Source organism: Gastrolobium bilobum, unplaced genomic scaffold (genome assembly GCF_033153095.1).
Source record: "Gastrolobium bilobum isolate Gb01-03AN ecotype WA unplaced genomic scaffold, APGP_CSIRO_Gbil_v1 utg32069, whole genome shotgun sequence".
In the NCBI taxonomy this organism is placed as follows: Eukaryota; Viridiplantae; Streptophyta; class Magnoliopsida; order Fabales; family Fabaceae; genus Gastrolobium; species Gastrolobium bilobum.
In genome coordinates, this window is record NW_026900116.1 from 17,501 (window position 1) to 89,589 (window position 72,089).

Sequence of the window (72,089 nt, forward strand, 5' to 3'; positions counted from 1 at the left end):
TGAGGCTTTAATAATTATAGTAAGTGAGTAATAATGCTGAAAGTCGATTTTCAGAAGAAAAGTGCAGATACCGGTTCTGCTAGTCGGTATAAATGCATTCCGAAAGAGTATCTCGGAAAATTATAATAAGTGCATGATAATTACTAGAATAATATGTAGGACTTGTAAAACGAGTTTCAAGTCCAAATAATGAGAAGTGGTGCTAGAAACCGGTACTGACTTTGAAAAGCGCGTACCGAAAAGGTGCTCCGAAAATTATAAGAAAAATATGATAATTTTTGGAAAAATGTGTAGTTTCAGATTCCAAAGTTTGGGATTAAAATGCTAAGCGTAGCAATTAATACTGTGTGTTAAGTGACTTAACCGCTTATATAAGCCTTAGTGGGCACTAAACCCTAGGTGCCACTATTTTCTCTACGTGAGTGTTGCTGAGCTTGAAGTCAGCCACCCCTTTGTCACCCTTTCTCCTCCATTGGTGAGCCAAGTTGCCACATTTGCTCCATTTCTTCTTCTCTTTGGTTGAGTAAACACTTGGGTGAGTATCTTGGGAGGTTGAGGTCCCATCTTCTGAGTTGTGGGAGCTGGTTTGAGTCAAGGTTTGGAGCTGAGTCCTTGTGTTGGTGTGGTTGGAGCTTTGTGTTGGTTGTGGGAGATTCAAGGAGTGAACTTTTGTGTGAAAGGATCACTCTTGATCACCATTTCGTGTGCCTTGAAGGTCAGACCTGTAGAGGCAGATTTGAGAGCTCCAAGAGCCTTTCTTCCTCTATTTTGATCTTTGGTGAGTTGTTCCAACCTTGATCATGTGTTTGATGAGTAAAAGAGGTGTCTTGGTATGTTTAAAAGAGTTAAACAAGTAACCAACAGTAGTATGACCCTAAATCAGTATAAAGATGCATGTTTTAACGTAATTAAATGTTAAAAACCCAACCTTGGAAGGATATCTTCACGAAATGCAGTTCCTGCATTCTGTCGTGAAATATCTGAATATCTGCCCAAGAAATATCCGGATATGTGATATCCGGATATGGGATTTGGATATCCGGATACGGGAATCTGGATATCCGGATATGTACAGTGAGATATCCGGATATTGCATATCCGGATATGGTCCCGAGGAATATCTGAATATTCTGGGATTTCGAAGAACAGTAGCTGTGTTGTGTGTACAATAGGCTATTGGGGGTTTGTGGACCCTAGTTTGATGAAGTTGAACTTCTGTAATTAATGAACTAAGTCTGAATCAAATGATTAAGGGCTTATGGCTTGGTATGGAGCCTTAAGACGTAAAACGTAAAGGAAAGACGTTGTCTTTAAGTTATATGCTTGTGGTGCATTATTATTGATATAGTATTGGTCCATAACAGATTGTGAATCTACTGTGTTTGGACTTTGAGCTGTGGACTCTTGGCTTTGGGTGTTAGCTTGCAAGGTAAGCTTTTGTGTCCTCGGTTTAGCCATGTTGTGGTTCCACCATGTCCCATAGGGGTGTGGTTATATGCATGCTGTGTTACATGCTTTGAATATTCGAAATGTTGTCGAGCTTTATGTGTAATGGCTTTTAATATGCATGTGTTGTTTCATCTTGACGGTAAGCCTGAGTATGTGGCGTCATACGATATGGTGATCCGGGGTGAATGCAAGTGGCGTCTTGCACTATGTGTGGGTATTTGGCGTATATAAATCCTGCATTTCTCTGGCCAGTAGAATAGAATTGACACACATGACATGATTATCTGCTGCATTACACTGTTTTAGAAATGATATTGATGAACTGCTTTTAAACTTATATTGCACATGTAAGTGAGCTTGGGGTGGAAAATTCTTGAGGACCCCTTGTCTTACTGAGATTTCTTATTTAGAGATCTCACCCCACGTTTGGGGAATGCTTATTTCAGGTTCAGGTAGTATGGTGACTGATGCCTCTGGCGGCAGTAGGCCAGAGCTTAGCTGATTATGATATTATGTTGTATTGCTGCCATGACTGGATTTGGATGCTTTTTATGTTTCCCGCTATTTATGATTATGTTGTTGTTGAGACTGATGTTGGGCTTGTTGCCTTATTTGAGTGAGCATGAGGATTGTCCATGACACTTTATGTTAGTACCTTTAGATTGGAGTTGTATAACCTGCTAGTTGGTCTGGCCTACTTGCGGTAGTTCCGTGATTCTAGAGACACACTTTTATTATCTATGTTGAGGTATTTCAGTTAGTTGTTTTATTGCAATTACATATAGGCGATGTTTTATTAATTGATTAATAAGCAAGTTGGTAATGATAATGACATCATAATCGAAAAGAAAAAGATATTTTGCATTTTTAATTAAGCGCTGCTTAATACGATAGTATGATAACATTACCGGATATATACAAGGTGTTACACCTATCTTCTTGCCTCACCATTCGGTTCTCTCATGTTTGATTAGGAGGGTATTGTATTTGTTAGTAATTTCCATTGTCTTAACTCTGTTATTTTGTACAGCTATGAAGTTGGTGCATATAAGCCTTGTAATTAAATTGTGAGTTGGTATTGTGGTTCATAGTAAAATTTGGAACTGCCTTGAATTAGAAAAATTACTTATGCTTTGCACATGTTGAATTTGTGTAGGGCAGCTTGCTAAAATATATTTACTCAGGCCTAGGAATCGATTGGGGCATAGAAACAGCTCTCATAAATTGTGAAATTGTTTTGGTTGAGTTAGAATGATGTATATGTCTTGGTATGTGTTAATTTACAAGGACAACATGCTAAAAATGTTATGATCATGCTTAAGTGACATAAGAAGTGTTAAGTATAGAAAAGTAGAATTAATAGGAGTAATTGTCTTAAAAAAAATTGAATCTGTATATTGAAAGGACCTTGAGATGTTGTTGATTGCAAGTCATGTTATGTTAAAATAAAAAGATAAACCTTGGTAAGGACTATAGAGTCGAATCTGCATGTATAGGTACCTTTGGGAGTTTGTCATTTGATTATATGTGGTAGGATTAAAATTATATAGGCAGTGAACCATGAACTCTGTTTTGATTTAAACATGGCATGTATTGAAACTATATGGACAGCTTACTAGAGGCTTTGTCCACTCACACGTAAGTCTTGCAGAAAATTTTATGTAAATAAATTATCATTGTGCACCTTGTTGCTGGCCAAGCCGAACCTACATGTGTGGGTCCTTGGAATTCTTTTGTTACTTGCTAGTGATTGGTAAGATAAAACTAAAGGCAGAAATATAATTAACATAGAAAGCATGAAACAAACTCCATGTTAGAAAAATTAAATCAATGTAAAAATCATGAATTCCTATTGAATCAAGCTTTGCATGTGTTAGACCTATTTGGACAGCTCTTGTATTACTCTCCTAAATCATGTGGCAACGTTATGTAAATGAAAAACCAAAGGCACCTATTTAATGGACAAGAAACCGAAACCACAGGCATAGAGAATCAACGCTATGTCACTTGTTATCTAGTGGTGTAATAAATTCTATGATTGGAAAAATTAAATGAGCACAAGAACCTTAAATTCTAATTTTTAATCTAGATTGCATGCGCTTATAACCTTTGTAGACAGCATGCCTTAAGTTCCTCTGCGCACCCTTAACATGGTAGGAGAGGCTATGTAAAGGATAATTTGTAGCACCTAATTAATGGTAAAGACAACCGAATAAAATGCTTAGGGATTTATATTTATGTCATTTGTTAACCTTTGGCAAAATTAAAGTTAAAACAGAAAATTAAATAACATGGGATGCATGATAATTCGATTGAAATCATAGGAGCTGAAAGCATGGAAAATTAGTTTAAAAGTCAAAAAATGAACTTGGTCCTAGGAGCATAAATTCTGAATGGAACCTTGTGATTTGTAAATAAATAAAGTAAAGAAATTCTGTTTGGTACTTTTGATTAGGTTCATAAAACTCAAGGGTGTTGGACGGACTTGGGGCTGTTTCGGTTAGGAAGCTAAAGTATCAGGTAAGTGTTTGGTGGTGAGACCTATTGTGACTATTAGCTAGCGTATGGAATTTTGAATTGATGCTCACATGTGCCTATGATTAGTATTCGGTTATATGTTATATGTATTCTGCCTTTGGATTTGACATGATGGAAATTCTGTTTTGGGGAATTATTTGTGATTCGGCAGCTTGGAATTAAAAGTACGAGAAATATATGCTATTATGATCTAGTCATGCATATCCACTCATGATTCATTTGTTTCTGTTGTGTGTGCCAAACATGTCATAGCATCCAGCATTATGCATTCATTCTGGAAACCGAAGTATATAATAAAAGTAAGCATACGTTTGAGCACGCATCATATAGGCATCCCTCCGGTACCAAGGTATGGGACACTTGGCTTCAGTCCGCATAGGTCGCAGTTGGAACCCTCTTGAGGAGCCACTATGGGATCTCCACTGTGCTTGTTAGTACGTGCACTGCAGTGCTATGAACGTACACCTTTGGCGTTATATACGCATCTTGATAGTATTTTGGCGTTATATACGCAATATGATTAGTACTTTGGCGTTATATACGCACTATGATTATATGTTAGCATCTGTCCGGAAAAGTTAAATGTTGATGCGACTGTTTTGGAATTTTGTACCTAGTCTAATATTGTTGCTTTACTGGTTTTACTATCACACTACTGAGATTTTTCTCACCCCTTTGGGGGCTCAATTTTCATAAATTGCAGGAGTACGAAAAGGCATTCGAGGATGCACTTGTATTGGAGATGTCTTGTTTATTTGCTGCTGCCATTTTGGGAATTTTGATGTTGACATGCTATTTCTGTTGCTTATTGGCTGCTCGTTATAGTAGGCTGTAATATTTGTTTTTGAGATGTTGTAAGAAAATGTTAGAGTATGTTTTAATTGCTGTATTTGGGTTTTGGGGTCTGTTTGTAACTTGTGAAAGTCTAGTATTATTTAGCAAAAAATTCATGTACGTTTTCAATTCTGAATTTTTAAACTACTTTCGCGAGTACCTTGCGAGTTCGGTATCTGGGGCTACAGACCTCCGAATGACACATAATTTATATGCACGCGAAGCCCCAGATGTCTAGTTTCATATTATATAAACTTTACAATGAAATTCTGAAAGTTCGATTTATTATGATTTTTGCAAGTCAGGTCATTTTGAAACATTTTCACTGATTTATCTTTCATCTTGCGAGTTCTGTTTCGAGGGGCTAAATACCTCCGAATGAAATAATTTTTATATATTTACAAAAAAAAATAAAATAATTTTTATATTCACGCGACGCCCCGGATGTCTAGTTTCCTTGTGTCAAAGAAAGTTTTTTTAAGCTGTTGAACTTGAATTGATATGATTTTTTTTACAAGACAACAAGGATTTTTGGAAAACGGTAATTTCAGCCAGCTATGTATTTTCACGAGTTTTACTCTGATTTTTTTTGTACAACCAGACTTTAATACCAGATAATGTATTGTGATTCCAAAGTGCGTTTTAATTATGTTAAATTATTTCTGTCACGACTCTAATCCGCTTAGCAGATAACTCCCTTGGACGCGTACATGGGAGGGTGTCACAAAATGCTTACGTAATGAAAAGGAAAAAGTTTACTCGCATTTTTAAATGAAGTGCTGTGATTGTAACTATGCTTAATATCATAATCAATCTTAACAACACCGGTACGTAACAGGCTGTTACATATTTCATCTGCTTAAAATCACTATTCATCAATTTTCCAAAAAAATGCCTATCCACTTCCAAATTTCATTCTGAATCCAAATCTAACATTATTTTTACCAAATAATGTCTAATTATAACATTTTAAAATTTTAGGGTTAAATAATTATCAAATTACTATTTTGCCTTTCGAGTGTATTTTCATCCGAAATTCAAGATTTTATCAATTAAACCCTCTAATTCACAATTCAATTATAACTATATATTTTCAATTATGTGAGGTTTATATAATACCAAACATGCCCTTATTGTGTGATCTAGAGACAGACAAATATTAGAATACCAGTTTGTTTGAAACTTTAGTTAAAGATCCACTAAATGGGCTATTAGCCCATACTCATTAATTCCATTAAATGTACTACGCTAAAAAAATATAGTTTCAATCCATAACATTCATATGAAGCACAATTTGACATGTTTTTATTTTCATTTAGATTTTCTTTTAAAATTTTTATCCTAAACTTGTTCAATATCCTCACTAGAATCCAAGCCCCGTTTTTTTTTTTTTTTTTTTTTATAAATAAAAAGTAAAAAATAAAATAAAATAAAAAACATAAAAAAACCTAATGTCGATATTACTCATCGTTTGGAAGAACTTAAATTATAAAACTATTTTTTTAAATCCTCTTCAGAAATTAAAAAAAAGAGAAAGATTATTGTTTTAAAATAAATCAATTTAAACAATTTTGCATACAGCCAAATCTAAAGGTGACATGCTAATAAGTTCGATTAATATTTATAACAAAGCAATTATTACAATAGGTATGGTATGTTTAAAAAATAATTAAAATTGATATGAAAAAGCATAGCAAAAAAACAAATATCAAAGAATAAAAAACACATTTTTATCAAAGTATACAGTGCAAGAAAATTAATGAAATTATTCTTCAAATAATAGGATATTCTTATTATAGAAATTCTTATAAATATTAACGTGAGATTGATATAACAAAAATGAGTAGAAATAGTTATCCGAGAAATTAGTAAAAAAAACAGAAGAAAAAAAATATGAATAGATACAATTCAGAATCTGAGTTGTAGGACCTTAATTGGCTGCACAAATACACTAACCCAAGTTCTCGCATATGCCGAATATTCATTCGCTCACTGTTCTTCCAACTCCCAAACGCAGGTGAATATGCAAAGTGCCAAAAATCTAAAGAGAAAAGTGAATTCAAATTAAAATAAAAAATAAAATAAAAATTCGAGAATGGGAAGTGGAAGTAGAGTTCTGCTTTCACTCTTCTCAACACCATCTCGATCTTTCACTCAACTCAGATTCAAATCCGTTGCACTTTCACCTCACTCACCAGCTAGGGCTTTTCGCATGGCCTCATCTACACCGTCGTCATCGGTTAGCACCACTCCTCCGCCTTCTTCTTCCACCGTTCACGGCGGAGCTCCTTCTGCCTCCTCCGCCATTGATTTCCTCTCTATATGTCACCACCTCAAGGTGAAGATCATGATAATGTTGACTCTCCTTTAATTAATATATTTTTGTTTTTAATTTGGTAGTTCTGCATTATTTCGTTATTGCCTTTTTGTGCTTCATTTATTGTGTATTAGGTAAAAAAATATTTGTGGTTTTAATTTGTAGTCTGATAACTTTTTGGGTTGTGCGTGTGTGTAATCTGACATAGACAACAAAAAGAGCAGGATGGGTGCGAAAAGACGTTGAGGATCCGGAATCTATAGCGGATCATATGTATCGAATGGGTTTGATGGCTCTGATTGCAGCAGATATCCCTGGCGTGGATCGAAACAAGTTAATTTCCCCTCCTTTTCTTGAGCTATATATATGTTTGAGAACACACACACATTTTTTCTACTTTTTTTGTTATTATTTCTTTTAAAATTGTGCACATGATAAATGCAATGGGTAAGTTTTCTGAGAAATGTTTTTGTTAATTTTAGGTGTGTAAAAATGGCTATTGTTCACGACATTGCAGAAGGTATGCTGTTTTGTCTTTTTTTTTTTTTTGTGGTCATGATACTTGTCTGTATTTGGAAAGAAAGGTTCTGTTTCTCGGTAGTGTTATACTTCGTGATGTGACCAAAATTGGATGAATTTGGCTGTAAAGAGATTGTGAAGAGAATGAGATAAAGGAAGGAGAAATTAAGGTTAAATATAATTGGTTTATGAGTTGATAGCATTAAGTTCTGCTGGTTTGAATTGTCCTGGGAACTCATACACACAGATATACACTTTCTACTCAGTATGGTTAGTCTTTTACTCTTGCTGAAAACTTGAGAAGATTCTGAAATTTCTACAGGAATTAACTTGATTGCATAACTGCAGCAGTTGATTTGCTGCATACAAAATCACAATATTTTTTAATCCCGAATTTGTTTTCTATAAAAATTCTATATTTTGGATTTTCAAATCTCTAGAAGCTTTAAAATGTGAGTATTACTACGCCATTCTTGTTTCTTCCCCATGTTCTCTCTTTCAGAGCTATAAATTGATGCTCTTACTTGAGCACTTTCTTAACAGCAATTGTTGGGGACATAACCCCGTCAGACGGAATTTCAAAAGAAGAAAAAAGTCGAAGGGAGCAAGAAGCACTAGATCATATGTGTAAAGTGCTTGGTGGTGGACCTAGAGGTACTTTGTTTTCACTCTTTAAATAATTTTTTTAATGAGTAAATAAAATAAACTCATTTGTCTTGGTTCTTAAATCCATTTTCAATAATCAAGCCAAGGAAATAGCTGAGTTGTGGACAGAATATGAAGCAAATTCCTCTCCAGAAGCCAAATTTGTCAAGGATCTTGACAAGGTTTGTTGATTTTTTCCTATTCTGTCTTTCAGCAATTGCCCTTAGATTCGAGATTACCTTTTGACTAATTTTAATTACTATTTTCACATCTTTATATGCTTTTTCTTTAGGCTTTTTGTGATATTCTTGTCTTTATTTAAACTTCTCTATGCGTAGCTTCTTGTTTGTACAAATAAACATATCATGCGTCTGATTCATAATATTAACTATCTGAAGGAAATAAAAATGGTAGAAGATGTAACAATGTGATGGTGTTGTTCCCATAGTTATCAAATGCGGATTGCGGCATGTCGCGGCCAATCCCGAAAAACTCTATAGCGTTATAGCGGGTTGCGGTTGCGGAAATAGCGGAATAGATATATGACAGAAATAATGACAAAAATAAACATTTTTTAAAGGAAGAGATAGCAGAAGCGACAGAGATAGACGCAGATAGACTAAAAAACCCTTAAATTTTATCTGTTACACATTTAAATTTAGAACAAAACTGACATTTTGCCTTATGACAGCAATATGGCCGCAAATGCGATTGCAATGGCCGCTATTGCGTTCCGGTGTGGTGCGGCGCGGTTTCTTGCGGCGAGGCACTGCAACGCCTATACAGCGCGGCTCCCGGTGCTATTGCGGCGCAATTAACTACTATGGCTGTTCCAACATATTTTTTACTTCCTGTTTTTCACTGGCAATTCCCTTGTTTTTTTTAATTAAAGTATCAGTTTAGAATATGCTTTTTTTTCTCCCCAAGTGATTGTAATGTAATGGTTTGCAAATAAAAAGACGAAAGTAATACAATTAATCTTCAATGCTCCATCATGCAACAGATTTTAATGGTTTCTGTTAAATAGTTTTGTTGAGAACATCATCTGGTAATGATTATGCAACATTTTGGTCTCAGACTACCATGCACACTTCTAGTTACTGAGTCCTTTAAATTTGTCCCATTCAGGTGGAGATGATCCTTCAAGCCTTGGAATATGAAGATGGTCAGTGGCTTCTTCAATTTTTTTTTTTCTTAGCACTTTGTTCACTTTGTTGTGATTATCTACCGGCTTTTGTCAAGTCTTGTGAATTATTTGTTAATTGTTGAGCATTAAAACATACACAAGAGTAAAATAATTTTTCAGCAAGGATGATTTGAATTTAGGACATGCCTCACATGAGTTTCTACTTTCCACATAATCTATATTCTAGAGTCTATACCAGTATCTACAAATATGCTTTAGATCTTCTTTTAGTTCTGAAATATGTTCTCTCATGGCTTTGTTCAGAACAGGGAAAGGATTTGGTTGAATTTTTCCAGTCAACTGCTGGTATGATTTTCCTCTTCATTTGGAAATAAAGTTATTTGTTTAATATTTCTTAATTGGCAAGGTTCACACTCAGATAATAACTATGGGTAAGGTGACCTGAACTTTGGAAAAATGTGGAACTGTTGGATAATAACTTCTATTTAGGGAAATAGTTCATATATCTCCTATTAAGGGAATGTTATTATGTAATTAGTTTATGATTTGATTTGATTTTTAATTTTCTTTTAATTAGAGATTGTAAATCCTTGTGTATAAATAGAATGCCTGCTGAGGTAATTCCTCAAGCAATTCAGAAATCTCATTCTACAGGAACAATCTGAAAACTACAGTTTAAACCCAGATCTTTAAATGCTGTTTGGCTTGTTTTCGTGTTTGCTTGTGTTTTTTCCCTTTTAATGTTCTTAATTTGGAGATATTCGAGTAAGAGTCAGTAATTTGATTTAACAGCCATTGCTAATTAAAAAACCACTCCCCGTTAAACCCGACTAGCGAGTGTTGGGTGGAGGCAATCCTTGTGTGTAGCCTTATCCTTGCATAATTGCAAAGAGGCTGGTTCCTGGATTCGAACTCATGACCTTTCAGTCATGAATGAACAACTTTATCACTACTTTCAGTCATGAAGGAACAGATTGCAAAATATTTTTAGTTACTATAATAACTACCTACTCAATGTGTTATTTAGCATTATTTTTCAAACTAAACGACAAAACATTTTGTGGAAATTACATTATGCTATCTGAAAATTTTCTCAAATTTGAGAGATGGTATGCAAGATAGAAGATTGATCAATTGATATTTAGCCAGTATTTTGGTAGTTGGTCTGATTTTGTCATCAGTAGATTTAATTCGAAGTCACCAAAGAAAGACATGGCTGAATATGTGAGCCACAAAATCTCACTGTATGGATGATGTTTCAAATTCGATGAGTGTCTGCTCTTGTAGAATGTCATCAGACTTTTTTCTCCCATTTTAGGTTGAATTTCTTTTGGTATTGCAGGTTCATGGTAAATCTTCGTTTAATGGGAATATGGATTTCAAATTGAGATTACTTATTTAACCATAACTTGAATAACGAAACCTAGGCTATATATTGTGGTGTTTGTCATTAAAAAGAAATTCCATTTTCATCTATAGTTTTTGTACTTCTGGTCACTTCTGTCTCAATAAAATGGGGTTCCAATCTTGAGATGAAATGAAATTACTATTCTTCAATGTAGTTATGAAAGGTATTATTTACCCGAGGGACAATCTCAATTTACCTTTTCTAACTTATGTTCATCTGTACTTTGGTCCTGAAACTTCAAAAAGGTGCAGCGCAATTCCTAAACTTGCTAACGTGTGCATTTTGTCCTCTGGTTTGATTTTTGTCAAATTCTAACTGAAATTGTCGAGCGTGATCATACTTTTAACCAAATTTCTTGATGAGTTTAAGCAAGATTGAAAGGTATTTGCTTTTGTGGTTGATCTTGGGAAAAAAATTTGTGTATCTTTCCCTGGCTAATTGTCATCAACCCTTTTGCAGGGAAGTTCCAGACTGAAATTGGCAAAGCTTGGGCGTCAGAGATAGTATCGAGAAGGAAGAAAAACTAAGACTTCTAGTCATTCTCATTCCCCTTAGTAGAATATGGCTCTCTAAAAGGTAAAGAAAGAAAAAGGAGTTGTGGTGTTTATTTTCGCTACATGATGCATGTTTTCCTTCAAACTTGCTCTTCTGAAGCAGGTTTAGTGGTATGAAAAACGCACTATTGTGATAACAGTGGAAAGCAGTGCGGGCCACCATAAATGGAGAAATGTTAGCTGCGCAGGAAGCAGCATGTAGTAGTCAATTTCCTCGAGGAGTTACGATCATCTAACCGAATAGCAAATTTGTTCATCAGGCCTCAATTGAAATATTTCGGATGATTTTTAATTTGAGGGACGATTATCAACTATTTTACATTTACATTTTGGATATCCTTCACTATTTTCTAGATGAACTTCTACTCATTTTTTCTGTTGGCATTTGGCGGTTTTTCTAAAAATCCTTGAGCTCGGCGCTTCCATCGATTTCAACCTAGCTGTTCGATTTTAAATTCCGATTAAATAGTAATGGTACAATTAGTAATTGAAATTTAAGAAAAAAAAAAAAAGACTGGATATTAGCTCCTACTAGGTATCTCAACAAGAAGCAACGAGAAACAGAAAAATTTGGCCATAACAGAATAGCAATGACCACCAAAAGGAATAACAAGATAGAAAATAGTGGAAATACAGAAGAAAGAGTCCCAAAGCTCGCTCTTCAAAATCCCACAAACCAAGTCCCAAGGAGATCCCGATTCTCCAATCAGAAAAATCTAATTTCATGCGTGCCTTCTTCCTTTCCATCCATCCCTCTATAACTACCTCATTTCTCAATTCCACTGCATTCAATTTCTCTTCCCTATTCGCAGATTGCCATCTCGCTATGCCTCTATTCTGTAGTCACTATTGAGGGTTTTTGTTTGTTAGTCTTGGGCCGTATTCTTTAGCTTCTTATGTTGATAGACAAACTTCAAGGGCCCATCAATACCCCCTGCCTAACTTCAACCTTATTCTCAAGCTGAAATAATGGAAATTGTTCCTGAAGCGTTTCACTTCCTCCCATGACATCTCACCCTCCGAAGATTCTCCCATTGCACCAATTTTGCAGCTTCAATGCTACCATTCAGCCGTTTCCACGCATCTTTGATTGCAGCTGGCTGAACCTGTAATTCCAAAGTTTCAAATTAACATATGGAGAGTTTCAGGACAAGTATATAAGTATTTATTGCCCACTTTAATCATGAGACATGAAATACAGAATGCACCTGGAGTGATTAGGTAGTTGTAATTCATAAGCTATCAATCCTACCCTCCTAATTATTTCAAATGGACCATGAAATCGTGGACTCAACTTCTCATTCAATTTTCAAGCTAAGGATCTAAGTTTATAGGGTTGAACCTTCATATACACCTTGTCCCCTACTTCACATAAAACCTACCTTCTGTTGTTATTAGCACATGTTTTCATTCTCTCTTGTGCTTTGCATAAATTATGTTTTAATTCCTCCAACACCACATCCCTCGCCTCCGGCCATTGGTCCACAGCCTCCACAGATGTCGTTCCCTTATCAAATCTCAATATCATAGGCGGATCTCAGTCATACAAGGCCTCAAGAGGACTTATTTGAGTGGAACAACTGTATGTGATGTTAAACCAAAATTTTGACCACGGAATCCATTGGGCCCAACCTTTAAGATGTCCATTAATGAAACACTACAAATAGGTTATCCAGGGTTCTATTCACCAAAAATATTGTTAGTGGTACAGATGTACCGAGCAATTCTCCATATATCTTTTATCAAATAAAAAAAACATATTTATACTATTTCTATTTTTATAGTTATTTTCTTTTATATATCTTTTTTTTTTTCCTTTTTGATAAGGGAATATCTACTGCTGCGGCACTGAATGTGTGCTCCTATTCACCACTTTAATTTGCCATCCGTTTGTGTGGGAGAACTGCAACATCCTTAATTTTTTTAAATGAAAAACATTAGTAATTTAGTACATATTGTAATTTTTTTCTTACACATAAGTTATAATTATTTATTTGTTATGTCATCATATTTAACATTTATTTGTTATCAACCTTCGTAAGTATGGATTTACTTGTAACGTGAATTCTTCTCAGTATTAAAGCGTTGTACCTTGCAATAGCGTCCCCTATTTAGCCTATTTTGTGAACCCAATTCCTAGACTTGGCATATCTTAGGAATCCAATTCCTCAATCATGTATGTTAAGTCTCTAAAAAAGGGCTATAACTCTAATTGGGTCGGTTATTCTTTGGATTAAAAAGAAATAGTAAGGTCCTTAAATTGTATTATTTTTACGTAATAATGAGAAAAAATGTTTAGTGGGATGATTCAACATTTTGTTGCAAATTATTCAAATCCCAAAGCCCAATGGAGAAGTCAAGTTTAGAAGGGTAAACACAAGAAAAACAAAAAGAAGTGAGGGAGAAATAGGAAAGCAAAAGAAAGAAAGAAATAGTGCTAACCTGTCGAAGGTTACTCATTACCAGTAGAAACAAATAACAAAGGAGAACCTCAAGCCCCTTCTCTCTCTTGTACCCTAAAACACCCAATCCACAACCAAATCAAGCCTTAACCAACCTCTATTCGGATTTCCTTGAACCCACAGTGTAACACCCCGTTTCTCAAACAAGATATCACACCCTTAACGGTTCAGAGTATGCATCAAAATAAAATAATTGCAGAAGACTCCTTGTACATATCATGATAGTTATCAATTAAAACTTTTCCTATATTCCTTTATTGTTCATAATTTGCAAATTATTAAAATCTTACTTCAAATCCTATAAACCTTTATTTAAAGAAACGCAGACAACATAACCTTCGTAATCTGGACAAAATGAAACATCTCCTCACCTATAAATTCAAAACCATCCAAAACACAACATATAATATTTTCATCCTACAGGTATAAAATAGTAGCGTACTACCCGTCTGCTGATGCCACTAGTCCACAATCTGTTCTTAAGATACAAACCATAATTTACATATATCACAACACCACATGTTCATTTCGCAAGCCACATAGGTAACAATAATAGATGTGCAACATCTTTTAACATATCCAAAACATCCAAGTGACACATGTGTCCCGCTGACTTTTTTATTCTGATTCCTTTTTCTTTGATGAACCTCTGCTCGATGAGCGGAGTGAGATTGATAATCCCAATAAACTAAATGTTTATAGAATGTTCTCTTGTTCTCAAACTTCCTGCATAATTGGTCAGTGTACGTAGAACAATAGAAACACATATAATTCATGCAACTTTTACAAACAAATTCATTTACTTATTATCTTGCAGTTAGTCACACACATTCATCACACAATCTTTTTGTCATTGTTTATTAATTTAAGCAGTACAAATTTAAAACATATACATTACAGGATTCTACTCACAAACAATTGTACAATATTTACTTATATCAATTTATTATTTTAAGTTATCAAATACCATAATTCTTGCAAAAACTCTTACCATATTTAATGCTACAATTCTCACAGGAGCTTTAACTTTCTCTTGCTAACTTGACACTCTCAGATATTATTTTCATGTATCATAGCATCCATAATATATTAACTTACCCCTTCCTTAAATTTAATTACCGTAATTCCATATATCAGAATACAACAGAATGTGTAAATGTATAGTGTTAAATAACAAGAGAAGAGAGGAACATTGAAATAAATCTGTGTAGTATTGAATTGATACTAGGTGTAAAATATATAGATACACTAATGGGCTTAGCCCAGACCTAACAGAAATCTTAATGAAATAAGAAAATAAATATTTACAGATATACAAAAGATACATTCTTTCTAACACTCCCCTTCAAGCTGGAGCATATAGATCATATGCACCAAGCTTGTTACATATAAACTCTATTTGAGGACCCCTCAAAGACTTTGTAGATATATATGCTAATTGATCATTAGAGGGTACAAAACTAGTTGTAATTTCACCAGCAAGAACCTTTTCTCGAACAAAGTGACAATCTATTTCTATATGCTTGGTTCTTTCATGAAACACTGGATTTCACGAAATGTGCAGAGCTGCTTGGTTATCACAAATGAAAGTTGTCTGTCCAATGTCTCCAAACTTAAGCTCTCTAAGAAGTTGCTTAAGCCAGACGAGCTCCAAGTAGTAGTAGTAGCCATGGAGCGGTATTTCGCTTCACCACTTGATCTGGCAACTACATTTTGTTTCTTACTTTTCCAAGAAATCAAGTTGCCTCCAACAAAGACACAATACCCAGAAGTAGATCTCCTATCAGCTAGACAACCAGCCCAATCAGCATCACAGTACCCAACAACTTTAACATGACCTTTATCTTCATATTCAAGGCCTTTTTATGGAGATGCCTTGATATACGTAAGAATACGAATGACGACATTCCAATGTTCTTGACATGGAGAATTAAGAAATTGACTTACCACACTAACTGCAAGTGAAATATCAGGCCGAGTGACTGTGAGGTAGTTCAATTTTCCAACCAATCCTCTATACTGCTCAGGATCTGAAAAGGGTTCCCCCTGATTTGGTAGAAGCTTGATACTTGGATCCATAGGAGTATCAACGGACTTTTAGAATTTAACAAAGTAGTTTCTTCAAGAATATCCAGAGCCTATTTTCTCTGAGATATCACGACTCCATCTTTAGATTGGGCCACCTCGATTTCCAAGAAATATCAAAGTTTCCCAAGATCCTTAGTCTGAAAATGGTGACATAAATGTTGTTTCAACTGAGTGATCCCATGACTATCACTACCTGTGATGACAATATTGTAAGAACCCACACCGTTAATTTAGGAATTTGATTATTTAAATGTGAGTTTAGGAAATTATTCCATTATTGATGTAGAATATGTATGAGGAGACTTCAATAATTATTATAAGGGCTTAACAATGTTGAAAGTCGCTTTTCTGATGAAAAGTGTAGATACCGGTCCTGCTTCACGGTGTATAAGTGCGTACCGATGAAGTATCCTGAAAAATTATAATAAGTATATGAATATTCCTAGAATAATATCTAGGAATGGTATACCAAGTTTGGAGTCAAAATAATGAGAACTAGCGTCGGGACTGATACCAGCTACGTAAAAGCGCGTACCGGCAAAATGATGCGAAAATTAGAATAAAAATATGATAAATCCTAGAAAAATAGCTAGATTCAGAATCTAAAGTTTTAGATTAAAATGATTAGAGGAGCTATTAGTGCTAATACATTGTGTCTAAACTTAAGAGGACTATAAATAGCGATTAGCCTAGGCCATATTTCTGATTCTACGTGAGACTCTTGCTAATCAGCCTCTTCACATTGCATTGCCTCCCTTTCTTTGGAAAACCATAAAGTGATCACCTTTCTCATTGGTTCTTCTCCCTAAATCTTGTAAACACTTAGTACTTGGCCTTGTGGGAGTGAGAGACTCTTGTTGCTGAGTGTTTTGGCTGCTGTGAGTTGGGTTTGGGGGCTGTGTTCTGCGGCTTTGTAGAGGAGGCCATTTTCTTGGCATTTGATGATCCAAGAATCCATTTTGATAGAGAAAAGACCAAGCTTTTATCATCATTTTGTGCCCTTGTGTAGTCAGAGCATTAAAGCAGCATAGGGAGCTCCAAGAGCATCATTTGCTTCTGTTTTGAGCTTTGGGGTATGTCCTTGAACCTTTGATCATGAGTTTCTTTGATAAAAGTTGAGTCTTGGAATGTAAAAAGAGATGAGTAGGTAACCAACATGTTCACTGTCCTAATTGTGTCTAAAAATGGATTCTTGGACGTATAATAGTAGGGGTGTTCGCGGTCTGGATTGGATCGATTTTAGAAGCAAAACTCATCCGATCCAATCCCTTCGGTTTGATCATGTAATCATCCATTCAGTTTGAATTTTTTTTCAAATCCGATCCGATCCAATCCAATTTTTTTCGGTTTGGATTGGATCGGTTTTCGGTTTTTTGAATATCCTAAAATTAGTTTTATGATTATTGTGCAAATAATATCTTTTGTATATATTGATTTTGTAAAAAAAATATTGAAATACAAAAATATCAGAAGACGATACTATAGTTATTTATTTATTTTTTTGCAATGAGATATGAAGCTCTACAAGGATTAAATTTTGTTGATGAGACGTGACTATTTTTTGTTGGGATTAGTTGATGAGTTAATGGGTCTTAGGTTTAGAAATTTTTGAGGTGTGATTGAGGAAAGGACCAAGTAAGTAGAGGAAAATTAATATATTGGATCGGTTTGGATTGGATCGGTTTTCATCAATCCATCCAAAAACCAATCCAATCCAATTAAAATTTGCGGTTTTTTGTCGGTTTTCGGTTTTTCGGTTTTCGGTTTATTCGGTTATTGGTTTTTCGGTTCGGTTTTTGCGGTTTGAATCGGTTTGGATCGGTTGATGAACACCCCTATATAATAGTGGTAAAAATGGAACCTTGAAGGGATATTTTTACGTAATGCAGAAACTGCATTCTGTCACGAAATATCCGGATATTGATATCCGAATATGGGGTTGGTGATATCCGAATATGGCCCCGTGATATATCCGGATATTCTGGGAAACTTTGGGGATGGACCTGTTATGTCCAAACAGTAGCGTGGGTTGGTTAAGGACCCCATGGTTGGTTAATATGAACCTCTGTAATAATTGAATTATGTCAGAATCACCTAGATTAAGACTTATGGCTTTGGGAGAAGCCCAATGACATGAAACGAAAAAGGAAACGTTGTCCTTGTGTCATGAACTTTTAGATTCTGAATGTGATATGATTGCTGGTCTGAACAGATTGTGATTTGCACTGTTTGTGGACCTTGGGTTGTTGTGGACCTTTGACTTGGGATTGTTAGCTTGCGAAGTAAGCTTTCGTGTCCTCGGTTTTGCCCATTGTTGGTTCCACCATACCTTATGGAGAGATGATTTATATGCATGATGTGTTTTCATGAAATGATGATTATTGAAATGCTATTGAGCTGTTAAGTGCAAGTGCCTTATGACATGTATGTGATGTTCCACCTAGACGGTAAGCCTGAGTATGTGGAGACATACAAGATGGTGATTCTGTGGGCGAGGTACAAGCAATGTTCCTTGTACTGAAGGTTGTAGACGTATGTAATTCCTGCATGTTTATTCTCTGGCCAGTAGGATTCTGACACATATGACATGATTATATGCTGTATTGCACGGATTTGGAACTTATACTGTTATGTTGCTTTTGAACTTATATTGCACATGTAAGTGAGCTTGGGGTAGAGAGAACCTTGAGGACCTCTTGTCTTACTGAGATTTCTTTCTAGAGATCTCACCTGTGTTGGGGCACATTTTCAGGTTCAAGTACCTCAGGGGTTGATACCTCTAGCGGTATGAGGCCATAGCTGAGTTGATTATGCGTGTTGACTGCTGATATGCCTGATTAATGATTATGCTTTATTTTCATTATTATGTTATTTGAGTTGAGACTTGGTTTGGCTTTGCTGCCTTATTTGGTAAGCATGGGGGTTGTCCATGCCACATTATTTTGTCAATGTTTATTTAGACTTGAGTTGTATAATGTATCAGGGTTATTGTCCGATCTACGTGTTGTAGTTCCGTGACTAGATACACATCTAGCTATGAGGTTATTCAGTTAGTTATTTATTGCAATTTACATACATGCATTATTTTGAAAATGGATTAAGTAATCAACTCGATTAATAATGATGACGTCATAATTGAAAAGAAAAAGTTAGCTTCCGTATTTAATTTAGTTGCGCCATTACCATTTGTATGATAATACACCGGGTGCACACTGGGTGTTACATTTTATGGTATAAGAGCACTTTCTTGGGAAAAAACCTGTATGTATTGCAATAACATATGATGCTTTGCTGTGTGTTTTGTCTTGTGAGTTTCTTTTGGATTTTACTATGATGATGCATGCGTGGCCACATTGGGTGGGCCTGATCAACTCATTCTTTGTGTAACATGTGCAGAGTCATGGTACTTCCTCGGAGGACTCGAGAGACGAGAGAGGGTCAACCTGACCCGATCCTGGCTGCATTGGCTGAGATGTAGGCGGCTAGACAAGCCGACCAAGATGCCATTAGAGTGGCCAATCAGGCGATGTTGGACGCCGTTAGAAAGGAAAATAGGAAATCCACTGAGGATGTACTTGAGGCGAACTGATTGGCGAACATGACTATGATGAGAGTCATGTTGGAGGAGGTGAGGACTGGTCGCAATGACGACCAGCATCCTCCACCACCGCCTCCACCGCCGCCACTACCATCACCTCCACCTCGCCGTCAAGATGGGAATAGGAGTGGAGGAAATCATTTTCAGGAAGACATGAGTCAGAGTAACTTGGAAGGTGTTAGTCATCTTACTGGCATGAGGCAGCCATACTACGAACCTTTTGAGGACCAAGAGATGAGAGACCGCCGGCTGAATGCTTTTCGCAAGCATAAGCCACCATCATTTGGCGAATCGTATGACCTGATTGTCGCAGCCAAGTGGTTGCAGGCCCTAGATAAGATTTTCAGGATGATGCAGTGTACTGATCCACAGGAGTTATTGTTCGCTACCTACATGCTCGAGGGAGACGCACATGAGTGGTGGATGAACACCTCTCAGGCATACGAGATGCAGGGCCAGGTCATGACATGGCCATTCTTTGAGGAGCTATTTTTGGGGAAGTATTTCCCATATGACGCGATGGAGCGCAAGCAGGGAGAGTTTGAGCGTCTGGTATAGGGCTCGATGACTGTGGATGAGTATTTATCTAAATTCAATGAATTAGCCAAGTTCGCTCATTTTCGGATGGTGATGCCAACACCGATTTTTCTAGCTTCTAAATTTCGTAGAGGTCTTAGTGAGGAGATAGCAGATAGAATTGTTGGAGCAACATCTAGAGACTTCGGCACCTTGATTCAGCAGTGTTATGACATTGAGGATGTTTGTGTGGTTAGCAAGGCCAAGAAGGCCAAGGTGTGCGAGGAGAGAGGAATAGGAACGTCTACACGTGATAGAGATGGGAGATGTGATGGCCAGAGCAAAGGCAAGAGTCTTTAGTTAAAGAAATCGTATTAGCAGTTCGAGAGGACTACTACTTAGGCAGGCAACTTTGCTAAACCTTCGACTATTCTGAAGTGTGCTGTGTAACAGCCCGTTGTACACCGGTATTGTTAACATTAATCATGATATTAATCGCAGTTACAATCACAGCAATTCATTTATAAAAATGTGAGTAAACTTTTTCCGTTTATTACGCGAGCATTTAAAATCGTAAAAAGCGTAATAAATAAAACCTGTGATCATAACTGTAAACTCTTGCAGAATACTAGATTTAAATATTTTTATATCTTATTTTACTTACTATAAGACACTAAGGGGTTCCCATAAACCCACTTAGCCAATTTCTCAATCTTACGTTTTCTACCTATCCGAACATGGTTCGGTAATTATTTTACTGCGGACACACCGCACAAAACCAGACCTTATTCTTTAGTTATCTTTTTTTTTCTTACTTAAATACCTTTCCAATGAGCCATCACACGAGTCATTTCGATCTCGTTTGCTCCGGAAATCGCCGTTTGAAGTTGGACAAGCAAAACTGTCAACCAACCCCAAAACAGCTCAAAACATCTCTCACTCCATGAATTAATGCAGACAATCCACTCACCAAATTGCTCTCAAATATTTATACAACAAACTAGACACCTCAAGCATCAATTTGACATATCATACACTTAATTTGACCAAGAAACGAAGCGGGAATAAAATTCTCAAAAACTGCCAGAAACAGTCCCTGCACAGGTGCGTTCTGGACAGTCCGTCTTCACAGGCCTCTACAGGGTTGCGTGAAAACCAGAATATTCTCATATTTTAACACCATGTAGGGGACGTCTCAAGATTTAAATTGGAATATTGTATGTTCCTATCGGACCTCTATGGAGGGAGATATGCTCTCCTGAAGTTCACCTAAATTCTACCAATTCTACAGAAAATTCGTCAGAGTTTCTTTTGTTTTTCCTAAAATCTCCAAAATTGCAAAAGATCTCTAGTACCTCAAATGCACCTAATAACCAATGGGTCGCACACACAAGGACTAATAATGCCTTGGGGTACTTACAACCCAACTCAGTTTATATTTATTACACAGTTCATACTATATAGCTCACTTTATAAATCCTTAACTTGTTTCAATCACCAAAGTCCATTTACATGCAGTTTCTCAACATACAATAAATCATAAACCTAAAATAGGACTAAAGCCCTTCCATCATATTACATCAAGTATCATTGTACCATTACACTTCTCGATTACATATTACATCTTACAATTCATAACTTTAAATTACAACTTACAACATAAAACTTAAAATGACATATACACTAGACTTAGGCAAAATGACATGAACAAATATGACTATGAAACTCATCCTACATACACATGAGATGTTCATGCCCTAAGTCTAGCCTAGGCCAAGTGGCCACCAAAATGCAAAATATGAAAAGTGCTCCACTAGTCATCCTGCGGGCTTCTTGCCCGCCGCTCCGGCACCACTGCTACCTCCTGAAATAAAGTCCCCAAGACGGGGTGAGATATACGAATATATCTCAGTAACCCAGAGGTTCTAGAGAAAATTCCGCCTAATGGGTCACTTCGATGCAACTTGATATAGCAAGGGATTTAGAGAAACTGGGGAATATCAGGATATAAAATACGACGAAGCTGGAATGGTAGCTACCAATACCAAGCAACGTCCTCGGCATATATAAGCCCATGTGTATCGTCCAAGGCGTGTTCCTAGAACATCCAACCAAGGTACCCCTTCCATCCGTATACACCCAAGACATTCCTAGTGTGCTCCTATCCGGATCACACACTACGACCCTAGGTCAACTGGAACTCCCTCTCGGAGACCTATCCAGTGGAAGTCTGAAACGTCCGAAGGCACAAACTGTCTAGTAGCCAGAGACTCGGTACATAAGTACCCTCATAAATACTACATGCATGCTCATGTTATTCTACACTACTCATATACATTTCCTACCATCACCCTCAACGGGTATGGTGGAACACACAAGGGGAACAAGCCCCAGTACCAAGAGGTTATCTCAATATGTTCCTCCACTTAGCTCCACAGCAGCTTATTTTCCAAACTTGTTATTCAACAGAAGGCCTACACAGAGGACATTCCCAATTACTCAAAACTCATACGAATACATGCAATTTACAACTATACAAGCATGATTCAACGACTTACCTCAATCCCACTTGGTCCAGGACCAAGGGCAATCCATCGACTCAAGGTTCGGGGTTCAAATCGACATACGGCAACCTACAATAACCATGTACGAATCGTCAGTACACGGCAATTCTATCAAAACGCGAAAAACGTCAAAATCACCCCCTACACCCTTGTAGGTTCGGCCTTCATAGGCTTATTTCCCAATTTATTTTTCTAAATTTTCTTTCTCATTTTATTATACATCCTTAGGTTGCTAAAAGGCTATACCAAGTGGCGTTTTTCTATTTTACGTCTTTTAAACGTCGCTTCGCTTAATAATTCACTCTAGGATCCTTTATGACCCTTAACACCATTTATTATTCTTCGTTGATTCTTCCACTTTCCAACAACCACACAACCCATCTAAGTACCATTTTAACACTTGAAACATCATCCAAGTAATGCAAACAACCTCAATTCCCTAAACTTCCCTAAATGGCCGAATTGTTACCTATGTAATTCCAAGTGATTTCATTCAATTTTCAACCCTTCCACACTTCACACAATACCATTATACCAACATATAATCATCCAACAACTCACCAACAACATCCTAACACATTTTCAAAATTCAAGTCATGACACCTCAAAATATTCTAAGTTACAAAAATCATAATTTTCCCTTAAAATTTGCATTGCATTTATAGCTAATACACATTATTCTAAGACACATTCATCTAATACACATTTTCCATTTGAGCTCTCTAACATCACACATCAACAATTAAAGGTTTAGGGTTCATAAATGCGATCTACAAATAAACCATGGAAATGAGGTGGAAACATACTCACAACCAAGGTTTGATACTCCTCCAAGAATTATCCAAGCAATGGAAGGCCAAATGACTCCATGAATATCACTTTTCTTCAAAAAATCGAATCTGAGTTTGGCCAAGATCTCCCCAAAGAGACGGTTTCAAGGCCTAAGAGTGCTACCAATGGCTTTAGGAGGTGTTTTCCATCAAGATTCAAGATAAAAATCGATGGATTCGGTGGAGAAATGACCAAGTTGTGATGAAATGAAATTTTGCAACAAGGATGGTGTTTTTGGGGTGAAGGCCGTGGGTTTGCAAGGTTAGGAGGAGGAGAAGATGATGAATAGTGAGGGGAGGTGATGTGTCTTAAGTGGATTTGAGTGGGGTGGGTCCCACCACCACCTCACGCGATTTCAAATTCATTTGAATTTCCCTCTGATTCCACTAAACGTCCCAAAAATTTACAACCTATTTAGAAACTCTAATTTTTAACATTAACCATTCTCCTTTAATTATACTTGATCAGATGAATCCTAAGTTTTCCAGTCGTTCGAAGAAAACACTGTTTTAAACTATTGCGGGCGTCGTTGGCACGCTTCCCCAAACTAATTTAATTCCATCAAATTTTATCAGAAATCATATTTCCTAGTTCTATAAACCATTTATAACTCATATTTGAAACCTAGAGCTCAAAACTCAATCGGCACGTTTTACGGTGCAATCGTACCGCGATATTTTTACCCGGTAAAAACACTATTCAATGATTTTTCTGAAACTTGCCTATCCACTCAATTTTTCATTCTGAATCCATTTCCTTGGTTCTTTTTATCATCTGAGACCTTATACTCAATTTTCTTCCTAGGGTTGTGTGCATGGTTAATTTACCGTTTTGCCCTTTCTTTGTATTTTGGCCTAATTTTCAGGATTTTCACTAATCCTTCCTTTTAATTCTCATTTAATATATTAATATTTATTCAGGAGCTTTCTGGGCCTAGCTGGTTATTACCATAGGTTTATACAGGGGTTTTCTATAATGGTACTGCCATTGACTCGTTTGACACGGAAGGATACTTCTTTTGTATGTACCCAAGAATGTGAAGAGTGCTTTCTGAATCTGAAAGCGAAATTGACTACTGCTCTAATGTTGACTCTTCTTGATCCAGAGGGTGAGTTTGAATTATACTATGATGCTTCTAAAAAAGGTTTAGGGAGTGTATTGATGCAGGAAAAAAAGTTGTTACTAATGCATCCAGGAAGTTAAAGCCTCATGAGAAGAATTATCCGACTCACGACTTGGAGCTTGCTGCTATTTATTTGCATTGGAAATATGGAGGCATTTTCTGTATGGGTTGAAATTTGCTGTGTTCAGTGATCATAAAATTTTGAAATACCTGTTTGATCATAAAGAGCTGAACATGAGACAATGGAGATGGGTAGAGTTCTTAAAGGATTATGACTAAAATATCATCCGGGTAAATCTAATGTGGTGGAAGACGCATTGAGCAGGAAATCTGTCAGTCTATCTAGTATGATGATGTGGGATAATGAAGTAATTGAGCATTTCAGAGATTTATGGATAATTGACTTCTTTGGAGGGAGAATGTGTGAAATTGATTTTACTAGAATTGAAAATCAATTGCATGAGAAGATTAAGGAGACTCAAATACAGAATAATAGTGCTAAGTATTTGAAAGACCAGAGTGGCATATCTTGGAATGAATAGGGGTTATTGAAAGTTCGAATTGGCCTTGAAGGCCGTAGCATGTGAGAGGGAAAAACAAAAAATTTTCCGCAAGCGGAATACACATGCATGTCAAGATACATACTTTAAGACGTATGTCATACCTTGTTCGTGAAAACTCAAGATGATCAAGGTAGGTCTGAAGGGTTCAGACCCTCTAACGTTGATCCACACCACCCGCGTCTAGATACAGGAACTCCTTCCAGTAAAGCCACCGACTGATCACCACAATAAGGCTTGCTATGCGCTCAATGTGTGATGAAAGGAGACTATGTAAAAGTGTTTAGAAGAGTGAAGTTTTCAGAGAGAAAACCTCACAAAAGTGGCGCAGGAATAAGGAGAGAATGGCTTAGGCTTTTTCAAAACCCTAGGAGGAACATATATACTATTAGGCGCACAAGAAGTGATCAAGAGAGTCATGATGCAATCAGATTTTTAATCCTCAAAATCCCTTCAAAAGGGCGCACCAACAAGGAGAAATAAGAGGATTTGTTGCAAATCAAATCTTATCAAATCTTGCCAACAACATCCTATCATATCTTTATGATATTAGGTTCAAAGCCTAATCAAATATCTGATCATATCTCATCATATAATCAGCTATATGGTGTGCCCCATATAGCCTAAATGATGACCAGATACATTTGAGTAGTTGCATTCAAACTTGAATCAAATCACTCAAATATTCTCCCAACAGATCGTATCTTCTGGAGCTGATTCTGATGACTAACCAACAGCCAAATCAGCACCCCAAATCTTCTTAGATTATGTCCAAAAGATTTCCTCTTGATATGTTCCAACAAGATCTCATCTTATCCTTTTGTTATGAAACAACTTTTCATAGCCAATTCAAATTCGAATTTCAAACATTTGAATTCAAACTTTCAAACACTTAAATTTTAAATTCAAATTCAAATTCTAAATTCAAATTCAAATTTCAAAATTCAAAATTCAAATTTCAAAATTCAAATTCAAGATTCAAAATTCAAAATTTCAAATTTCAAATTTCAAATTTCAAATTCAAAATTCAAAATTCGAATTTCAAAATTCAAATTCAAAATTCAAAATTCAAAATTCAAATTTTCAATTTCAAATTCAAAATTCAAAATTTAAACATTTGATAATTAATTTAACTAATTAAATTAATTAGTAATGTCTTGGACTATCCAAGCCCATTACTTAGATCCATGCGCCCTCCACCCTATCTGTGGAGTTCCAAACTACTTCTTGGGCTAATAACAATTGTTAGGCCGAATACCATTAATGCTAGAGCATCTAGACAATTAGGTGTTAGTGTGTGACCCATTAGGTCCAACATAGCCACTGACATAAATGGGCTTGGGCCCAATAAGCCCGCAACCCATCTAATGACAACACAGAGCACTAGCAATGCTTTGTTGCCCCAAAACTAGTTAGATTAGTGACTTGATCATCCTATTACACATATTTGGTTGCCGTATATATTTCATTTCGTCTCGGTTACCTTCCCATAAAACCTAGGGTAAGGAAGCGTATCAACCCCTGCGGTTTAGGGTAAGCTTTATTCGCAATAGGGAATCTTCAATTTACAGACTCTAAAGACAGATCTTCTCATGATCTCTTTTACTATGCATAGATTCCTGAGTCCCTGTAAATGTCATCCCGATTTCTCCAGTTTACAGATAACCTAATCTCTCACAGAGATTTGACGAATTCCTTCAGCTTATCACCCTAGCCCTGTGTTCTTTCAGGACAAGCCCAACAGTATACCTATGAGTCTCCATGTTTCAGGAAGACGAGGTGCACAATCAAAGCATGCCTTCTAGAACACAGTCTAGGTAATAACTTCTGGTCTTAGGAAAGACATACCCAAATATAAAGAGACTACTATAATGATACTCTCTGTGAGAGTTCCTCATAGAGTCTCTTTGTGGGTCTGTTCAGTGCGAGCTATACCCTTATAGGTCCACCCACGACTTTAACTAAGACATCTCCATATCTGTAGCACATGAGGTCTATACCTTGTATCCATATACAAGTAGATAAGTCGTGCTAGTCTTACCCGAGATTACTGACCCCATTCTCAGTATCTCTAGACTAGGAACATAAAATTAGGAATAAACATCCGGTATTCTTGAATCCTCATGATTGTGATCTCATCACAGATACTCAAGAGATACCTATTTTATTCCACGGGGTTTATCAAGTTATTCATAATATATTAACATTAATATCGAGACAGAATTATGAAACAAGATAAAGAGTGCTTTTATTTATTTGCGACAATATTAAAAAGGTCTACATCTATGTCCTTATTTAATCATAAGATTGTCTCTAGGACACCAAAATACTAACAGTTATTGTTGTATCAGGGAAGGATTGTTGTGCCCAAGGTGTTAGTAGAGGCGGTTATGATTAAAGTCCTTAAGGGTCAATATGCTTTTCATCCAGGTTTGACAAAAATGTATCAAGATCTGAAAGTGAAATTCTGGTGGCCTGGGATGAAAAAGGATGTTGTAGAGTATGTGTCTAAGCGTTTAGTTTGCCAGAAAGTTAAAATAGAACATCAGAAACCTGCTGGCTTACTATAGCTACTTGATATATGTTGCGACTTCGGCAAGTGCACCGGTCGTAAAAGTAATAAAAGTGTGTTGAGTACGAGATCGTTCCCACGAGGATTGGTTTTTAAGCACTAGTTCACTAACAACGATTTAGTTGGACAATCAAGAATTGGATTTGAGATAATTGAAATTGAAACAAGCAATAACATGCAATTTAAAATTCAGAATTAAAAAGAACAATTGAAAAGATGATGATTTATTAAGAATTTAAAACAAGCGTAGTTAAGGTTTCGACTTCCCCCAATATCCTCTTTATGTTATGAATTAAACAATCAAGAATCTGCTCTTAATATAATGCCAATAAATTCTTTTTAAGTTAATTAGGGCTCAATTTCTTGTTACCCTAAATCTATGTGATCTTGAAAGAACTCTAGTTGCTCGATTATTCCCCAAAAAAACATGCATTAAGATCAAGAATTCAAAGATTGCACAATTGCCCTATGTCTATCCCTAGATCACAAGGATTGTGATGAATTTATCAAATTTGGGTTCATGCACCAACATTCCTATTGTCATACAATTCCCCTAAATCAATCTATAAGGAGCAAACTCATAGAAAGCATTAAAAACAGATAAATTCATTCAAATATAAAAAGAGAAGAATTCAGAGACAATTTAATTCATAAACATAAAGATTCAATTGGATTCCATCTACCCTTAACTACATAAAAGTCTAGCCTAACATACTGAATTCAAAGGCAATAATAAAGAAAATAGAACCCCAAACCTCCATTGGTGTGATGTTGACTTGGTTCCTCATTGCTCCAACGCTCCGCAACAGGATTTCTCCTTCAGGTCTTTGAGTAATTCTCTGAATTGGTGAATTGGTTTGACCCTCAGCTCCCTATTTATAACCATTAAAGCCATATCTTTTTAATTCTCCATCCAATCTCCCCATGAATCTCTACCAATTAATAAATCAAGATTGATTTATTTCTTCTTTTATTTAGAATATTACAAATCTATATCAATAAGAAAATCAAATCAAATCTTGGGCTGATTGAGTTCGTATTTGGGCGCTCAAACGCGCTACAGGATGCTTGAGCGCGCTCCTGTGCATAAATTTAGGAATTCTGTCTGTCCAAACGCGCTCGAGCGTGCTCCTTGACGGTGAACTATTGTAGTCTTGGGCGCTTGAGCGTGCTATTGGGCGCTTGAGCGCCCTGGATTGCTCAATTTAGCTGATTTTCCTGCCTAGAAGCGCTCGAGCGGCCATTTGTTCATTTGAATGTGATCTTCTGGCCCTTGACTTGTATTATTTTGGCTTCCTTTGGTACATATTGAGCTGCAACTCTTTGTAATGATTTCTTCATCACTTCTTAGCACCAATAAGTGTGGTTTTACCTTCAAAATGCAAAGAAACTCAAATGTTAGCTCAATTTCCCATCTTATGATTTATATGCTGTAAAACCTTGAATTCCATGCAATCTAAGATATATTTCTCATATAATTTAGCCTAAAAACACGGTAAACCAAAGGTTTATCAATATACCAGAGTAGAAATGAGAGAGCATCTCGATGGATTTTATGGTTGGTTTGCCTCGAGCTCAGGCTGGTTACGATTCGATTTGGGTCATTGTGGATAGACTTACGAATTCTGCACATTTTCTGCCAGTGCGAGTTGACTTCTCTATAGAGAGATTGGAAAAGCTCTATGTGAATAAGATTGTACGGCTTCGTGGGATTTCAGTTACTATTATGAGTGATCGGGACCCAAAATTTACTTCACGTTTCTAGGAAGCTTTGCAGCAGGCTTTTGGCACTCAACTCCGGATGATCACTGCGTATTATAAGCAGATTGATGGTCAGACTGAGAGGACCATACAGACACTTGAGGACATGTTGAGAGCTTGCACAATAGAGCAAGGTACTGCTTGGGACAAATATTTATTGCTGGTGGAATTTTCTTATAATAATAGTTTTCATTTCAGTCTGGGCATGGCACCATATGAGGCATTGTGTGGACGGACATGCCGGACTCCTACTTGTTGGACTGAGGTTGGTGATAAAGAAAGATTTGAGCCGGATTTTGTGCAGGAAACTACTAAGAAAATTGAAATGATAAGAGAAAAACTAAAACAGAAGCAGAATCGACAGAAAAGTTATTATGATAATAAACATAGATCGCTGGAATTTGAAGGAGATCATGTATATGTGTGGTTATCTCCGGTTACGGGTGTTGGCCGTGCATTGGGAGTGAGGAGGTTGAGTCTTAGATTTATTGGGCCGTATTAGATTATGAAAAGAGAGGGATTAGTGGCCTATTAGCTTGCTTTACCTCCCCAGTTGTCGAATCTACACGATGTTTTTCATGTGTCACAGCTACGGTATTACATTCCAGATGAATCACATGTGGTGATACCAGATGATATTGAAATACGGGAGAATCTGAAGACTCTTGTCGGTCCAATAGATATTCTTGGTCGCAATGAAAAGAGGCTGAAAAGTAAAATCATTCCAATGCTAAAAATACAATGGGAAGGATGCACACATACGGAGGATACTTGGGAGCGAGAGGATGAGATTCTACGATTATATCCTAAGTTAGCAGACAAGTACGATTTTAATTTTGCAGACAAAATTTCAAAAAGGAGGGGTAAATGTAACACCTCATAGATTTGAAACACATAACTGTAATTAAAATAAGGATTTAAGTGTAAGATTAGTGAATCCTGAGTTCTGGATCAAAATACGTAAAATGGGTAAAACAGTAATTTAACAAATATGTAACCCTAAATTGTAAAATGTTAGTAGAATGTCTCAAATGGGAGAAATAACCTTGGAAATGGAACGACAAATTGAGTGGTTAGGCAAGTTTATGAAAATTTGATGAATAGTATTTTTACCAGATAAAAATACAGCGGTACAGCTGCACCAAAAAATGTGCCGAGTCAATTTATGCTCTAGGTTTGAATATAAGTTATAAAAGGTACATAGGACCAAGATATATGATTATTGATTATATTTGATGAAATTTAAGGTTTTTGGGAAAACGTTCCAACGGTATACATATCACGCTAAAATAATGATTTCACTGAATGACTGAAAAACTCTGGAGTCATCTATTCAGGTGTAATTAAAGGACTTTGGTGAATATTAAATTTTAGATTTTATGGATAGTTTATGAATTAAGTGAAGATTAGTGAGTTAAGTGGATGATTTGAAATAATTTAAATTGAGTGATGTGGAAAGTGGGTCCCACCCCACTTAAAAAATAACAAGACACATGTGAGAGCATTATTTACTCTCTTCCTTCCCCCCTTCACTCTCTAAACCCGCAGCCTATGTAGAGGAAGAGGGAAAGTTTTTGCTTCATCAATTCTCCACCAAAAACACACTTTTCCTAAATGAGAATTCAAGTAAATGATCCAATGAATCAAACCAACACCTCCATTCCTCTTGAAAACCCCTAGATTTTGAGATAATCCCTACCCATTCCTACAAAAATTTGAAGACATTGCCACCATTTGAGCTTGTTAGTTGAGCCATTTCTTGGGTATTGTTCTTAGGAGTCTTGGACCTTGATTCTTGGTAAGTTGCACTACCTATTCTTGGTTAAATTTTGAGATCAAATCTGGAAGACCTAGAGCATATGTCTTGTTTGATGTAGTTAGGGACCTCAAATGGATTTTGTGCATTAGATAAATGTTGTTTAGAATGATGAATTAGAGTGATTAAACTCATAAAAATTATTGTAAAAAAAGTTGGTAACTTAGGAAAATTTTGATTTGGATGAGCATGATTTTGAAGGTTTGGTGCTCTGTTTGGAGTTGGTTGGCAGCTTTGCTTGTCCAACTTCAAACGGTGATAACCGGAGCTAGAAAACTCCAAATGAGGCGTGTGATATCTTGTTGGAAAGGTAATTGAGTATAGTTTAACATACCAACAGATGGGAAATTAATAATGTGTAGATCATGCCCAGTATTATAAAGACAGAAGCGTACTCAGATTTAGGAAAATGGAAAAAGTGAGATTTATGCTAAGTGGGTTTATGAGAACCTCTTAGTAACTTAAAATAAGCATTATGTGATAGTTAAACAAGTATAATATTAATTCCGCGTTTAGTTTTCAGTTGCAATCACAGTTTGTATCATTACGTATTATGAATGTTTTAAATTGCATACGTAATGAAAAGGAAAAAGTTTACTCATATTTTTAAATAAATTGTTGTGATTGTAACTGCGCTTGATACATTAATCAATGTTAACAATATCGATACGTAATAGGCTATTACAGTACACAAAGGAATGAGTTGATCAGGCTCACACTAAGTGGTTACACATGCATTATCACAGTAAAACCTAAAAGCCACTCATAAACAACACTGTTATTGCAATACATAAAGAAATTCCCCTTTCAAAACTCCTCTGCTACCATAAAATGTAACTCCCATCTGCAGCCGGTTAATTAACATTCATATGATAGTAAGCGTAACATGCTCAACTTAATTAATATGGAAGCTAACTGAATACATTTTCTCTTCTTCCTTATATATTGCAAACTTTTTCACTTCCATTGCCAAAATAAAATAGACAACATTTTGTTTGTATTTTAGACCACTAGGGACATTTCCCACCATGATAATTTTAACCTGATTGATAGTTTAATATAATATAGGCATAAACCATATTACCCAGCCATCCATGGCATAGGCTATCCCATACATAACAGGTCTTAAAATAATATCAACAGGGTTACTTACATGATTACATCAACCAACCAAAAGAGATGTAATCAAATAAACCTAGACATATACAGACATAACTAACAAAATAGATAAACTATCAACATGGCATAGACATCTCCTATGCTCTCAAAAATATATATGGCATATACAACTCAAAATAAAATATGTCAGGTACAAATCTAAATATCCACAAGACCCTGACAATCATGTTAAGCAGTATCTCTCATCTGGCCTCTTGCCACGCGATGCCTCAGCACCATCAGCTCTTGTACCTGAAAAGGTGATCCTTATAATGCAGAATATATATGACAATGCAATGTGCAAATAATAAATCCTACTGGCCAGAGAATATATAAATTGTATGAATTACGCAAGGAAACGCCGTCTTGCAACATACCCGTATGAGGAAACACCGTCTCATACTATGCATAAGAAAACGTCGTCTTATGCCTCACACAAGGAAACACCGTCTTGTGTGGCACACAAACATACATACATATACATGCACCAAATAAAAAATTATTTTCAACATACCATATCAAACTACCATTCTTTCTCGGAGTCTGGTGGAACAAAAGGGAAATTAATCCCAAGGATCGAAAGCTTACCTGGCAAGCAGTATCCTCCAATAAATCCCCTGTCCACAGAGTCACAATCACAATCTCTCACAAAGTCACAACCTAGTTCCAAGATGTGAAGACAATTAGTATTCAAATATACTAGTCTACCACATTTAATTCCACCTTATCTTTTATTTAATTAATCCTTCAAAGCTTTTCACTTAACACATATCCAATGGCTAATTAAATTTTGACTTAAGCTTACTCTTTATGTAAGTTTAAAGGAAATTAGGTTTTCAACCCAAAGTTGTTTCCAATGAACTCTCTTCAACCATTGAGTCTCTTTGCTCAAAACTACATAGTTAATAACGTGAATAACCATTAATTTCCATCACCATCCATCATCAATGAATACATACAGTACTATTCATCTCTATAGTACTATTCATGTATACGTCACTATTCAAAAATACAGTATCTTTAATTTTTCGAATACATTTTTTACCATTAAAATTCTCATCTAAACACTTTTCTCAACATGGGCTAAGCCTCAATCAAGCTCTAACATGCTCATTCAAGCCAAATTTTCAAAATGAAAACATAAGTTCAATCTTTCTCAAAACTCAAAGAAAACTAAGATTTCTTAACATAAACTTACCTAGAATCACCCAATGTGAATTTCCAACTTCAAATGAGATTAAAACACCTTCTTGGACCTTCAATCAACAAAGGGGCGCCACTTTCCCTTCCATTTTTTTCTCAATACAAGGCTTTATGATAGATTATGGATTAGGGGTTGTGTTTGTCCCCAATTCTAAGCAACTTTGCTTTTAACCTCACTTGATTTCATGAAGAAATGAAGAAGTTGCAATTTAGCTTTCCTTCCGATGGCTTCATGTTCGACGAAGAAGAAAGAAAAATGACGAAGGTGATCTATTTCTTTAACTTAAATATGTTAAGTTATTTTAATTGGGTAAAAATTTATCTATCTACTCACCTTCATTCACTACCAGACTTTACCCAACGAATTAGAATATTTTTCTAGTTATATTTCTAACTTTATTTTCACATTTTGGATAACTTTGTTTACCTGTATTTTTACCTCCAACACTATCATTTTTACTCTTTCACCAAAGGTGACTTTTATTTCTTTTTTTTTCTACTTTCCTTATAATTATTCTTCAATATTATGATTAAAAATACAATTTATAATTAAATTCACAACTATGAGGGTTATTATAAAACACTTGCATAAACAATCCTTTGCATGATTAGATTTTTTGTATAGTGGAGATGCCATAAAGCTCAAACCAAGATCGATAATAGGAAAACTAGAAACAGAATGAGGAAGAAATAAATGTCGTGATGCGAGTCTATTTTATTGATCTAAAAAATTAGTATACATGATCACCACAGTAATATCTCAATATCGAAAAATTCCGCTAACTTTTACTACAAGTGAACCCGTGCATTAGCACAAAGTGGCGGAGCAAGAGATACAAATGAGTGATAATTCAGAATTTTGTGGAACTGAACTTGTTGCTTCCTCCAATGAGTCTAAGTGAGCACCCTCCAATGAGTCTCCTACATTAAATCAGGGGTTAAGTACTCTGAGTTGAATGTGATGGCATACTTGGGGGCAACATATTCGGTTCATCAAAGGGATTGGTCGACTTTTTGTTCATTGTAAATGGTTCCTGATGCTGTTGTTGCTGCATCATGTAATATTCTTGGTAGGGCACGCCTACCATTTGGGCTGGAATTGGGGATGCCATGTTAGGAGAAGCAAAGTATGCGTTTTGGATAGTTGGTGGTGTCGTTGCCGTGTTATACTGGCTATCATGCCTAGCCTCAAAATCAAAAGGATTGGAAGCCACTTGGCCTATGTGGTAAGCACCATTCTGCTGTGTTCCACCATTCGCTTCATCATATAGACTCTCAAGTTTTAATGCGTCCAATCCACCAGCCTGCTTTTCAAGATAAAATTAGTAACAATGCATTTGTACCACTTCCAATGATAATCATTAATGGGTGAAGAGTAATGAAAATGAAAACAAAAACAGGGATCTAGTCAATGACATTACATATTCTACCTAGATGATTTTTTTTTTTTTACTTTTATATTTTTAAATCAAAGATATGGAATATCAACACTAAATCATAGGGAGCAGACAACCATGATTAAAAAAAAAAAACCTGGATGAAGGTTGGATGATAGAAGAGGGGGAATATGAAGGGCTGTAGAGCTGTTCCTTTGTAGCTAAAAGGTTAGAGGTTCGAATTTGAAAAACTTCTTTTTTACAAATATGTAAGGGTAGAAAGAATAAGTTTGCTCACAAAGATTGTCCTCACTCTTATGTCACTAGTCGAAATTTAGCGGGCAATGATTTTTTATTTTTTATTTTTCATGATTGAGTGAGAGAGCCATGTAAAAAATAAAAATAAAAAATCAGCAAATAATATAATTGGATGGATATAAGATGCAAGTGACACAGACTTACTTCTTTACTCTCTGCAAGTACATTCTCGTTCGACCTTTCTGGCTCTGCAAAAAGTGCAACCTCCCAACCTGTTACTGGACTTGCCTCGTTCTCATCATTGCCGGAATTTGAAGAATTTTCTGCTGAATTGCACATGCACAAAAGTAACAGCTTACAACAATGTTTGGTTGAATTACATTGAAATCCACATTATTGCAAGAGAATACACTTTACCAGTTGGGACAACTGCCAGTGCTAGGGAATTCTCATCAAATTCAGATGCTCCTGTTAATAAGTCATACAAACCCTAACAGAACAAGAAGATCAATTAAAAGCTTGGCATAGAATAATCTGGACTTGAAAATAGTTGAAAACAACACTTACCATAAGATCAGCTGCTTGTGGTGGTGCTGTAGCCTCATTCTTTTCTTGAGAAGGATCTGACTTGTCTTCATTATCTGCGTCTTGGTTAACTACATTTAGCAAATCACCTTCAGAAGCTGCATTTTCATTAGCAGTAGCTCCTTTGTCAATGGCATCCTGTTAAGAATAGAGTTGGAACATCGAATTAGAATAGGTTCAATGTTACTGCAACCTAAAACCATTTTTAGGGCGAGTAGACACAACGATAAAGTTGTTTCTTGTGATTATAAGTTGGTACCGGATTCAAAAGAAGAATGCACCGTTCAAGGCCGAGGCAACATAACAAGATTACCTTCGAGTTTAGACTTTTTACGAAAATGCAAGGCTAAAGCTATGTACAATCGACTCCACCTCTACCTTTGCAAGTTGGGGAGCCTTAGGTCAAGGGTAGAGTTTGGTAGTAAAATGACATACAATCGACCCTCATCCCAGTCCTTACAAGTCGAGGAGTCTTGTGGACCAAGTTTTCCTTTTTTATAATTAATCTCTATAACGAATTTTATTGTATTGAAAATTTCAATGAAGTTTCCCTCTTCTTTTTTAAGTTCTCACAAAATACCTTGATTTTCAACATTATTAAGTAACTTTTCCGATATTGTTAAAATATCAAGATATCATGATCTGCAGCTTGAATGGTAACATTGAGTCTCACAGAAAATAATGATGCATGCAATTAAGTTAGAAAAATACTACTAATACAACTTTTGACACTCTCTTTTCAATACCATTTTTTTTATTAGAGTGAAATCTCAAGTTGGCCCCATTATCAGAGCTGGTCCAGTTATTTATGAAACCAGCATAGATTTCATTTAATAAAAGAAAAAATGTTAAAAAAAAATGTTAAAAGAGTGTTTTACTTGCTTTCTTCTCGTAAAATTATATTCTATAAGACTTAAGCATTCATTCTATAAGATGAAAAATAACCTATCGTAGTTCGGAGTGTAGCATCATACCACGTTGTATTCAATCATTAAGGTGCACGGAGCCTCCTTAATATATTCTTCCATTGTAGTTATAAAAGAAGCAGGAGGCTGCAAAATACATATCAGATCATGTCAATGGGAAATAATTGCACATCATAGACATGTGACACACAAAGTTTCCTTAAAAGCCAATACCTTTTTAATATTGATGAATTTCTGACCCCTTCCAAAGTCTAGGCCCCTGCAGGTCTCAAAGAACGCAGACAACCTCTCTGCCTACAATAACACAAGTTTTATACAAACTTGAATTGGATTTCATACAAGTATTAAGGGCCCATAAATACAGATTAAAGGTTGAACGAAGTATTACCTGGCTTCCTGATTTTTGATAAATCTGAAGTGCACTAATAGCATCATCACGATTCATCTCAAAAAACTGGGACAGAATAGAAGTCAGTGTTACTTTATCAACTGTATATGGAGACTGCAAGAACTGAAGTGCTGAAGTACCAATCTGATTGCTTAAGTACTGAGTTTATCACCTTGTCAAGTAATTCGACTACTGTAACAGTTATTGCAACATATATTTTAACACTTTCACCAGCAACCTGAAATAGGAAGACCTCAAAACAGTATTAAGATCAAAGGAGCCTAAAATGCAGAAACTACAGTATCAAGATTTTAGAGTATGATATTTCTTACGACTGAAAGGGCATATTGAATTAAGCGATTGTATGCAGCTGAACCCCCTGGCTGCAAAAGTGAAACACAATGAATGTTTCATGAAGAGTCATGGAAATTACAAGAGTTGCAGGAAAAACAAGACATCATGATCAACAAGCTGCATGAATGGTACCTTGCAATCAAGAAGCCGAAAGAGAAGATTTTGTAGGGCTGGCAATTGCTCCAGCAATTCCTGGGTGCTAAGCTTTTTGGTATATTTCTGTATGTGGTTAGCATAAAAAGTTATATGTAATTTTTCACTAATCCCCAATAGCTTCAGCACAATTACAAAGAATCCAATGGGGCTAAAGGCCAACAGCAAAACATAGTAAAAAGAAAAGATACATTTTGCACTAGATTTGCCATATAGAAAGTCTACCAATAATTTCATTTCATGAAAACAGGAAATTTTAGTAGTTTGACCAAGAGGACAATGAAATGGCAGAATGCTTTAAGAACTACAGTACAGAATGAAGCAGTCATTTCATAATTTAGAGGAGGAATTGAAAGAAGAGAAGGCAGGAAAAAGCATCAAGAATTCACCCACCAAAGTTGTTATGGTTTCCTATCTTACATATGAATGTGACTATTTTCTAGAAATGCAATTTACCCGCTAGAGCCACTGCTCAAGCTCAAGATTTCTGAGGGACATGAAAACTAGATAAAAGAAATGAAGAAAATGAAAAATGATTCTAACTTTAAAACAAGAGAATGCCATGAAAAAACAAGAGAGTAACCAACAGAAGGAACATGCACACAACTTCCTCAAAATTTCACGTAAGGTTTCTCTCTCTCTCTCTCTCTCTCACACACACACAAATGAAAAGAACATAAACTGAACTGCTCACCGAGCTATATGTTCCCACATCGTAGTTCACTATAGCAAAACATTGTAGGCGCTCTTCAAGGTAAAGGGCATAATTACGAATCCAAACAGAATAATCCGATGCTAAACAGCAAAAGCTCCATGTTAATAAACAGTCACTTAGGCAATAACAATGGAGGAAATTAAAGGAGTAGAAAAAGTACCATTTGGGATTGAGCCATCATGAAAGTTTGATAGAGCAATCATATAGCCTCTTCCCTTGCTATAATTGACAAGCTCTTCCCAAACTGTATAGTCAAGTTCCCTCATGGCACGGTGTATAACAATAAGAGTTTTCAAAGCAACCTGAGCATCATCCAAGATGAAGAGAGTGGAATGAAAAATTTTCCATTGCAGCAAGGCAAAAAAGACATAATAGTTAATCAGGAACATACAGCCCAATTGTTAGTTTGGCTCAGACGTCTAGCAAGACCATGTATACAATAAACAACCTCACTGCGAGGTTTTGATGGAGAAAGTGACTGAAATATGGCTGAAAACACCAGAAGAGTCAGAACACTTTGTAGTATGTGAAAAAAAAAAGAGAGTACACTAACGGCCACGGCATGTAGAAACCCTTAAAAAGCTTCAACTAAAGGAAAATATTTAGCAGAAGAATTTTAGCTTTTCAATTTTATAAAAGCAATAATTTTCAAATGAAAAGAATATAAACCACTACCCATTAAACCGAGTGACCTTTCAGTCACATAGGACAATAGCAGCAACTTTAACACTACTCCAGACTCGCGCTCTTTAAATGGAAAGAAAAAAGAAACAAGAACATGGTTACAGAACATGTAAAATAAACGATGAATATGGAGAAAATAGGCTTCTAAGTATCTTCAACAACTAGTTACTTATTTTCTCCATATTCACCATTTATCTTACAGAGCTGGAATATCACATACTTCGAATGTGCTTTTCCTTTGGCAATGCATGGTCATAGTTTGTTGCCTTAACAATTGCAGCATCCAACACCTGCGATTCATCACCACCTCTTTAAAGTAATCTTGAAGAAGAAGACGAAATTTTGACTAACAATTTGCTCGATATATAGGTACCTTATGATCGCCATGGACTTTTCCCAATCCAAAAGCCTTCTTCATGTCACCTCTTGCTGCCAATCTCTTCAAATGGAAGTGTTTCTCTAATTACTAAACAAGTTATTTTCTAACACATTAAATTTATCCTATTTACTGAAATCATTCACGAATGCAATGTCACTTTGACTATCCTAGAAATGAAGAGTATTGCCAGTGGATTCATTATATTAAATTTGAGCACCATTCATCACAGCCAAACCAATTCATAATACATTATTTCAAGCCATAAGAAAATGAAGTCGTTACAAACCAATGTTCCCATTCTTTTCATTGAACTATTTTGTTTGAAGTAACACAAAAATTAGCGCGCAAGCATTATGCTTCACATGATACAGACATTGTATGGATTAACTAAGTTGATCAATCAATTAATTGCACCTTCAATTACGATATGTTTAACTGAGATCATTTCAATGAAAAATTGTACTTCGGTAAAAACAATATTTATGATTAGAATTCAAGACAATTTGATAAAAGAACCCGAACGTGGTGTCAAGCACAATATTGGTAGTGTCTTACAGAACAATAAATAAGAGAAAAAATTTCCGCCAAAAATAAAATTTCATTTATTTTTTCAAACTGAGCAATATACGAGAGCACAAGAATTCAAATATATATTTAAAATAAGAAAAGTGCACTGTGTATGTGATTAAGAATTGGAGAAGTTGAACATTCAAATTGTGTTATTAATGTAAACAAGTGCGATAAGAAATTTACGTGTGAAACAGGATGGCCGTCGGAGATGTAAACCGGCGAAAGAAATGTGCAGCACGGCAAGAGCACCTATCGCGACATTTCCTGTTTTGTGGATATAAACGCAAAAATGCAACGTGAGCAAAAGCAGAATTACCGGCGTTCCTTTAGCGCATCTATTTTAATTTTTTCTTATGTATATATATATTTTTAATGTGGAATGATGATTTCTATACCAGCAGGGAAGGTGTTGCCACCCTATGAAGCAGTGACATTTAAAAATTTTTACACGATATTTTTCGACACTCTCCGATATTTTAATATTCCAACATGCATTGCGGAGACTCAAGAAATGATTAAAATATTGTGTTGCGTTGTGTTTTTAGTACCAACTATTAAATTCATTCGATTATGATTACTATTTTATTGCGTTTAATATAAATATTTAGGATATCTTATTTTTTTTTCAAAATTGATTGGTATTATAAGTCTAGCTTCACTTTTTTGTTAAATTATTGAATATTAAATATAATATAAACTACATAAATTAATATCAAAATGATTAGTGTAACACCCTCCCTTGTATGCATCCAAGAGAGTTGTTTTTTAAGCGGAATTAGAGTTTTTGACGCCATTACTTTGATACTGAAAAATCATTTAGATATTGCTAATTAAAACTTATAATTGAAATCGAGCCACTTACAAAAATCAGAGTGAACGTTTCAAAATTTCTTGATTTGCTGAAAATATTAAATTTTCTGGCAGACATTGCTGTCTTGAAAAATTCGTATAAAATCTAGTTCAACGATCCACAAAAATATTCTTTGTAATATAGAAACTAGACATCTGGGGCTTTGCGTACATATAAATTATACGCGAATCGGAGGTGAATAGCCCCACGAAACGGAACTAGTAAAGTACTCAAAAATTCGTTGTATTTTTTCCAAAACCTCCTGACTTGTAAAAATAATAATAATTCGGAATTACAAGCGCTGAACATAATCTTTTTATAATCTGAAAGTACACAACTGGGGCTTTACTTACATATGAATTATACCTCATTCGGAGGTCTGTAGCCCCACTAAATATAACTTGAAAAGTGCTCGTAAAACGGTTTATAAAACTGCATTCAAAACCTTAAGATGAATTTATAGGCAACTAGTAATCATGAAAATCGAACCTGTATGCTTAAGGAATTGTGGGTGTAAATTTTGTATAAATGGAAAAGGCTATATGTACCTTGTTGTTAACTAAACCGAACCTGTATGTGTAGGTCCTTGGAATGAATTTTTTGTTACTTGATAGAAATTATTAGGACAAAAATTAAAGACAGGAAGATAATTAACTTATGGTAAGGCAGATTTGAATTAGATTGTTAATTTAATTTAAGAGCCTTGAAACCGATTGGAAACCAAGGATTTAGGAGAATGGAAAGGTATGTAACGTAATTGAATGAATATGATAAACTCTGATTTGGCGTACGTGGTTGTTTAGGTGCGCAAGGTCCGGAATAATTGGATTGTTTGATGATATTCGGAATGCTTGGTGTAAAAGCTAAAGAGTCAAGGTATGTGTTTGGTGGTGAGACCTACTGTGACTATTAGCTAGAGTATGGAATTTTGAACTGATTCTCACATGCGCGTTATGCTTAGTATTCAGTTATATGATATACGTAATCTGCCTTTGGACTTGTCTTGATGGAAAATTCTTCCTATGGAAGTATTTGTTAGTTGGCAGCTTGGTATTACATATACAAGAGATATATGCTATATGATTATGATCTAGTCATGCATATGCACTTCATGTTTCATCTGTGTTTGTTTGTGTGTGTGTCAAGCATGTCATCACATAACGCATTATGCATTCATCTTGGAGACTGAACTATATAATAAATAAGCATACGTTTGAGCACGCATCATATAGGCATCCCTACGGTACCAGGGTATGGGACACTTGGCTTCAGTCCGCATAGGTTACAGTTGGAACCCTCTGAGGAGCCATTAAGGGAGGGACCTCCACTGTACTTGTTAAGTATGGGCACGACGGTGCTGTAGACGTACTCTTGGCGTTATATACGCATCTTGACTAGTATCTTGGTGTTATATACGCAATATGATTAGTACCTTGGCGTGATGTACGCACTATGATTATTATGTTAGCATCTATCTGGGAAAATTAAATGTTGATGCGACTATTTTGGAATTTTGTACCTAGTTTAATATTGTTGCTGTATTGGTTTTATTGCCACACTACTGGGATTTTTCTCACCCCTTCGGGGGCTGCATTTTTATAAATTGCAGGAAGATAAAGAAATATTTGGTAAAGCATGTCATTGGAAGTATTTGGTTGATGCTTTGCTGTTTGAGGATTACTGCTGTTAGTTCTGTTTCTATTGGATTAAATGCTGAAAGATTATATGCAATAAGATGTTATGAAGATTAGCAAACTTGTTTAGTGATTTGAATTATGAAGATTTGATGAAGCATTTCTGAACTATGTAATTATGTATATATATATATTCTGTTTTGAAAAAGAAGCGCAGCATGATATGTATATGATGATGGTATTTAGATTGCAAAAACAATTATGCTGTATTATAAAAATTCGAATTTTTGCACTGTTTTTATGAGCACTTTGCGAGTTGTTGTTCTGGGGCTACAGACCTCCGAATGAGGTATATTTTATATGTATGAAAAGCCCCATTTGTGTAATTTCATATTATGTAAACCTTACAATGAAATTTTGAAAACTCGAATTATTATGATTTTTACAAGTCAGGAGGTTTCTAGAAAAATACACTGAGTTTTGAGTACTTTACGAGTTCTATTTCACGGGGCTATTCGACTCCGATTAGCGTATAATTTATATGCACGCGAAGCCCCAGATGTCTAGTTTCTAAATAACAAAGAAGATTTTTTTGAATCGTTGAACTTGATTTTATACAAATTTTTCAAGACAGCAACGTATGCCAGGAAAATAATATTTTCAGCAAGTCAAGAAAAATTTGAAAGTATACTCGGATTTTGTAAGTGACTTGGTTTCAATTATTAGTTTTAAGTAGCAACAACAAAATGATTTTTCCGTATCCAAACTATAAGAAAAAACTCTAATCCGCTTAGCAAACAACTCTCTTGGATGCATACAACGTCAAAATCTAACATTTTTTAGAATTAACGTGTCGAAGTGTCGTGTCATGTCGTATCTCGTGTCCCGTGTCGTTGTCGGTGCAACATAGGCCACCCCCACCTACTTTGACATTCAGGGGACGTTTGGTATACGATATATATTTTTTATCAAGAAATTTTTTTTTCCAGGAATATGGTGAAAATATTTTTTTCCGGATAAGTTATGAAAAGGTGTTTGGTAAGTCCAAAATTTTTCCAAAAATATTGGTTAATTTTCTTGAATATATGTTTGGTTGATGATAAAATATTGATAGAAATATGGAATGAATTTACTAAAATAACCCCACCTTCGTTATCAAAGACCCAACCATCACTGTACCATATCCTAGCCACCAATTCCAATTCGCGAGAAAATCCGTGAATTCATCCTCTTTCTTACAAATATATTACCAAAACACACACACACACACACACACACACACTATTTTCTTACAACTTTTGACAACAGAACACATACGCTCATAATCCCCATTCCTAGAGCTTAGCATAGCAACAAAAATGGAAGATTTTTTTTTTAGGCATAAACGGATCCATAAGAGAGCGACATCAACAAAATCGCATCTTGTTCTTCCTCTCCGAATTTCTTCCAATGCGATTATTGCATCGAAACCTCCCTCCCAAAAGCAAATAGTCTCTGACTATGCCTCAAGCTCAAACCATCACCACCACCAACCTTGCTGCTATCACTGCTTTGTTTCCCCTTTTTGTTATCCTTGTTGCTTCCCTTGCTTATCCCCAAATTTGCTATTTACTTCTTCATGCTTCTGAACCGACAAGCGTTGCAAGTGACTGCAAAAATCAAAAATCAAAAAAATAAAAATAAGAATCAAGAAACTGCACTTAAAAATTTGTGTTTGTGACCGTGGAAGAAGAACAAAGGAGAGAGAGACAGGGCATTTTCGTCTGATAAAATTTTTAATCCTTTCCCAAGTGGTCTTCAAGTTCTCATTACTTGTTCATTAAGTTATCAAGTTAGCTTCGACATCACAGTACACCTACATGGCCACCAAGTCATCATTTTGGCTTCTTCTTCAAGATACATTGACTTGGTCCTCAAGTCACCTTTACTTGATCATCAAGTCTCATAGCTTGGTCTTCAGGTTAGTGTAGCTTTTCCACTAAGTTACCAAGATAGTTTCCTTATCACACTTTCAAGCTTGGTTGCCAAGTTCAAGAAGTTTGGCCATCAAGTTGGCTTCTTCTACAAGTCCCTTTAGTTGCTCTTCAAGTCTCCACAATGCTTTCATATCAAGTTTCTATTACTTGCCTTTCAAGTTTGTTAAGCTTATTCACTAAGTCATCTACATAGCTTCTTCAAGACACCACATATGTTTACTTGTGTAACAAGTTAAGCTTCTTCAACAAGCTTTTCTCTTCTTCCACACGCCTATTCCTCTATATATAGGCCTTCACCTTGAAGCTTTTATATCCTTCTTTCTACTTATTTTAGCTGTAAGTTTCAAGACAGAAAATAATAAGATTTTTATCTAATTTTAGTCACTTTTGGCATAAATCTTATTTCATGAAACTTGTAGTATAAGATCTTGTGATCGTATTCTATGTTTTAAATCATCATTAGGAGTTCATGTGAGTGAGATATATCTCTCTAAAGCCACGAGATCCTAGCTTCCCACTTGAAAAGGAATGAGTGTTTGTGATGTTTCCATGGTTCAGAGTTGATTCTAGGTCCTGTTAACTTATTCAATTCATCAATCAAAATAGTTGATATAGGAAGATCAAGTTGCAAGTAAATCATAGTGTGCATTTCAAGTTACTTTTCAAGGAAAACTAATTCAGGTAAGCTTTCAGTTTAAGGGTTTTCTCTCTTATTGTTATTCCTCCATATATAATTGATAGTGAGATATTTGGTATATGTGCATTCATGTAGACAAATATGTAAATGATATGAATGAATTGTATATTATAATTTTATCAGCAGGGAAGTATAAATGCTTTCGTATTAATTCAGTTTGTATTATATTAACAAGATTACATGTTGTGTTATATGCTTTATATCTGATCTTTCATGCAGAAAGTGAACTCATGGGTGGAGATTGCTCCATAAACCCAAAGTCTTATTGGGATTCATTTCTCACCCCGTCATGGGGATGTAATTTAAATCACAGGTACATCTGTAGCAAGATAGTCTTCAAAGGGCAAGGACCAATGTAGTAAGGATAGAGGACTCAACAGGAGTGGACACTTAGTTATTTGAATTACTGTATATGACATGTTTTGATAGGGAATGAAGTATATGATCATGCATGTATACAGTTCATAATCATTTAAAGAGGCATTTATAGCTGATGCACAATTAAGTATTATGAGAGGATCATGTATATGTATGTGTTATCAAGTCAAGTAGTTGATAATTATAATGGTACGGAGCCATACTTAGGAATTTTTAATCTAATTTCACTATCATATTCATGGAATAATTCCTAATTACTTATTTTATTGATCCTGGTTATTATATTTACCCTAACTTTTAAGGTCATTATATCTACCCTTCGGAAGCACTTATGCAAGATTAGGACATAAAATGTGACCTTCATGTTGTGGAATACAGTCTTCATCCCCAATCAAGCACCATTTAGTAGAATATGCATTGACAATGTTCTGAAGTGAGTAGACTGGATCCACATATTTATGAAAGTCAAGCTGTCGGAGCCTGCACGAGGCAATGACATGAGAACATGGATAATGGAATGCAGTAAACCTTCCGCATTGATAATCGGGTTTGGTCAAATGAACTGAAACAACACGACCACCTGTCTATGTAAAATAATTAAAAGCCTGTTCATCCTCAAACCTATGTCCATTAGGTTCATAATTGTGAACAACGTGTGTAGACATAATCTCTTGGTTATTTTGTATCGCCTCAAACAAGACCTTACAATAATGGTTGCCAGCAACTATTTCTTGATGAGCGTTGCTTGCTTTAGTAACAAAGTATTCAACACATTCGCGGTAGGTGTATTTTACAATGGCGAAAATTGGCAAACTTCAGATACCCTTTAGAACCTTGTTCATAGCCTTTGACAAATTAATAGTCATATGTCTATATCGTCCACACCCTTCGTCATATGCAAGAGCTTATTTCTCCTATGAGATATCATCAACCCAAGCAACAATATCTGGTTTTTGCTACCATAATTTTGTCAATAGTCTGTCAAAATGTTTTCTGGAAGCCATGCACCCTACACATACATAACAATAAATTTAAGTTCTACCGTGACATAGATTATTAATTTAACAAATAATGAAATTATCGAATGTATTACATGTAATCATACATGAATTCAATAAGTCCTTCTTCAACTGGATGTTATGGAATTTGTGGTTGAAATTGCTAGCGAAATGTCTAATACAATACACGAGATAGGCATATGAAGGCCCCCAAAGATCATGATTGTTTGTTACTGTTTGTTTTATGCTTATATGACGGTCAGATATAAGACATATACCTTGCATATCAGTCACATCATGACGTAGCTTTCATAAAATCCATAACCAATCATTAAATGTCTTAAATTCTACAATAGAAAAAGCAAGCGGGAGCACTTGACTATTACCATCTTGTGTGGTTGCAATTAACATTGTCCCTTGATATTTTCCATAAAGATGGGTGCCATCAATTTGTATCACGGGTTCGCAATTTGAAGGCATCACTGCATTGTTTGAATGTCCAAAAAACACATTGAAACATATCACAAGATTCGCTAAGCTCACCATCCAAAACATACGAAAATCGATCAATCCTGTAATAAGAACCTCGAGCAAACAACATGTACTTTAACCATCTTTCCAAATAAGCATATGATAATTCCTAATCACCAAACAACTTTACTTTGGCTTTTTGTTTGGCATTCCAAGATTTTTGATGAGACACTTTATAACCATGAAGTCCATAAATTCTTTCTTGAATAAGTACAATGCTAATTGACGGATCCACCTGAACCATGCATGACAAAAAAAATCGTAAATTCAAGTACATTATACCATCATTATTTTTCTTTGGCAAACACCAATACATTTGGTAGTCATACCTAGATTACATGAACAAATGAAGTTAGAATCAAGCTGTTTATGGTCCTGTGAAAGATAAGGGTTCACACAAGTGTATTTGCCTCCCCATCTAGTAACAATCCACCGATCTCGCCACCTCGATAACAATGCTCTCACCCTCCAAAGACATCCTTCAGCATGATTAACACATTTCATATGCAGCTTATTTATTTTTTTGCTTTCCTCCACAAAAGCAATATTGTAGGCCTTCATATAATAACATTTGATTGCCTTCTGTACCACTTCCTTAATTTCTTGATTAACATATATATCATCCCCCAATTGCCAAGAACTATCATTCCCTCTAACACTAATTGGTTCTTGATTTGAGTGTTCCCAATTAATATAAGTATAGTGCATATTAGCACTCCAGAATGAAGTATTAGATTGACCTACTCATATTAACACTTTATATCAATGTTATTAAACCTAACTTGGTCATTGTCCCGGTCGGGGTACTGGATTACTAGGCTATTGGTTAAACCAATGAGTCACTGGTTGAACCGGTTAACCCATGTAAGTATATGCAAATCTATAGTTTATACTTATAAACCAACAAACATTCTAAAATACATGTAAAAAATGATATCAGTTCCAAATATTCTAATATGTAAAACATAAATCACACACCATTGTCCAACAAACAAATAAACAAGCATATAATACTTGTTCTGTCCTTAAACATTTGACATCTACATTTAGTCTACAACATTAACTCTTGTTACTATTAAGAGAAAGAAAACAAATCAAAATGGGTTTGGCCATTTGGGAAAAAGGATTTGACTTTTTAGGAAGAGTACTTGAACAAAAGTTTGCAAGAAGTTCTATTTTTTCTAAAAAAAAAAAATGCTTGACCCATTAGGGTTTTTTATGAACCAGTCAGGTCACTGGTTTTGATAAAAATCAATTGAGTTGAATCGATTTTCATTTGGTCAATTACCTGACTCGAACTGTTTAGATGATCGATTCACTGGGTTTTAGGTCGACCCGACCGATTTGAGTCGAGTTTGATAACATTGTTGTATATCACATTCAATTAACATATGAATATAACATGTAAAATACACAAATCATAATGTTAAATAACTAACTGGTTGAGACAACATTCTAGAAATTATTGACATCCATCTCATAATCAGAGTCACTACCCTCAGGAGGAACTTCTTCGTATACATATTCATCTAAGGCACCCAAATCAACATCCACGTGAGCTACACCGTCTTCATCCTACACAGATGTATTCTGCTAGCGATGTGATAGAGCATCAAAATGTGGCAATTTTAGATCTAATTACTCAAACGGCGATGAAGAACTGCCTGCACAAGCAAAATGTTGGTTATGCGGTCACCAAGGAAAGTTGTTCCAAGATGATTGCACTCGCGCAAGCGCACACGTCCAAGTAATAATTAAGAGTATAATATCCCAGAATATCGTTTCATTAATGTGAATTGTAAAATGTATAGAGAATAAAAATGAATAAAGAAAACAAGTATAAACAAAATTTAACTATTATATGCATTCGTTCCCAAGTATCATAATGGTGTTCTCACTCTAACAGAAGGTTTAGATTGCTTCAAATAGTCCCTTGCATCGTTATATATTTTTAGTCTTTCCTAATCAAAGGAGGAACGACGAGTCATAGGAATAATTGGTTTTGTAGATTGAAACAATGAAGAGAATTATAGAAATTAAATTGAGAAAATTTCAAGAACAACACAATGAGATGAGACACGGAACGTCAATTAACAAAAATGGAATGGATGCACTGATCCACTACAAATTAGTTGTAATATAGGCTCAGGACCTCTTCCAATGGATTTGTTCAGGTCATTTTTCATTGCCAATGTTAATTCCTCAAGCTTTTAGGCTATTTGGTGTACAAAACCCTGTGTTCTCTTGTTGTTTCATTCCCAACAATTACAGAGAACCGAACCTTAATGAATTTGTTGGTCCCTTATTCCTAAGGTAACTAGTGAGAGTGTTTCCACACTTCACCTTCCAACCAATATTCTATAATCCAAGATCCCTTCCTAATGGAAGTTCCTCTCATATTTGTTTAATTTCCATTGATATAAGATATTAAAACACAAAGCATCGTAAATTCATTGGATTAAGTAACTGGAATTTGATTACAGAGATTTACAGCTTTAAAGATTATCCATTCCAAAGGAAAATTAGCTCATGCTTAAGGGCATAATTGAAAATACACACAAAACATCAACTCCTTGAAACTTTACTATAGATTACTGAAGCTTAAGTTGACGAATAAAAATGAGAACATAAATTACACACTCAAAAATTCAGAAAAACAGAGACAAAACAAAAAGATGAAAAACAAAAAATGGAGAACTATGGTGTGGTTGCTCACGAGGAGATTCGTGGGGGGTGAGAAAGAGACCTGGGTGTTGTTCCAAAAAATGCTCTCCTCTATCTTCATTTAATCCTCTATTTATAAGGAAGAGGCAGTTGTGTCATTTTGGTGAATACCGCAATTTGTTCCCTCCACCGTTAGATCAAGGAACGTCTTCTCTTCTTGAATCAGATGAATGGGAATGGCTTTGAATTGTGGAAAATGGATGAGTTGTCTTTTGCATTTCTCTTTCTTGTAACAAATTCTAAGCATGTCAAGATTATTCCTTCACCCTTTGTGCCTTGATGTCATGATTGGCTTTTTAATGGGTACTTTTTTGTGGTACCTTGCAAAAAGAAAAAGTAGGAGTGAGAAGAATAAAGAATAAATCAAAAATACAACTCATCTTTTCCTTCTTGTCTCTCTTTTTCCTCACTTTTCAACCTTTACGCTCATTTATTTACTAAAGTAAAAAATGTATTGCATTTACACTGATATTCACTATTTATTTAAATTGGGAATGCAAAACAACAGTGTTCCTTAGTTGGAACACAATCCCATCACAATGTTAGCATACAACTCAAGCATCGTTATTGTAGACTGTTGTTGAAACAGATTGAACATCATATCAACATTATCATCATCGACGATTTCCAACACTACAAATTTTTCAATTGTATGATATCGACCAGTTAATTGAGACACCGATTGATAGGGACCAAGCTTTAATTTCTCTGCAATCTTTGATTTTAAATCATGCAATCTCACACCGTATCGTGTTTGTATTCCTTTGGTTTGTCCCTCAAATGTCCATCATGTAGGACCTTAATATATTCTACCAATGTTATATATGATTGCATAAACTGACCCTACGTAGAAGAGAACAACAAAAATATTAGAGAATAAAAGGTAGGAAAAATTAGACATGGAAGGGGAGGGAAAATGGTGGAGGGGTATTTGTAGGAGAGGGAGCCCGTGAAGCTGTTATGGGCCGATTAAGTTCCAAGGGGCTGAACTCCTTTTTAAAAAAAAGATAATAATAACAATAAAGAGTTTCGCAGGAAAGGGGGCGAAACTCTTAGGGAGGGATTTCAAATTCAAACAGTTTCACTGGGATAGGTGAACATAACTATTTGAGAGTAAAACAAAAACATATTCCACTAGAGGGAGGGGCAGAACTCAAACCCACTAGGACCCCTTACGGTACCAAACACCCCCAACAATAAAATATACCGACCAAATACCAAATAGGATATTAAGGGGTCAAAAATTCCAAATGAGTCAAAAGAACCCAATTTTAGTCCCTAAAAAGGCTAACACGTGATTTCATATGTTGGCACAGTATCCTTAGATATAGCTTGACTACAAATGGATAAACCACAAGCTAAAATAGCATGAAATTATATTAATATGCTCAAAATATTGATGATCTCCTACATTATTTATAATATTAACTGCTATTATTAAAACAATTCCATTTCAAGGTTAGCACATGCCATAAATCTACCAGAGTGAATCAAACCCAGGACTTTTGTCCTGTTCGATCTAACGTATGAATCAATCTCATTATCATGGTCAAGTTCCTCTAGTTTCGACCTTTTATATTTTGGAATCAAAAAATACTTTTGAACTGAATGATTTATATATTCTTTTTTTTTTTGGAAAAAATGATTTATATATTCTTATACCTTTTAAAATTTATATATCGCAATATTTATTATGAAATTGTATCATTAGGATCTATAAGCCCACTATGTTCCCTTTGGGGATGGAGTCACTGTATGGATGATACCCTTAGCACAGGTAGAGGCCAAGCTAAGAGGCACTCTTCCAAGTATGAAGCAAGCAATCAACAATGGGGTTAGGTGTGTGTATGTGTGACTCAATGTAAATGGGCAGAATAACGATACATAAGATACCTTCTTGGTGTGCCCAGGGGGCTTATTTACAAGGGAAGGTGATGTGAACCTTGTGTGGGTTGGTGAGGAGGGGGTCAACCCTCCTTGGGATCTGCTAGGGTGACAGACGCTGCTGGGCGTGGCAGGCGCTGCTATGATAGGAGCGATGCGCCCCCTGTGCCTGGCGATGTCAACATGTGACAAAGGGCAGTTTCCTCTTATGGTATCTGGGGCGGTCACCTTTGGGGGTTGGGGTCCCAAGACGGTACATTTTGGTGTTTCCCCTAGGGAGTGTCGTTGCGTTGGGGGTTGGGGGGCTGACAGCTGGTAGGGCTGACGTGGATAGGGGGTTGAGATTGGGCTTAGACCTTTGGGCCGCTGTATTGTTGGGACATCCGGAACAGGAGCCCCCCCAACTTGGTAGCAAACGTAGGTTGGTGCCAAGGTAAATGGGCTTGGGCGACACCTTGCTGGCGATTTGAGTGGTTAGTATGGGCGTGGTGAGGAATCTCTTGATGTCTCGGTAAGTATTTTGAGTCTTTGCGATTCGAGGTGGGGTTTCGTACCATTGTATCTTTGGCGGGTCGCGTGATTTGCAAGGAGGCTTTTTGGACCTTTCATCTTTTATGACAAGAAATGTGGCTTTTTAGTTTTTGAGGAGTAGTAATGATGGATTCTTCCATCATTGCAATTAACTGCAGGCACTCAACCATCACAAGACATGACGCATTAATGCGACGTGAGGGGTGTCTTGTCCCCCTGTAATTACCATTAGGCCCCTCATCACAACCGCCTAGTATGTGACGGATATGTTATCCTACGGTCGAAATGGTGGGGTATTACACGTGTACGTTATCCTGATCCTTCTCTCCCTATTTAAAGGAGGTTTTTCCCTCCCTGAGGACCCTCTTCACAAATCTCAGGCTCTTCGTGTTTCTGCCTTCCTTATTTGCGCTTTCTTTCTTTATGAAAGTTCTCGTGCCGGTCTTCCTTTCTTCATTTTCTGTGTTATCACAGGTACAGTGTTTCTGGCTTGTAGCTTTGATATTTCTTTAAATTTCTTTGGCTTTGCTTCTCTTCTTCTTTTTCCTGTGATGGTCAAGTTAACGAACTTGACTAGTTTGGTCTTGCCTGAGTTGGAGGTGGATGTTAAGGAGGAAGAGTTTGATGAAGCTTTCGACGCACTTGATGGTTGTACAGTGAGGCCGGCTATGCAGGAATACCTTGCTAGTCGTGGTGGGGAAAACAGTAGCGTCCCCTATATCGATCTTTAATTCCTGGGGTTGAGTCGTTACCCCATGGTAGGATACCTGAGCTTCTGGGTTTCAGTGAGGAGGAGATTCAACATCTCTTGCCGGAGAGGGCTTTGGGACCTGTGGTTCCGTATCTTGGTGAGGCATCTGGTTCCCGTCTCAATGGTGGGCGCCAAGTGGTAACTGGTTAGAACGCTTCTAGATCTGGTAGGTGCCAATCTGCTGGGTCTAGGAGGCGATGATCTGGTGGGTCTGGTGACGGGGTTGGGCCTCGCCCTTCACGGAGGAGTCATTCTAGGTCTTCTGGTCGTCTTATGATCAGAGGACCGGTTCGCGCCGCCGTGTCTTGCGGCGCTCAGTTTTTGGAGTATAGCGACTTGTTCGGCCTTTATCCTCTATTAATCGCCTACCGCAGAACCGTCCATTAGAGTATTATTACAAGCCTTTCCCCTTAGGGACAACACGCCCGACTGTTGCATCTCCAGTCGCCTTATGCATATCTCATGGCCATATTCCCAACATTTCCCAGTCCTTCCATCGCCGTAAATATGACGAATCCACTGACAACCGTTTAGGTAGATACCACCCAGAGGATGGTCGGCTTGTAAGGTATGGCGTGTGGGATGCCATTTATGAAGACCTGGGGCTTTATAAGATACCGTCTGCGTGGTGGCTTTCCTCTTTAAGCTATTCAGATTTTTACACATCAAGCTATTCGGAAACCTCTGACTCTTCCGATAAGTTTCTTATGTTTGAGTTGTTTTTTGATTGAGTTATTGGTAAGGGGGATGCCGGTGGTCCGGGGAGTAGGAGTCGGGTGATATGAAGGATTGGAGTTGACTCTTTGTTGATCTTCCTGGTGTCGGTTGAAGTGTTTGGCGATTGACTATGTGTTTCTCGCTCCCAGGTTTGATTTGTGGGTATTCTCTTTGTTAGTATATGGATGTCCTAGAGACAATCTTTTAATTAGATTAGGACATATGTGGACCTTTGTATTATCGCAAATAAATAAAAGCACTATTTATCCTGTTTCATATTTTGTCTCAATATTACTGTTAATATTTTATATGAGTAACTGGATAAACCCCTTGGAATAAAACAGGTATCTCTTGAGTATCTATGATGAGATCACGATCATGAAGATTCAAGGATACTGGATATTTATTCCTAATTTTATGTTCCTAGTCTAGAGACACTGAGAATAGGGATCAGTGATCTCGGGTAAGACTAGCACGACTTATCTACTTGTATTCGGATGCCAGGTAAAGACCTCATGAGCTACAGATATGGAGATGTCTTAGCTAAAGTCGTGGGTGGATCTATAAGGGTATAGCTCGCACTGAACAGACCCACAAAATAGACTCTCTGAGGAAATCTCACAGAGAGTATCATTAAGTAGTCTCTTTATATTTGGGTATGTCTTTCCTTATACCAGAAGTTATTACCTAGACTGTGTTCTAGAAGGCATGCTTTGACTGTATATCTCGTCAGCCTGAAACATGGAGACTCATAGGTATACTGTTGGGCTTGTCTTGAAAGAGCACAGGGCTAGGGTGATAAGCTGAAGGAATTCGTCAAATCTCTATGAGAGATTAGGTTATCTGTAAACCGGAGAAATCGGGATGACATTTACAGGGACTCGGGAATCTATGCATAGTAAAAGAGATCATGAGATGATCTGCCTTTAGAGTCAGTAAATTGAAGATTCGCTATTTCGAATGAAGCTTACCCTAAACCGCAAGGGTTGATACGCTTCCTTACCCTAGGTTTTGAGGGAAGGTAACCGAGATGAAAAGAAATACATACGGCAACCAAATATGTGTAATAGGATGATCAAGTCATTAATCTAACTAGCTCTGGGGCAACAAAGCATTGCTAGTGCTCTGTGTTGTCATTAAATGGGTTGTAGGCTTGTTGGGCCCGAGCCCATTTATGTTAGTGGCTATGTTGAACCTAATGGGTCACACACTAACACCTTAATGTCATGATGATATAGCATTAAAGGTATTGGGACTAATAATGATTGTTAGCCCAAGATGAAGTTTGGAAGCCCACTTAAGAGGGAGAGGGCGCATGGTATTGTTAATGGGCTTGGATGGTCCAAGACATTACTAATCAATTTAATTAGTTAAATTAATTATCAAATATTTGAATTTTGAATTTTGAATTTGAAATTTGAATTTTGAAATTTGAATTTTGAATTTGAATTTTGAAATTCGAATTTTGAATTTGAACTTTGAAATTACAAATTTGAATTTTGAATTTTGAATTTTGAATTTTGAATTTTGAATTTTGAATTTTGAAATTTGAATTTTGAATTTTGAATTTTGAATTTGAAATTTGAATTTGAATTTAGAATTTAAATATTTGAACGTTTGAATTTAAATGTTTGAATTCGAATTTGAATTGGCTATGAAAAGTTGTTTCATAACAAAAGGATAAGATGAGATCTTGTTGGAACAAATCCCTTGTATCAAGAAAAGATCTATGGAGATCTCCAAGGGCTGATTTGGGGCACCATTTTGGTGGGAGATGATTGTCATCTTGTCAAACCAACAAGCTCCAATCAGATTTGGTTGTTGAGAGAATCAGTGAGCTAGTTGGTTCAAACTTGAATGCAACAGCTCAAATGGGCTGAATAGGGTCGCATGAATTGGTGGTCATATGATGACCATTGGTTCAGAATTTTGACTAGATAAAGACCTAGTCTTATGAGGATTCAAAGGGGAGGTTGTTGGGATTTTTGAATTGCAACAACTCCACTTTTGTCTCACTCACTTGTGCGCCACTTTCATTATAAGTAAAGTAAAAATTCTGATTTGATACACTAATTCTCTCCCTCTCTTGTGCGCCTAGTTGGTGAGTTCCTCCTTAAGGTTTTTCAAAAGAACCTAGCCAATTCTTATATATACCTAGCCTCCTTCTTCACCTATTGAGCGCATAGCAAGCCTCTATGTGGTGGTCAATTGGTGGCTTTCAAGAAAGCGTTCTTGCATCTTGACGTGGGTGGTGTGGATCAACGTTAGAGGGTTTGAACCCTTCAAACCTAACACTGATCGTCTTCGAGTTTTGAACTCACAAACAAAGGTAACATCACATGCCATAAAGCATGATTCTTGATTGCATGTGTAATTCCGCATATGAAAAATTTTGTTTTTCCCTCTCACATGCTACGACCTTCAAGGCCATTTTACTTTCAAGTGGTATCAGAGCCCCGTCGCTTTACCATCGGCGGGTGATGGTACTTTGTTTGTGAAATTAATTTTCTCACGGTCAAAAGGTTTTTTTGTTAAAGATTAATTCTTTGCATGTGAATTTGTTTTATAAACATGTTTAATATGATTATGGTGTTCATATATCTACATGACCTCATGGTTTTGTTTGTTTTGATTCTTTGTGAAAGTTTTCAAAAGAAACATTTTTTTGAAAAGGGAATATGATTCTGCCATGATGTGAATATTCAAATGCATTATTTTCTCCATGATTTTATTTAATAAATTTTTTGTATATGATGATGTATGGTCCGGCCATATGAGTTATGGTTGAATAAATGGTTTAATTTTTGTGATCTTTGAGAAAGATTTGACAGAGATTTGAATTATGCATAAAGATGCAAAATTCGACCATTGGGAGAAAATTGGAAAATTTTTGAATTTTGATTCTTGTTTTGATATTTTAATTGTTAAATTATCAAAATATATGTGAGGAAATATTTATATAATATTTGATATTATGTGCTTGCAAGCTGTTTAAATTTTCAGGTGCAATTTGGAAGGGGATGGTCATGGTGCCAGAAATTCGAATTTCAAATTTTAAATTAATGTGTAATTTTGCTCTATTTCAATTAGAGTTGTAATTTGAATTTTGTATTTTGTATTTTTATTATTTGTCCCTCCAAAGATGTTTTGGAGTTTCTTTAATTATATGTAATTAGAGAATTAGGCTAGTGGCGTATAGACGACGAGGAGCCGTTGCTTGAGAAGCAAGATGGACAAATGCACGAGCACCATGACCATCTCAAATAAAACTGTTTTATATTCATGTATGCTTTTATGTTTTGAACGACTAGTATGCATGAATTGGACAAATCGCGTTTGTATGTATTATTATGCATGTCCAATTACGACTAGTGTAATCCGATAGATGTTTGACATAGGATAACGACTAGCATGATAATAATATAAATGCGTTTGATGAGACCTAATAAACCCCAAATAAAAGGAACCCTTAAAGGAATAAATTATTAAGCATATGATTACCTCCCACCACCAATATTACTCGAACCTCCTCTACATAGTGGTGCTCCACAACTCAGTTGGGACCCACTGTTTCGTTGAGTAAGAGTAGTATTAGAAGTGTTAGACACTTAGGGTGCTGGTTAATACTTAACTGAGACATAAGGTGCAGGCTCAACCGGACTTATGTGCTTAGGGTAATAATGCTAGGTTGGTTGCATGAGATGCACCACTAAGTGACAAGGAGTTGTCAACCTAATGTTAAGAGAGTGTATGAGATACTGTTGATGAGGATCAACCCATTATTTAAATTAATCTTGCGGTCACAGACGGGGGTTAAAATAGATAATCGCACTCTTAATCTCACTAAGGTAAAATCTAAAAGTAGATTAACCCTAAGTCAAATGGGAAGGGTCATTGACTTAGATAAAATAGTGGGAGGGGCAAATTATTTAAAGTCTTTAATAATTTGTTTATACAACATGTCTAAATATATTAATTAAAACATCTTTACATCTTTTCAATTTTTAGTATGACTAATCCACTGTCACTGCGCTCAATACTCGATACGAACAAACTGACCGGTTCAAACTTTTTGGACTGGTATCGGAACTTAAGAATTGTTCTTAGGGCTGAAAAAATAGCTTATGTCTTGGATGTTGCATTACCCGTAGCTCCTAGGGAAGGGGAAGATGGGTTCGCGGAATTTGATTTCGAGGCCCACAAACAACACATGGATGACAATGTGTTGACTGTCTGCATTATGTTGGCATCCATGTCGCCTGAACTGCAAAAGCAGCATGAGCATATGGATGCTCCCTCTATTGTCTTACATCTCAAGGAGTTGTATGACATTAAAGGCAGGCATGAGAGGTATGAGGCCTCTAGAGAATTGCTCTCATGCAGGATGTCTGAGAACATGTCTGTGAGCAGTCATGTTCTTAAGATGATCGGGATCATTGAGAAGCTAGGAAATCTAGGCTTCGTGATGGATGCCGAGCTAAGTAATGACTTAGTCCTGACCTCGCTTCCACCTTCCTTCAGTCAATTCATTATGAATTACAACATGCATAGGATGCTTGTGAGCTTACCTGAATTGTTAAGCATGTTAACAACTGCTGAAGTGTCTATCAAGAAGGATAGGACACATGCTCTTCTGATTGGTGGGCCTAGCAAGGCAAAGGGTAAGGGCAAGGAGCCTGCGAAAGGAGACTCCCTTAAACCCAAAGGAAAACCCAAGAAGAAGAAAGGCAAAAAGAAGGGTAAGAGTGCATCCAAGGACAAAAGAGATGCTGAGTGCTTCCATTGTGGCAAGAAAGGCCATTGGAAGAGGAATTGTCCAGACTACTTGAAGAGTGTGAAGGACAAGAAGCATGGTGATGCTTCTACCTCAGGTACTTTCATGATTGAGATAAATTATTCTTGTGCTAATCCTACCTCATGGGTATTGGATACCGGTTGTGGTTCTCATATCTGCAATATGTTGCAGGTGCTTAGGAGCCCAAGGAGATTGGAGAGAAACGAGGTGGACCTCCGCGTTGGCAATGGAGCAAGGGTTGCTGCTCATTCTGTTGGAGATGCCGACCTTATTTTGTCTACGGGCCTTTTATTGCATTTGAATAATTGTCTTTATGTTCCAAACATTTCTAGAAACATTATTTCTATTTCTTGTTTAGAACAAGATGGTTTTACTTTTAGTATTAAGAATGGTACATTTTCTATCATTTCGAATGATATTGTTTATGGTACTTCTTCTTTAATAAATGGATTGTATGTTCAGGAAATGAGAACTGAAGTGCTCAATATAGCCGTGAAACGACCTAGGATAGATAATCAATCTTATCTTTGGCATTGTAGACTATGGCACATAAACGAAACAAGATTGTCTAGGATGCATGCAAATGGATACCTAGATTCCATGGATTTGGAATCCTATGGACAACGTGAATCTTGTCTAGCTGGAAAAATGACTTGTCACAAGCCCAAAGGGCTTGAGAGTCATAGGGTTAGTGAGTTATTAGAACTCATTCACACTGATGTTTGTGGGCCAATGTCTATAGAGGCTAGAGGAGGATACTCCTATTTCATCACCTTTACTGATGACAAATCAATATTTGGGTACGTGTACCTAATGAGATATAAATCCGAATCCTTTGAAAAGTTCAAGGAGTTTAGGAATGAAGTAGAGAAATAGCGTGGCAAGATGATTAAGACATTACGATCAGATCGTGGTGGTGAATATATGAGCCATGAATTTCAGGATTATCTGAAAGAAAATGGAATTCTCTCGCAGTTTACTGCACCTTACACACCACACCAAAATGGTGTCTCCGAAAGGAGAAACATGACCTTGTTAGACATGGTCAGGTCTATGATGAGTGAGACTCAACTTTCAAAATCGTTTTGGGGATATGCCTTAGACACAGCGGCATACCTTCTAAATAGGGTACCGTCTAAATCTGTTCAGACCACACCATATGAGATATGGAATGGTAAGAGACCCAACCTAAGTTACCTCAGGGTATGGGGATTGCCAGCTTATGTCAAAGCGTTGGCATTAGACAAGCTTAGTGCTAAGAGTACTAAATGTCTATTTGTGGGGTATCCCAAAGGTACTAAGGGATACTACTTTTACTCCATGGATGAACACAAGGTGTTTGTGTCAAAGAATGCTGAGTTCCTTGAGAAGGATTTGATCTCTCAAGGAGCCAGTGGGAGTAAGATTGATCTTGAAGAAGTTCAAGAACCACATGAACAGATTGAGGAACCCGAGTCTACTCTGCAGGCAACGTTCTCCAATGGAGAAGTAAACACACAACTCCGTAGGTCAACGAGGGTCATCCATCCACCTGAGAGGTATGGGTTTGTGATTGAGAATCAGCAAACCGTCGAGGATGATGAACCAAGTAACTACGAAGAGGCAGTCAAGGATGTTGACTCTTCAAGATGGCTTGAAGCCATGGAATCCAAAATGGATTTGATGTATCAAAACAAGGTATGGACCTTGGTTCCTAAACCACAAGGAATAGTTCCTATCGGTAACAAATGGGTCTTTAAAAGAAAGACTGATTCAGATGGCAACGTTCAGACCTACAAAGCTAGGTTGGTTACGAAAGGGTATCGTCAAAGACAAGGAGTTGACTATGATGAGACTTTCTCGACTGTTGCCATGATTAAATCTATTAGGATCATGCTTGCAATAGCCGCAAATCACGACTATGAAATTTGGCAAATGGATGTCAAGACCGCCTTCTTGAATGGGTTCTTGAAGGAGGAAGTGTACATGACACAACCTGAGGGCTTTGAAATCAAAGATCAGGAGCATATGGTATGCAAACTTCAAAGGTCGATATATGGGCTAAAGCAAGCATCAAGGAGTTGGAATATTCGTTTTGATGAAGTCGTTAAGAGTAACGGTTTTATCAAGAACGAGGATGAACCTTGTGTTTACAAGAAGGTTAGTAGGAGTAATGTCGTCTTCCTGGTACTTTATGTAGATGACATATTGTTAACAGGAAATGACATCCCCACATTACAAATAACGAAAGAATGGCTTTCAAAAGCTTCACCATGAAAGATTTGGGAGAAGAGACCTTTATACTTGGTATAAAGATCTATAGAGATAGATCCAAGAGGCTGCTGGGTTTATCTCAATCCACGTATGTTGACAAGATGCTAAAGAGGTTTAGCATGGAAGGGTCGAAAAGGGGTTTTCTTTCCGTCAGTCATGGGGTACATCTTTCAAAGGCTTTGTGTCCTAAGTCACAGCCTGAGAAGGATCGCATGAGTGGAATTCCATACGCTTCGGCTATTGGATCCATCATGTATGCCGTGATATGTACGAGACCAGATGTCTCATATGCTTTGAGCATACGAGCAGATACCAGTCGAACCCTGGAGAGGATCACTGGACAGCAGTCAAGACCATCCTTAAATACTTAAGAAGAACTAAGGATGCGTTTCTGGTCTATGGTGGGGTTGATGAGCTAACAGTGAAAGGGTTCACTGATGCCAGCTTTCAGAGTGACAATGATGACTGCAAGTCACAGTCAGGGTTCGTATTCACCTTAAATGGTGGGGCAGTATCTTGGAAGAGTTCCAAGCAGGAGACAACAACAAATTCAACGACAGAGGCTGAATATATAGCTGCTTCAGAAGCAGCTAAGGAGGCCGTGTGGATCAAGAAGTTCATATCTGAACTTAGGGTGGTTCCAAGCGTGGATGAGCCCATACAGTTGCTTTGCGACAACACTGGAGCCATTACGTAGTCAAAGGAACCTAGGTCTCATCAAAGATCTAAGCACGTGCTCCGTAGATATCACCTGATTAGAGAAATCATTGATAGGATGGATGTAAAGATGGATTATATTCCCACAGATGATAACCTAGCCGATTCTCTGACAAAGGTTGTTTCTCAGAGAAAACATGATAGTCATTATGAGGCTTTGGGTATATGACTTAAGTCTGATTGGCTCTAGGCCAAGTGGGAGCTTGTTAGTATATGGATGTCCTAGAGACAATCTTTTAATTAGATTAGGACATATGCGGACCTTTGTATTGTCGCAAATAAATAAAAGCACTATTTATCCGGTTTCATTTTTTTTTTGTTTGGATATCCTGTTTCATATTTTGTCTCAATATTACTGTTAATATTTTATATGAGTAACTAGATAAACTCCTTGGAATAAAATAGGTATCTCTTGAGTATCTGTGATGAGATCACGATCATGAGGATTCAAGGATACTGGATGGTCCAAGACATTACTAATTAATTTAATTAGTTAAATTAATTATCAAATATTTAAATTTTGAATTTGAAATTTGAATTTGAATTTTGAAATTCGAATTTTGAATTTGAAATTTGAATTTTGAAATTTGAATTTTGAAATTTGAATTTTGAATTTGAAATTTGAATTTGAATTTGAATTTAGAATTTAAATGTTTGAACGTTTGAATTTAAATGTTTGAATTCGAATTTGAATTGGCTATGAAAAGTTGTTTCATAACAAAAGGATAAGATGAGATCTTGTTGGAACAAATCCCTTGTATCAAGAGAAGATCTATGGAGATCTCCAAGGGCTGATTTGGGGCGCCATTTTGGTGGGAAATGATTGTCATCTTGTCAAACCAACAAGCTCCAATCAGATTTGGTTGTTGAGAGAATCAGTGAGCTAGTTGGTTCAAACTTGAATGCAACAGCTCAAATGTATCTGGACCCTTTTTTGGGCTGAATAGGGGCGCATGAATTGGTGGTCATATGATGACCATTGGTTCAAAATTTTGACTCGATAAAGACCTAGTCTTATGAGGATTCAAATGGGAGGTTGTTGGGATTTTTGAATTGCAACAACTCCACCTTTGTCTCACTCACTTGTGCGCCACTTTCATTATAAGTAAAGTAAAAATTCTGATTTGATACACTAATTCTCTCCCTCTCTTGTGCGCCTAGTTGGTGAGTTCCTCCTTAAGGTTTTTCAAAGAACCTAGCCAATTCTTATATATACCATTCCCAATCTTGTGAAGTTTTCTTGCTGGAAACTTCACTCTTTTAAACACATATACCTAGCCTCCTTCTTCACCTATTGAGCGCATAGCAAGCCTCTCTGTGGTGGTCAATTGGTGGCTTTCAAGAAAGCGTTCTTGCATCTTGACGTGGGTGGTGTGGATCAACGTTAGAGGGTTTGAACCCTTCAAACCTAACAATGATCGTCTTCGAGTTTTGAACTCACAAACAAAGGTAACATCACATGCCATAAAGCATGATTCTTGATTGCATGTGTAATTCCGCATATGAAAAATTTTGTTTTTCCCTCTCATATGCTATGGCCTTCAAGGCCATTTTACTTTCACTTTTGACTAGTGGAGGTTGAGCAAAATCACGAACGATTCTTGGCGAGGGATTGGGTAGACCCGATGGTGGCATCTTCTTCATCTTGCTATACCAGTGGGGCTATTTTGGACCAGGCTTATCAATCAGAAGGCAATTTTGATTTTACTGAAAATGCCGAAGAAGAGATGAAATGGCAAAGCATTGCGGTCGAGGGCACTGCCCGAGTTTATGACAAGCCTCGCCGTAGGGCGATCTCTCGTTGGCAGTTCATAGTGTACAAGACTCACTTTATGGATCAGAAAGTTAGGTTTCCTTTATCTGAGTTCAAGATGGGGGTGTTAGCCCATCTACGGGTTGCGTCTTCTCAACTGCACCCTAATGCTTGGGCGTTTGTTCGGGTCTTTGAAAAGATATGCTGATATTTTGGGTGGGTGTGCTCTGTGCGGTTATTCTTTTATTGCTTCCAGGTGTCGCCCTCGTTGAAAAAGCTTGGCTGGGTTTCGCTGAATGCGGGGACCTGATTGGGGTCAATATTTTCTCAATACGCCAATTCATACAAGAACTGGAGGGGGACTTTTTTCTGGATTCAGTCAGTACTTGGCGAGGGGGAATTGCCTTTTTTCGTTGGCTGGGAGAGTGGGAGAAGTCGGTTTGAGCTATATTGGACCAAGGCCCATTATGAGATTCCCGCCAATCAATATTCATTTAGGCACAAAGCCTTGTCTCCTGAAGAAGTATTGGTAGTGGACTGGTTTGTGTAGGTTAAAAGAGGCCTTGATCGGTACCCTACGAAGAAAGTGTTGTGTTATGGAGGTGTGGTGGTGATTCGTACAAGTTATGGCTATGTTGTGAGTATTAACTGTCTTTACTAACGCTTGTGTTTTTTCAATGTTGCAGTTGACAGTTTGTCGATGGAAACGTTAAGACTGGCTCGTCAGGCGACTGCCAAGGTTAGGGCTGCTAAGGGCGTGGCTCCTCAGGTAGCGCCGAGCCCTACCTCGAATAAAAAAGATGTGGACAAAGGAAAGAAGAAAGTAGTTCACCACTGCCGGAAGAAGATCCGATCTGCAGCTGACATTCCTGCTGGCGAGCTAGAAAGGAGGGCGACTGGCCCTATAATTCAAGATCTTGCGAATGCGGTGGGAGGTTCGTCGGCGAGCGAGTCGACATTCGGATCGGTGTCGCCTGGGCATGGGAGCTCAGGGCTAAAAAGGGGAGGAGACGGAAACGTAGTCCAGCCTGGGGGTTCGAAGATGCCACGCCTTGAGTTACATGAGTCGAGGCAGTTAACAGACAGCGACTGCCACGTCTCGGGTGGCTTTCTTGAGGACTCTGGTGACAGTGGGATGATGGTGACTAGTGCTCCTGGTGGTGAGGGGCTTTTGGTAACGGCGGGTGGGCAGGAGGTTCCTTCTCCTACTGAGATCCCAGTTGGCAGGGCCCTCAAGTTATCGGAAAGGGACCTTGACTCCACTTTTCCTAACCTCAGGCGACCTAAGATGGTGGTGCTAGAACGAATCAATCGCCAGGAAATCCTAAATATCACGCAAGTGGTTATTGGCTGAATCTTGGGCATCCAAGATGTCACCCTTGCTGTTGACAGCTGCTGCTCTGCTCAAGATGATCGCCTTGATGAGATGGGCGTAAGGTAGATGGTCTGAACGCTGAAGTTAGACGCCTTGGTAAGGAGGTTAGTGACGAGAAGGCTGCTAAGAAGTCTCTAGCTGCGCAGCTGAAGAAGGCGAGTGAAGAGGTTAAGCACCTAACCTTCGAAAAAAGTGACTTGTCAAAATTGCTAGACGAGTCCAAAAAGGACAAAGAGGGTCTCCAATCGGAAAAAGACCTATTATCTGTTGAATTGGCCTCCGTTCATGGGATCCTTCACGCCACTCAGGAAGATCTCAAAAAATCAACTAGGCGGGTGGAAGAATTGGAAGAAGCCGTGGGGAACCTCATGTACGAGTCGTTCAACAATGCGATCCGATAGGTCTGCGTTCGGCATCCTGAGCTTAACATAATCGGTTTCAGCCCTGAGTATGAGGTAGAAGGAAACAAGATAATTGAGCGGCTTAAAGGTGGCGAGGTGGAGGTAATTGAGGAGGGTCCCGCCACTGACGAAGATGAAGGCTCACTAGGAGCCCCTCATACTGGCGACACGATCGGTGATGGCCATCCTGTTGAGGATGAGGCTGGGCGTGACTTGTCAACGAGACTTGCTGGTGTGACTTTATCTGGCCCAGATGTGGGGAGTGGGGGTGGTGTTGTCGCCGTTGGCGTGGCTAAACAGGCCTCGGTAGCTGCAGAAGAGGTGGCACCTACAGGAGACCGCCAAGTTTAACTTGTAAATTTAGATTTTCCCTTTTTTGCACGGTTGGTATGCCAACTGTTAGCTCTCCGCTTTTTTCCGTCAACCATGGACTTGTATTTCTTTAACTATTAATGAATTTTGTCACTCCTTGTTTAATCCTTCTTATTCACACCCAAAGCATGGGTCTAATACGTTGCAACTTTCCATTAACGCGTGGCGGGGGTGATAACCGTCCCGTTACTTGGTCGTTGGCTGGGGGTGAGAACCGTCCCAGTTCAACGCATGGCGGGGGTGAGAACCATCCCGTTACTTGGTCATTGGCTAGGGGTGAGAACCGTCCCAGTCCAACGCATGGCAGGGGTGAGAACTGTCCCGTTACCTGGGCGTTAGCTGGGGGTGAGAATCGTCCCAGTCTAATGCATGGCGGGGGTGAGAACCGTCTCGTTACTTGAACGTTGGTTGGGGGTGAGAACCGTCCCAGTCCAACGCATGGCGGGGGTGAGAACTGTCCCGTTACTTGAACGTAGGCTGGGCGTGAGAACCGTCTCAGTCCAACGCATGGCGGGGGTGAGAACCGTCCCGTTACTTGAACGTTGGCTGAGGGTGAGATGTTAGTATATGGATGTCCTAGAGACAATCTTTTGATTAGATTAGGACATTTGTGTACCTTTTATATTGTCACAAATAAATCATAAGCACTCTTTATCCTGTTTCATATTTTGTCTCAATATCATTGTTTATATATGACTAACTGGATAAACCCCTTGGAATAGAATAGGTATCTCTTGAGTATCTGTGATGAGATCATGATCATGAGGATTCAAGGATACCAGATGTTTATTCCTAATTTTATGTTCCTAGTCTAGAGACATTGAGAATGGGGATCAGTAATCTCAGGTAAGACTAGCACGGCTTATCTACTTGTATTCAGATACAAGGTAAAGACCTCATGAGCTACAGATATGGAGATGTCTTAGCTAAAGTCGTGAGTGGACCTATAAGGGTATAGCTCGCACTGAACAGACCCACAAAGAGGCTCTATGAGGAAATCTCACAAATAGTATCATTAGAGCAACCTTTTATTATTTGGGTATGTCTTTCCTTAGACCAGAAGTTTTTCATCTAGACTATGTTCTAGATGCATGTTTTGATTGTATACCTCGTCTGCCTGAAACATGGAGATTCATAGGTATACCTTTGGGCATGTCCTGAAAGAACATAAGCCTAGGGTGATAAGCTGAAGGAATTCGTCAAATCTCTGTGAGGGATTAGGTTATCTGTAAACCGGAGAAATCTGGATGACATTTACGGGACTCGGGAATCTATGCATAGTAAAAGAGATCATGAGATGATCTGCCTTTAGAGTCAGTAAATTGAAGATTCCCTATTTCGAATAAAAGCTTACCCTAAACTGTAAGGGGTGATACATCTCCTCACCCTAGGTTTAATGGGAAGGTAATCGAGACGAAAGGAAATACATACGGTAACCAAATACATTTAATAGGATGATCATGTCATTAACCTAACTAGCTCTGGGGCAACAAAACATTGCTAGTGCTCTGTGTTGTCATTAAATGGGTTGTGGTCTTATTGAGCCCAAGCCCATTTATGTCAGTGGCTAAGTTGGGCCTAATGGGTCACACAATAACACCTTATTGTCTTGACATTATAACATTAAACGTTTTGGGCCTAATAATGGTTGTTAGCCCAAGAAGAAGTTTGGATGCCCACCTTAGAGGGAAAAGGGCGCATGGATTGTTGTAATGGGCATGGATGGTTCAAGACATTATTAATTAATTTAATTAGTTAAATTAATTATCTAATGTTTAAATGTAAAATTTAAATTATGAATTTAAATATTTGAATATTTAAATTAGAATGTTCAAATTTGAATTGGCCATGAAAGGAAGTTTCATAACAAAAGGAAATGATACGATCTTGATAGTATCTTGTCAAGATCAAATCCCAAGTATCAAGAGGAGATCTTTGGACATCATCAAAGATGATTGGGGCGCTGATTTGGTGGCTTAATGATGGTCATTTAATCAACAAATCAAGCTCCATTCAGATTTGGTTAGTTGTGGAAATATTTGATTTAGTTGATTCAATTTGAATTGCAACTAATCAATATTTTTGGAATGATTTTGGGCTGATTGGGGCGCACAATATGGCTGATCATATAATGGTTATTAGATCAGAATATTGACTATGTGCAGACTTAGTTTTAAGAGGATATGATAGCAGTTATTGACTAGATTTGATTTGCAACAACTCCACTCTTTCCTCCACAAAAAGGGCTCTCCATGATCAGATTTTTGGTGAAAAATCTGATTCAAATTTATTCCTCTTTCATCTCCTTAAGTGTTTCCTTTTTGTGATATTCAAAGGCCATTTTCTTCTACAATTTGTGCGACACTTTTGTGAGTCTTATTGCTGAAAATTCTCTCATCTATACATATTGAAACCGAGCCTCCTACCTCTTCACAAGGGACGCCTAGCTTGCTCCTTTGTGGTGTTCGAGTTGGTGGCTTTTCAAGAAGAGTTCTTTTGTCTTGACAAAGGGTGGTATGGATCAACATTAGAAGGTTTGAACCTTCAAGCCTAACACTAATCACCTTCGAGTTTTGAGTTACGAACAAGGTATCTCTCTGGAGTATGTATCTTGATTGGTATGTGTGTTACTGCTTTGAAAATTTTTGTTTTCATCCTCACATGCCTACGGCCTTCAAAGCCCTTTCTTTCATGAGAACCGTCACAGTCCAAAGCATGGCGGGGGTGAGAACCATCCCGTTACTTGGGCATTGGCTGGGGGTGAGAACCGTCCCAGTCCAACGCATGGCGGGGGTGAGAACCATCCCGTTACTTGGGCGTTGGCTGGGGGTGAGAACCGTCCTAGTCCAACGCATGGCGGGGGTGAGAACCATCCTGTTAATTGACGTTTAACTTGTACTAATAGTTGTGAAAAATTGGCAATCATGTTCATTGAAAAAGTGGGATCCTGCCTCGTTAAAAACCTTTCCCAGTAAAACCCATTCGGACAAAAACTTGGGAAAGGAAAAGAGTACAAGAAATGTTACATGGTTGTTTAACTATAATACTTCTTGAGCTTGTCTGCGTTCTGCGCCCTGGGGATTGCTTTTCCATCTAGTGTTTCAAGGGAGTGTGCTCCTTTTCCCAGCTTGTTTGCTATCCAGTAAGGTCCTTCCCAGTTTGGGGCGAGCTTTCCTTCGCGGGCGTTTCTATTTCCAACGTCTGCTCGTCTAAGAACCAAATCTTTTTCTGCAAATTTTCAGGGGACAACTTTCTTATTGTAGCAAGTGGCTGACCTTTCCTTGGAACGATAGTCAGACTGAGCAGCATGTTCTTTGAGCTCATCTAGTAGATCTAACGCTTCTTTAAGATTTTGATTGTTGGCGACTTCAGCGACGTGATCTCTCCGCCAAGAGGGTTCACCAATTTCTACGGGGATCATGGCTTCAGTGCCGTATGTTAATCTGAAAGGCGTCTCTCTAGTGGAAGATTGGGCAGTTGTCCTGTATCCCCACAGGACGTTGTCCAAATTGTCGACCCACGCCCCTTTATGTGCTTCCAATTTCTTCTTGATTCCTTTAGCCAACATTTTGTTGGCCGACTCCACTAAACCGTTGGATTGGGGGTGTTCTACTACGGCAAAATGATGTCGGATCTGCAAATTCCCCATTAATTCACGGAACTTAGCGTCAGTGAACTGGGTACCATTGTCTGTAATGACCTCTCCAGGGATGCCGAAGCGGTAGACAATACTTCTCCAAAAGAACTTCCTTGCTTTCTGGGATGTAATGGTGACTAAAGGTTCAGCCTCTCTCTACCCACTTGGTGAAGTAGTCTATGGCAACAATCAACCATTGGACCCGGCCAGCCGCCATGGGAAAAGGACCTAGAATGTCGATTCCCCACTTGTAGAAAGGCCATGGTGAGGTGATTGACGTCATCTCTTCTGGCGGGACCTCTGGCATTTTTCACATTTTTTGACGTGCTCATGGACGTCGCGCTCCATGGTCGGCCAATAAAAACCAGCTCCCAGTGCTTTCTTTGCTAGCGAGTGCCCGCCCATGTGGTGACCGTTGATTCCTTTGTGGATTTCTTCTAAAAAATACTGAACGTCGTTGGGGTTCAGACACTTCAGAAGTGGAGTCAAGAGTCCTCTCTTATACAGTCGTCCTTGTACTATGCAGAAATGGGCGCTTCTTCGTACTACCTTCTTAGCTTCCTTTTGGTCGAGAGGAATGGCGCCTTCAGATAAGTAATTGATAATAGGCGTGATCCAGGTCTCTTCGGCGACTTCAGCGGCCGTGTCTGAAATGCTCATGACTATGCATGGGTTAGACAAATTATGTTGGATCACAGAGCGATTGTTACCTGGGCTTTTGGTGCTTGCTAACTTGGCAGGATATCTTCCCGGGTGTTTTCAGCTCGCCTGATATGCTCCACTTCGACGCTTTCGAAGGTTTGTATTAACTCTTTGACTCTCTCTAAGTACTTCCACATCAGCAGCCCTTTGGCTTGATACCACTCGAGATCTGAAATGTCACCAACTGAGAGTCACTGAAAACTTTGAGGTGCTGGGCTCCCATCTCCTTTGCTTGAATTAGGCCAACTATCATGGCCTCATACTCTACCTGGTTATTTGTGGTATTGAAGTCGAACGATAAGGAATGCTCGACAGCCACACCGTCTGGATTTTCAACTATCATTCCTGCCCCTGAGGCTTTGGCGTTTGATGAGCCATCAACATATAGCTTCCATATCTCCGGGAGCGGCGTTTCGGCGATTTGGTCATCAGGCAGGGAATTGTGCGTCATTCCGACAGCTCAATCGCCCACGACATCATTCTTCCAGCGAGGTCAGGCTTGTGCAAAACTTGGCGGATTGGCTGATTGGTCCTGACGGTGATCGGATGGCACTAGAAATACGGTCTTAACCTTCGTGCAGTGAAGATAAGTGTGAAGGAAACTTTTTCCACCTGTTGGTACCGAAGTTCAGCCCCTTGTAGAACTTTTCTGATAAGGTAGACTGATTTCTGCCCTTCCTCTCTTGATTCTTTGACTAAGGCTGCGCTGATAGCCTCGGCGCCTACGGCGAGGTATAAATACAACGTCTCGCCGCTGTCTGGCTTAGCGAGGACTGGAGGGCACGGGAGAGCTTTTTTAAACTCCTGAAAGGCTTTCTCACATTCTTCGGACCAGAAAAAGGTAGTTCCTTTTTTGAGTAGGTCGAACAGGGGGAGAGACTTGTGTGCCGAATATGCTAAAAAATGGGTGAGGGCCACAAGCCTCCCCGTCAACTGTTGAACTTCTTTGACCATTTGGGGGCTTCGCATTTCGATAGCCGCCTTGCATTTGTCAGGGTTGACCTCAATGCCTCTCTCGGTAAGCATGAAGCCTAGGAACTTGCCGGCGGGTACGCCGAAAGCGCATTTGCTAGGATTAAGCCGCATATTGTGCTTCCTCAACCTATCGAACACGCCTTGAAGATCCGACAAGTGCTGTTCTGGCGTTCACGACTTGGTGATCATGTCATCAATATAAACTTCAATGTTATCCCCAATTAAATCTTTGAACACCTTATTCATCATCCGCTGATACGTGGCACCGGCATTCTTCAATCCGAAGGGCATCATGGTATAACAATAATTGGCGTTGTAACCAGAGTACACATCCATGAATGATAGCATTTTGAAACCAGATACATTATCGACCAACTAGTCGATGCTGGGAAAGGGATAAGCATCCTTGGGACATACCTTGTTCAGGTCAGTGTAGTCGACACACATCCTCCATGCTCCATTTGGCTTTTTTACCAATACCGGGTTGGACAACCAAGTGGTGTACTTGATTTCCCTAATGAAGCCGGCATCACGGAGTCTTTTGACTTCCTCATCAATGACCTTCTGGCGATCGGGGACGAACTTTCTCTTTTTCTGGGAGACGAGCTTTGCTTTGGGGTCTACAGATAACCGGTGGCAGGATACTTCAGGGTCGATGCCTGGCATGTGTGATGGTTTCCATGCAAACATATCTCTGTTGTCTCGTAGCAGTTTGATCAATTTGTTTTTCATTTCTGGGTCAATGGTCGCCACGATGGTTGTTGTTTGATGATCCGCATCGCCCAAGACGACGTGCTCCAACGCTCCATCTGGAGTGGGTCTGGAATGTTCCACCCGTGGGTCGTCTCTTGCATCAAATTCTACTAGGAAGAATTGGTCGTGCTCCTTCCCATTCCTGTTAGGGCTTCCTTCAATTGAGTGGGCTGTTATTTGTTGGGGTGTTGGTTGATCTCTGAAGGTAACTTTGGTCACTGGTCTCAGGGATATATTGTAGCAGCTCCTGGCTACCGTTTGGTCTCCCTTCATCGTTGCGACTTTGTTATCCCTGGCTACAAACTTCATCGCCAGGTGCGGGTGTGATATGCTCGCCTCGAAGACGGCGAACATCTTTTGCCAAGAATTGTGTTGTATGCTGATGGGGTGTCAAGCACCAGGAATTGGATGTCAGCTGACCTTGAAGTGGGTGGCGTTTCCATGGATAAACGCAGGTTTATCATTCTGAGCGGCTTAGTGACTGTTGCGTTGAAACTTGAGAGTTCACCTGCAACTGGGGTTAAGTCATTGACTGTAAACCCTAACGACCTGAAACATGGTAAAAACAAAATGTCAGCAGAACTGCCATGATCAACAAACACGCGATTAACGCCAAAATTGGCTATTATTTCTT

General features: G+C 37.6%; 2 protein-coding genes across 4 annotated transcripts; one reads left to right on the top strand and one right to left on the bottom strand.

Annotated features, from left to right (window-relative positions):
• Positions 1–6,839: 6,839 nt before the first annotated feature.
• On the top strand, positions 6,840–11,799 carry LOC133295372 (uncharacterized). Of its 3 annotated transcripts, none has more exons than XM_061494197.1 (9): positions 6,840–7,159; positions 7,347–7,471; positions 7,621–7,658; positions 8,201–8,311; positions 8,405–8,484; positions 9,431–9,467; positions 9,753–9,794; positions 11,317–11,433; positions 11,515–11,799. In XM_061494197.1, the coding sequence occupies exons 1-8, from the start codon at positions 6,917–6,919 to the stop codon at positions 11,382–11,384; spliced, it is 744 nt and encodes a 247-aa protein (XP_061350181.1). In that variant the 5' UTR covers positions 6,840–6,916; the 3' UTR covers positions 11,385–11,433; positions 11,515–11,799. The 3 variants fall into 3 exon arrangements, with proteins under 3 accessions (XP_061350181.1, XP_061350182.1, XP_061350180.1); XM_061494198.1 differs by having other exon boundaries at positions 11,552–11,799; XM_061494196.1 differs by lacking the exons at positions 9,431–9,467; positions 9,753–9,794; positions 11,317–11,433; positions 11,515–11,799 and adding an exon at positions 8,994–9,420.
• A 22,772-nt stretch (positions 11,800–34,571) lies between these two features.
• On the bottom strand, positions 34,572–39,520 carry LOC133295373 (putative clathrin assembly protein At5g35200). The gene is made up of 15 exons (XM_061494199.1): positions 39,476–39,520; positions 39,323–39,392; positions 38,810–38,907; positions 38,579–38,720; positions 38,398–38,498; positions 37,683–37,769; positions 37,529–37,579; positions 37,369–37,434; positions 37,197–37,262; positions 37,022–37,102; positions 36,857–36,934; positions 35,865–36,020; positions 35,715–35,787; positions 35,502–35,623; positions 34,572–34,967 (listed from the first exon to the last, which is right to left on the bottom strand). The coding sequence occupies exons 1-15, from the start codon at positions 39,518–39,520 to the stop codon at positions 34,602–34,604; spliced, it is 1,602 nt and encodes a 533-aa protein (XP_061350183.1). The 3' UTR covers positions 34,572–34,601.
• Between the last annotated feature and the right edge of the window lie 32,569 nt (positions 39,521–72,089).

Coding starts and splice junctions, on each gene's coding strand:
- LOC133295372 (XM_061494196.1), top strand. CDS start 6,917: ATGGGAAGTGGAAGTAGAGTTCTGCTTTCACTCTTCTCAACACCATCT. Junction 7,160..7,346: donor CTATATGTCACCACCTCAAG/GTGAAGATCATG, acceptor AATCTGACATAG/ACAACAAAAAGAGCAGGATG. Junction 7,659..8,200: donor TGTTCACGACATTGCAGAAG/GTATGCTGTTTT, acceptor CTTTCTTAACAG/CAATTGTTGGGGACATAACC.
- LOC133295373 (XM_061494199.1), bottom strand. CDS start 39,520: ATGAAGAAGGCTTTTGGATTGGGAAAAGTCCATGGCGATCATAAG. Junction 38,499..38,578: donor TGATGGCTCAATCCCAAATG/GTACTTTTTCTA, acceptor TTTGCTGTTTAG/CATCGGATTATTCTGTTTGG. Junction 37,770..38,397: donor ATGTGGGAACATATAGCTCG/GTGAGCAGTTCA, acceptor AACCACATACAG/AAATATACCAAAAAGCTTAG.